Source organism: Phaethon aethereus (assembly GCF_964289735.1).
Source record: "Phaethon aethereus genome assembly, chromosome: 7".
Lineage (NCBI taxonomy): Eukaryota > Metazoa > Chordata > Aves > Phaethontiformes > Phaethontidae > Phaethon > Phaethon aethereus.
In genome coordinates, this window is record NC_138583.1 from 1690566 (window position 1) to 1761683 (window position 71118).

General features: G+C 47.1%; 2 protein-coding genes across 2 annotated transcripts; one reads left to right on the forward strand and one right to left on the reverse strand.

Moving 5' to 3' along the window:
- Positions 1 to 2693: 2693 nt before the first annotated feature.
- Positions 2694 to 23805, forward strand: LOC309406662 (putative neutral ceramidase C; the record flags this gene model as incomplete). Its single annotated transcript, XM_082001941.1, has 20 exons — positions 2694 to 2820; positions 4579 to 4658; positions 5067 to 5216; positions 5779 to 5955; positions 6339 to 6466; positions 7084 to 7161; positions 8191 to 8311; positions 9781 to 9906; positions 10296 to 10382; positions 12221 to 12325; positions 12460 to 12541; positions 13040 to 13155; positions 15302 to 15396; positions 16010 to 16049; positions 16834 to 16929; positions 17789 to 17884; positions 18532 to 18681; positions 19459 to 19518; positions 20217 to 20305; positions 23616 to 23805. The coding sequence occupies 20 exons, from the start codon at positions 2694 to 2696 to the stop codon at positions 23803 to 23805; spliced, it is 2193 nt and encodes a 730-aa protein (XP_081858067.1).
- A 7538-nt stretch (positions 23806 to 31343) lies between these two features.
- Positions 31344 to 53598, reverse strand: A1CF (APOBEC1 complementation factor; the record flags this gene model as incomplete). Its single annotated transcript, XM_082002172.1, is given in 11 exon segments — positions 31344 to 31920; positions 34236 to 34369; positions 35039 to 35175; positions 37463 to 37671; positions 39145 to 39415; positions 40315 to 40412; positions 43767 to 43926; positions 48105 to 48345; positions 49817 to 49947; positions 50157 to 50291; positions 53500 to 53598. Coding segments are annotated over 11 exon segments (1767 nt in total). The 3' UTR covers positions 31344 to 31768.
- Positions 53599 to 71118: the final 17520 nt, after the last annotated feature.

The following is a 71118-nucleotide window of genomic DNA, read 5'->3' on the forward strand; positions in this document are numbered from 1 at the left end:
CTGATCAGCACAGTCCTGGAAAGCTTATATTGGAGAGGTAGGCGCTGTTTGTAACTTAAAATAAACACACTGGGGAAAAAACCTATCATCTCCCTGTGCAGAAGAAATTATTGATTGGTTTCTTCTTATCTTGTGCAGCGCTTGACTCACAGGGCTATAACAGCAATGATTTTCAAGCTGAACTTTTCAGCCTGAAACAGGTCTCGAGCTGGGAGACATTACTCTAGACGCCGGGACACGCGAGGGATCTCAGGTAAGCGCGCACGAGGTTTCACTGGGGCTTCGTTAGGACTAATGTTGGCTTTTTTTTCCTGTTACCTCGGCAGCTTAATCCCTCGGAAAAAGAAAACTGTAATTGCACGTCGTGCAGATGTGTTTAAGGCCGGGGGTGTGATAACGATTATCTGGACGGTTTGCGGTGCCACGCGGCTGGCTGCCAATGCCACACTTGGAGAACAAAAAGGGGAGGAAGGAAACCCATAATATTAGATTTGTTGCCGCTAGAAAATTTGTTCGGTGAAATTCAGCAATGATCACGGCTGCTGTAGCTTTCCGTGGCAAAAGCAGCTGATCTCTTGGGTCACCTGTAGCAAGTCTGGGTGACCGCTTGGTGGTGGTGGTTTTTGTTGCAACCTTTCCAAGACCGTAAATGTTCCTTCTTGCAGTTATTTTCTGCAAGTTCCTTGTTTCCAGGACATGCCACTCCCGAGGAACAGCCTGCGGGTGCGAGCTTTACCAAGCCCCGTAAGGCAAATGATACCTCCAGGAAAATCAGAGGCTCTGCCTCGTTCTTCCCTTGCTAATCGCGTGTCCATCCTTCCCCGTCTCCACTCCCGCAACAGTCGGACCCCGGCAGGGCCGACACCGCAGCTGCAACAAGCTGCTTGGGGCTGCGTCCAGGCGAGTTGGGGGCATCCCCAAGGATGGAGACCCCCCACCGCTCTAAAGAAGGAACCAGTGCTTTGGGGCAGATACGTGGTTTGGTCATGGGCAGAGGAATGGGATCTGCAGTAGGTTTTATCTACTAATACATCTAAGGACACAGGGAACTTTTAAAGGCTTATTTCTACCTTGTGCAGGTGCTTCAGGGAGGGCGACAGGCACGTCTTTGCTTACAAGTGCCGCTTCCCACCAGGCAAGACCATGACATGAATCGCAGGTGCCAGAGCAGGGCGAATCAGAGGTCACCAGAGCTTTTATCGGAGGAGGAAAAAGCATATTTTCCCATAGCTGTATTTTAAATAATTTTTCTTGTTAATTTTTAACGCAGAATAAACCTCTGTCCAAGGAGGAAGAACAATATATAAAAAGCAAACACAAAGAGCTCTGCATATTTCCTTCCAGTACTTAAAGGGAGTTTATAAGAAAGATGGGGACAGACTTTTTAGCAGGGCCTGTTGCCACAGGTCAAGGCATAATGGATTTAAACTAAAAGAGGGCAGATGTAGACTAGATCTAAGGGAGAAATTTTTCCCAACGAGGGTGGTGAAACCCTGGCCCAGCTTGCCCAGAGAGGTGGTAGATGCCCCATCCCTGGAAACATCTCAGGTCAGGTTGGACGGGGCTCTGAGCAACGTGCTCTTGTTGAAGATGTCTCCGCTCATGGCAGGAGGCTGGACTAGATGGCCTCTAACGGTCCCTTCCAACCCAAAGGTTCTGTGATTCTACGATACGATGAAGAAAGCCAGCATCTACATATAAGGGTCCAAGGTAATGGAAAGCTGTCACAACCACTACTTTTTCTATCCAGGAGAGAACTACGCTTGGACATGTGATGGGCTGTGGTTTTCTTGCGCTGAGTTTCCTAAATGGACCTTTATTATGATGACTATATTGTTTTCTGGTGTGCCCTGAGCATGTAAGCAGCAGAAAAGCTACGAGGCTTCAGACTGCAGCATCTCCCTTGGATCCTCAGTGAACGTAGGATCTGGTGGAAGATTGCGGGGTTTATTTAAAAGATTTACTCAAAAGAGTGTGCAAAGTGTCTCAGGAAATGCGGGATCAGTAATTCAGCCACTCACCCTGTCCTGTAGGCCCTCCTGATGGGCAGTGATCGCTGCTCGCAGGAGATATATTTTCGCTGTCTTAAGCAGATTGAAAAATAAATCTGCACTTCCCACCCTTATCACTGCTGCTGCCTGCTCTGACACTGGGGCAGGGGACAGAATGACAGAATCACAGAATCATTAAGGTTGGAAAAGACCTTTAAGAGCATCAAGTCCAACTGTCAACCCAACACCACCATGCCCGCTAAACCATGTCCTGAAGTGCCAGGTCTACACGTTTTTTGAACACTTCCAGAGATGGCGACTCCACCACCTCCCTGGCCAGCCTATTCCAGTGCTTGACCACTCTCTCCGTAAAGACATTTCTCCTAATATCTAGTCTAAACCTCCCCTGGTGCAACTCGAGGCCATTTCCTCTCGTTCTATCGCTGGTTACTTGGGAGAAGAGACCAACCCCCACCTCACCACAACCCCCTTTCAGGTAGCTGTAGAGAGCGATGAGGTCTCCCCTCAGCCTCCTCTTCTCCCAATTGAAGACAGACAAACCATCACCAAACCGTCAGACGCAAACCATCACCAGATCTTTGAGGGTACGATCTGCTGCTCTGGGTGGGATGTGCCCAACATCAGGGCTGTCCCATCTGCCTTCCCCATGGGCTCCTTTCTGCTTTCACAGGTGCCTCCACCATGTGTGGGAAGAGGTCCAAGTGCTCATTCTCCTGCCTAGAGGTGATCCTCATTGTTTGCCTGGTGTTGATGACAACAGTGACCGTGGTGCTCCTTGTCCTCCACTTTCTTGCCGAAGAGACCAACGGCAAGTTGAGCTATTTCAGTCCCACCATTGCAGGCCGCTTGAGTGTGTGTCCAGTGCAGTAATTTAAATTAAAGGGATACAGGCAGAGGGTCACTGGGCCACTTCTGAGCCTTCATAATCTTCTCTGCATGTGGTCTTCTTTCACAACCACAGCATGGTGCTGTTGCTGGCCTCTGAGGCAGGAGTGTGGTGGTCTCTTGGGGCATGGATGGGACAGCCCCCCTTTCCTCTCTCCACCTGGTGGAGGGGTCCCCAAGAGCCCCTCATTCCCAACACCTCACCAAGGGGCTTCACAGCTGTTGCAGTCCCATCACAGCCCATTTATGCCTCCAACCTCATCACCAGGCATGGGGCAGGTGGGAGCTGCTCAAAGTTAACTCTCGATTCTCTTCTAATGTACCCCATGCTTGTCCTCTGGAGAGAGAAAATCCCATAGGGGAAGAAAACGTTTTGAAGCTTTAGGTGTTTCAATGTGACAGAATCCCTTTTCCCAGAGCTGGGGGTCTCCCCTGTCCCAGATGGGGCATCAGCCAACATGTCAACAGTGGGACCTTCCAATTTCTAGATTTTGATCTTGAATTGGATGTAGTTCACACTTTCTTCACCTTTTTAGGTTGTAACATGTAAGAGTTTTGCACAGGTGATTCTTTGTGTGTCATAGCTCTTGGAGGAGGAGGTGGAGGAACGGTAGTCTTAATGGATAGCCCTGTTCACTCATGCTCATTTTAAATGAGAGAAGTGCCCTGTGGGTCTGTGGCCGATGTGAGTGTTTCGCTTCTCCTCTCTTTTAAGTGACAGCCTAGGAAAAGCCAGACTGGGAAGACCGAGCATCCCCTTATCCTGATGACCTGCCTTGAGAGGCAGCGGCTGGCTGGGGAAGACTGTGAGAACAGACGAAGCACATCAAAATATTTTCCCACAGTGTTATCTCAGCCTCCAGTGATTTGTGGCTTTGGGATTTCCTGAGATGCAGAAATTTTTTTTTTTTTTTAATTTAATAGCCCTTAATGGCTTTTCTTCCATGAGTTTGTCCAGGCTCTTCGGCCATCCTGTAAAAGGACTTCTGTACCTTCACGATGGCTGGGATGAGACACGATCTCCTTCAGTAGTCCTTTTCCTCACTGCTGGCCTGGAGGTCATTGCCCAGAGCTGTTTTTCCCTTCTTTGAGCTTCTGCTGGCTCTGCTGTGATTTTTTTTCAGACCAGGGCACCAGCACTGGACACAGGACACGTTTGGAGGCACAAGGGCAACATATGGATGTGCCCCTCTTGTTTCTCCAGTCCTTTCCCAGTAGCTCCTGACATGCCATCCGCTTTTTCTCACTGCTGCTGAGCTGAATTTCTTTGTGTGAAAACAGCTCTTACACCCTCAGATCTGTTTCCTGCATGGTAGTGTTGGGCTTGGAGGCTTAATCAACAAAGGTAGGCTTGCTTCCCCCTCCCTGTCAATCACGACACATTTTACACAGTCTAGTGACCCTGGTTTGTGAGCTCCCTCTGCAGTTCTTCATGCCTGGTCCACCCTTTACCACCCCAAATGTATCACAGCCTCAGCACACTTGGACCATATTGACAGCCTATTTGAAACCCAAGCAGACAGTATCAGCTGGATCCCCTTGTCCATGGGCCTGCTCAGCCCTCTGGGGATGTCAAGCAGGTTTCAGGCATGCAATCTCTTTAAAAAGGCTGGGTTGCCTCTTCTGTTCACAATTCTGCTTGCCCATGTGCCCACTAATCTACTGTTTATTCTTGTTATAGACTCTGGGGAAGTAATAGCAAACTACTTACTGGGCGTAGGTCGAGCTGACTGCACAGGACCTGTGGCAGAAATTCCTCTGGTAAGTTGGGGGAATTGAATGGGCTTGGTGAAATACTGATTTTTCATCATCTCTGAGTATTTTTTTGCAGGGCTTCTGGTTTAGAGACTCTGCCTTTCCAAATGGTTTTTGTCTTCAAACATTAGGTGAAATTTCCTTGAGGATTTGAGCAACCTTATCTAGGGGAAGGTGTCCCTGCCCGTAGCAGAGGGGTTGGAATTAGGTGATCTTTCAGGTCCTTTCCAACCCAACCCATTCTAAGATTCAATGATTCTTGCAATCGCACGGCAAGATAGTTGCAGCTCTGAGTATTCCTATGTTGAATGGCTCCTCTGACCCTCTGGCAAATCTACTTAGGAAAATACGTGCAAATTAATACATCACTCAATATTTTGGCTGTGTGGGCTTGATGGAGTTCGTCCCTTCCAGATGGGATATGCCAAGCCGGACCAGGTGGGCAGCGGGCTTCTCATGCGCCTCTACAGCCGAGCCTTCATCATGGCAGGGCTTGATGACTCCAGGCGAGTAGTGTTTGTCAGCGCTGACATCGGAATGGTGTCTCAGAGACTGAGGCTGGAGGTACATCGTTGGAAATGAATGATTGGCACAGTTTGGGTTGTTGCTGGTGTTAACATTAAGGTTGTGGTCATTGATAAATAACATTGAGCATGACAACACATTGGCCATTTGGGATCTCCTTGCAGTGTGATCTTGGACAGACGTCATGTCTCTGCTAAAGAAGAGCTTTTGATTCCTCAGCAAATAAGGCTGGACTTTGACTGCGCTTTTCCTAGCAGAAAAATTATCACAAATACATTCAAATCACACTATCATGGGGCCTGTGTAATGCCCACAGAGAAGGGAGGGAGATGCCGGAGAACTGGGGACTCCTTGGATGATCTGGGCTTCACTGCAAGATGGCCACAGAGGTCTTCGCTTACCAGATATTATTATTTTAAGGCTCTTGCTAAGTAAACAGCTATAACAGCTATAAACAGCTACTTGTTGTGACACCAGTATGGGAGCATCAGGGAAAAAGAGAAGAGCGAGGAGGAAGATGGATGGCTGGGGGGCTGATACAAATCTCTGTGGCCTTTGGGTGTGAAAAAAGGTATTTTTAGGCCTACCTCCTTCCTCTTAGGTGCTTAAGAAACTGAAGAGCAAGTACGGTGAGCTGTACCGACAGGACAACGTCATCCTCAGCGGCACCCACACGCACTCGGGGCCTGGTGGCTACTTCCAGTACACCCTCTTCTGGATCACTAGCAAAGGGCTAATCAGACCATCCCTCAACGCTATCGTGAATGGCATCGTAAAGGTCAGTGTCATCCAGTCTGTTGCCATGAGAGCCCATGGGGGGAAACTTTTTGTGACTAACAGAGCTCTTGCTGTGATGTTCGTGGTAGCACCTCCAAACGTTGCAGTCTTAAAACACACTTGGAGGTGGGTTTATGCTTACCAGTGAAATCAGATCAAAAATCAAGAAGCCTTGAAGTCTTTCTTTAGAAAGAGACAGTTGTGTGTGGTTTCAAAATTTTATCATAATTTTCTAGAATTTTAGACTACTTAAAAAAAAAAGCCTCCAAATTCCCAAGGAATGGTTAGGGACAGGCAGCGAGGGGAGGAGAGAGTTTTTTTGCAGATAATCTCACATATGCCTTACACGCATGGACTAATATTCCCTGCCTTCCTGCTTTTCAGAGCATTGATATAGCGCATCAGAACATGAAGAGAGGAAGGCTTTTTATAAACAGAGGCACTGTAGAAAACAGCCAGATCAACCGAAGCCCGTTCTCCTATCTTGAGAATCCAGCGTCCGAACGAAGCAGGTAAAAGCTCCTCAAGCGGGAGAGGAACAGTGCCCCGAAGAGGACCCTTTGGTTGGGACCATGACCCAGCCATCTTGCAGCTGGCGTTTCTGGTCATTTGTGGGTTGGTTGAAAATGTGGAGCCAAGACCATGACAGAATGACACTGTTGCCATCCTGGGCGCTTGGGTGTGTGCATCCCTGAAGATTAGTTGCAAGAGTGGGCTTGAAAGTCGTGGTTGCCTCCTCCAAGCATGTGAGGTATTGGTCAAGGATGTGACCTTATGCTTTGTTTTAAAAAAGAAAAAAAAAAAGAAAAGAAAAAAAGAAGTCTTTAGTAGACATTAGCATTTGAATCAGACAGCATTAAAGTGCCATCCTTCGTGCATAAATTTGTATCTGGAGAGAGCTCCTCTCTCCATCCCCTGAAGAAGCAGCGCCTGAGGTGAGCAACAACCATAACTCTTCCCTAACCTTCACACAGCTATTTTCAGGTGCTCTTCTAAGGTCTCACTGTGCTCTGGTATTATCTGTAATAACCTCTTCATTTCCTTGCTCAACCTAGTGGAGGTTTAACATGTCCTAGCAATGCAGAGCTCTACTGCTAAGGGTAGTTCCCTGCTTTGTTTTTTTTTCCAGGTATTCATCCAACACAGATAAAGAAATGGTGATGCTGAAGATGGTAGATGGGAATGGACAGGAACTAGGCCTTATCAGGTACTGGCCACCGAAGTAACATGTTTTTCTCCAAATCCTCACAAACCACAGTTCTGTAGCAGTTCTGTCTTTCTGCACAAGCTCTCCTTCCCAACACTGACCCTTGCCCGCAGAGCACTGCTCCCCGCTACTCAGCAGAGGGTCTCTGAGGGAAGAGTGAGAGCCCATGAGTGCATTACCCAGGTCAGTGTCCCTCAACTACTCTGGGAGATGCAGCAGCCCCTGACCCACCTATGGCTGGGTACCTCTCCTGGCACCACCCAAAGGCATCTGAGGAAGATGACCGCAGCTGGTCTTCCCTTGTAGGGGTGAAGAAAAAAATCCCTTCTGTGGCTCTCACTGTGTCCCTCCAAGCAGATCCTGGCCCCAGCATCTCCAGCACCCTCTTCTCTCCGTTATGTTCTTTAATGGCCCGTGTTTCATGGGGAGCGTGCCACTCCCACAGGCGGCATTTACGACGCCCGCCTTGTCGACAGATCTGTGGGGCAGCGTTTGGCTACACGAAGTTCAGAGCCCGAGGCCAGGCAAATGAAGTAACGTGCAGTAACAAAGTCATAATTGTGTTTTCCTAATTCAGAAGTCACAAGTGAGAGTCTCACTGCGTTAAGAGGAAGGGGAGGGTTGTCTTTTTCATAAGAATGGAAGGGTTCTTTTTTTTCCTTTTTTATACTGTTGACTCCTTGTTTCTCTGAAGCAAGAAAATAAAACCCCCTCCAAAACGTAATTCTCTGGACTCAGAAAAGAGTCAGTTCGGGTCTGAAATGGCTCTTGGTGGCCCTGATGATTACGGTGCCAAATTCTTGTGGCCTCAAGACCTGGACTATCGTAGCCATGAGCCCTCCTGGTCAGGAAGGGAGAGGATGGGAATAAGTCTGCCCTTGTTAATCCATCCCTCGGTACCAGCAGTCTGCGTTTGTATTCTCCCAAAGAAAATTCCCGTAAGTCAATTGCAGATATATAAATTGAACAAGTCAATTGCCAACGTAGAGATTGAACATTTCCTCTGTGTGTCTTCTGACTCCTCTTCAGCTGGTTTGCTGTCCACCCGGTCAGCATGAACAACTCAAACCATCTTGTGAACAGTGACAACGTGGGCTACGCATCTTACTTGTTCGAACAGGAGAAGAACAAGGGGATGCTTCCCGGAGAGGTGGGAGTGTTTTCAGACTACTGAAAGTAATGGGGGAAAAAGTGCTGCAAAGAGGGAGGGGATGGTTGGTGCTTTCTATGGGCCAAAGCAGGTTCTTTCAAACGGCAAAACAGGACAGCAGGGTAAACACAGAGAAAGGAGGACAAAGATGAATGCTTTGATTTATTTGCTTTCTTCCTCCAGAGAAGAGAAATTACAAGGTGTACTCTTGGCTTTCCAAACTAGTAATCAGTGGCACTTATTTAGACTTTAGGAATAAACCAAATTTATTTTGATTCAACTACTGGAAATACTAGAAAGACACGTGGGATACTTGATCCAAAAGGATGTATCGCATCTGTGAAGTGGCATCAAGTCTGTGATCAGCCCCACTTACTTCTTTCCTATGGCCTCCAGCCAGTTCTGCCTTCTGATTTTCATTTATCTGGAAGGTTTGGCATCCTCAGGGTGCAAACACAGCTCCTTTAAAAAACATTACTTCACCCGAAATGTAAATATGGACATGAACCCGCCTCACAGACACTTTGAGTCATGGGTTGATAAGAGGCTGTCCTGTGTGTATGTATCTCCAGCATGTACCTTGAAACAGTTGCCCAATTTCTATTTTTAATACTCTGGGCAGAGGAACAGGTAAAGTTTATACCAAAGATGGAAAATAAAAGAAGTCCACCGAATTCCTGCTTGCAAATGTTTCTTTTTATAGTGGATTATCTAAAAGCTTTTAACAAGACTCGACTCTAGTGCATAGTTATGGGTGCAAGTCAGTGCAAGTTGACATGCAGGCAAAGCTAAGAAGTGTTTGCAAGAGTCAATATTTAGCTGTATGGTCTGCTGGGAACGTTGTGTCTAGCAATCTTAGAAGAGAATGGTTTAAGAGCTGATAATATATCAAAATATCTGGCGTTGACGCATTCCATCTCTAAAAGAGGGGGAAAAAAAAAGACATGATGTGTGGGAGCTGAATTCAGCTGGCACTCAGTGTGTAACCAGCCTTGCTTCTAACGAGTATTGCTTGATGTTAACTCCTGCAGTCAGATCCAATAACTCTCACCTGGTAAATCAGTCATGGTGAAAGCCTGGCAGAAAAAAAAATCCCGTGCAAGGTGCTGCAATGATCCATTAACCTCTGATCAGTAACATCAGAAACTGGGGGCGTGGAGGGAGAGCTGCCACTGGGATGGAAGAGGTAGATGAAGCAACGCTGGCTGGATACCAAGGCAGTGTGAAGGCCCCCCTGAAATGGCAGTTGCATCCTGTGCATCCTACTCGCCCATGCTCTTCCTGTCCCTAACCCTTGGGACACTCCTAAATCCCCATTCCAGTCCCCCCAGTCGCTTCAGAAATGTTTACCAGCATCGCACGCTCATCAGCTGGCTGTAACGCCAGCCTTGGCTGCAGGGAAAGCTGCGGGTGATGTTTGCAATCACTGCAAGGCACTAAACCCATCTGACCACGTCTGGTTTTGGCAGGGCTCTTTTGTTGCTGCCTTTGCATCCTCCAACTTGGGAGATGTGTCGCCCAACACCAAAGGCCCGTTCTGCATAAACACAGGGGAGTCGTGCAACAACCCACAGAGCTCCTGTCCCGTGGGGGGGGTAAGTACGTCTTACCTCATCTACGTTAACTTCTGACGAGGAGGAAACTCGGGGTGGAGCAGCAGATACAGAGCCGGACCGCAACGGTGGACCGTTGTGCATGAAGAGGACATTAAAAAAACCAGCTCTTTTTGGTCTATTCTGGATACCTCCTTCAGGAACTTACTGTGTCTTATCCTCATACACCCTGTTTTCTGGTCATTCAGCCCAAACTTAAATTTTCCTTGCTGCAAAGGTTAGTGTAGTAACACAGTGCCCAAATCTGAGATGGCTAGCAAGAAGCAATTAGCTCCCACAGTATGACAATCACTTGTGAACTCATCCGCTTTGCAGTGCCACGTGTTCTCCATATTAACTCACCACGAGCATTTAAACAAATTTCTTAACAGGCAACGATGTGCATGGCCATGGGTCCTGGTAACGACATGTTTGACAGTACGAGAATTATAGGGCAAAATATCTACTTGAAAGCAAGGGTAAGTAATATTTTGCTTTACGAGTGTGCGTGACTGCTGTTATTGTAGGAATACATGGCCATTTAAGCAGCTTTCTTGCACCTGTTTTTGTGAATGTTTGTAGATTTAAATTACCCTAAAGTCCATATTTGTATGCATAAGGAAAGGTTTCATGATTATTCAGGAAGCACACACTTTTATTTAGATACATCATTGTAGGTGTTGCAGTTTGAAAATGTTGTTTTGGGCTTTTAATCTCAATATTCCTCATGGGTATATAATGTGGATGTTGCTCCTTGTAATCTTCCCCCTCCCTCCCATGCACACATCTCACAGGCCTCATGGTGGGAAAATTGCTGGTGTTGAAGACTCCTAGAAGAGCTCAGAGACACCACCACATACCACTTGTTGGCCAACTTTGGCGTCACACTCCCAAACTAACGCCAATGCGAGTTAAAACGTGCCAGCTTAAACATCCACGAAAGATACTCATCTTGCCCTGCTTGACTGTGCATTTACTCAGCCGGTGTCCTCCACCCTACGGGTTCCCTTACGTCGCCTGTGTCCTTGGGCTCAAAATTCACCTGAATTCACTGGTTCCTCTTCAACGGCTTCATGTAATGTGAGAATAGTCAGTAAGAGGACGTTTTCGGCACCATTTCAGGGACAGTAGCTTGTCGGCACTGGAACGGGTCCAGCAGAGGAGTAAGAACAGAAGGCTTGATCGCAGAGGTTTCCTTTTAATCGCCATTTCAGATGCTTTCCCTGAAGTCACGCCAGGCTGGTCTTGACTTGCAAGTGAAAGACTGTCCCAGTCAGAGTGGCCTGGCATGTGTATCAAATGGCGAGGGAAAGCATCGCTGTCATTTTTAACACTGCAGACTCTTGGCCTTCAAAGGCTGTCCCCTCTATTCCTTCCTGCAGTTACAGGAATGCTACTAAACCTGTATAACTCCTGGCAACACTTTCTACGTACCAACTCGAGGCACGTGTGCCAGAAAACCATTCACTGAAGGCTGAACGGCTTAGCTGTCAGCTGTAGAGCAAATGCGTGGTAAAGTCCATGCGTTTCGAAGCAATGAATGCAACAAAGTGCATCTTTCTCATAGAAAACATTTCTTCTCGCTGGTCTAAGATGTGAGAAACGCAGGGGAATTAGCTCAAGTGGTAAAGCGCTCGCTTGGCATATGAGAGGCAGCAGGACCAATGGCCACATTCTCCAACGCTTTGGTGGGTGTTGGTCTCTTCTCCCAAGTAACCAGCAATAGGACGAGAGGAAATGGCCTCAAGTTGCGCCAGGGGAGGTTTAGGCTGGAGATTAGGAAAAATTTCTTTACAGAGAGAGTGGTCAAGCATTGGAACAGGCTGCCCAGGGAGGTGGTGGAGTCACCATCACTGGAGGTGTTCAAAAAACATGTGGACGTGGCACTTCGGGACATGGTTTAGTGGGCATGGTGGTGTAGGGTTGATGGTTGCCCTTGATGATCTTAAAGATCTTTTCCAACCTTAATGATTCTGTGATTCTGTGAAATGCCAGAAGGTTGCAACTGGGAAAAAGAAGTTGCCATCCTTGTGGAACAGGGGCATGTTTCATCTGTAGAAAGAAAGGCATGCACAAAACTGCTGATCACAGAGTGTCCTCCCTATGTTGCTTGAGACAGGGAGAGCTTGCAGGACTCGGGGCATGCAGGGTGATAGAAACAAAGGAGCTTGGGAAATAACATTCTTGCTTTAACACCTGGAAGAGACCATTGGAAGGTGTCAACAGAATGAGGAAATAATTCCTATATCTGAATCTCGGAAGAGCTGGGTTCCTGATTTCTTCTTCCTCACGGATTTCCACCTTGTGTGTCCCTTAGGAGCTGTATGAAAAAGCTTCCCAGGAGGTCACAGGACCCATCAGCTCAGCTCACCAGTGGGTGAACATGAGTGATGTCTCGGTGGAGCTCAATGCCACACACACGGTAAGAGCTCCCAGGAGCTCCCGGGACGCAGGCATAAGGAAGGAAGAAATATTATGTTCTCATAGCAGGATTTGGCACGCCGAGGGGAACCGGTTTTAAAATATCTCTCATATTTTTTTCCCTTTCTGATTAAGGTTAAAACATGTAAACCAGCCTTAGGACACAGCTTTGCTGCAGGGACTATTGATGGAGTGGGGGCTTTCAACTTCACACAAGGTAATTTAGGGAGCAGATATCTATATGGCTCCATACAAATAGGGAGGACATGGGGCATCCCCCAAATAGATTCAAACCCCCAGTGTCATTTGAGAACATCAAAGGCTGGTTGAATCACAGTCTCCAAAGGGATGTTTTTTTAGGAAGGTGTGATCTTACAGCCCCCTCACGAGTCTGTCTGTGTTCATCAGAAATCTTCTGGAGAAGGATATGGCCATGCTCTGAAGGAAGGAGAGCACTGGCTGGGGAGCGGGGAGAAGAAAGAGCTGTCTTTGGGGCAATCCTTCCCATTTGTTCTCATTACTCGAATGCTGCCAAGACGGAGCTCAGCTGGGCTAAAGCTTGGCTTCTCACACCACCCCAGCAAAGGGATAGTCAGAATCTGCTGGGAAGTATCCTATCCCACATAAGCAGGGAGGGGGCAATAAATGAGTTTTCTGTGTGATAGCTGCTGGGGCAGCTGAAGGAACAGCATTTAAAAGATGTTTCCCCCTCAAGGCTCCACAGAAGGGGATCCATTTTGGGACGAAATCCGGGACCAGTTGCTGGGAGAGCCGTCCAACGAAACGAAAGCCTGCCACAGTCCCAAGCCAATCCTCTTTAGCACCGGAGAGGTAAGGACACACTGGTGTGTGCCCTGGGAAGTGCCGAGATTGCTGATCTGGGCTGGGTTTTGGTAGAGCACTACAGACAGTGTCCGTGCCAGCCCATATGGTGAAGAACAAGGAGGGAGAGAGAGCTGCATGGGCTTTGAAGGCATGAAGATAGAAGGCAAGAATAAGTGTTGTCATTAGCTTGCATCAGAGTAGGAAAGGTGGAAGTTCTCCTCTTGCAGAGAATCTTTTCCATATACCCCAGAAGGAGGGACCAGATCCACTGCTCTGATTAGGGCCAAAAAACCTAACTGAAGATCCACTCTGGTCTAATTCTCTGCCAGCGAAACAGCCCTGAGTAGGAGGTACAGGGAAAACGCATGAGGTCAGGGAAAGCCAAGGGTGCGTGGAGCTCAGCGTTAATAGCTCTGGGTGGATTTTTCTTCCATCCTACCATTAGTTTCCTACCTTGATCCATGAGAGGACTTTTCTTTTTGTCCTGTGGCAGACTGGTCTGCAAAATGAAATAACTTGTCATGGTGCCTTTTGGAAGCTCTGGGGACTGTATCAACTTACCCACCTTCTCAGTGGTGCCTTCAAAGGTTTCTACCAGGCTTTGACTTCCTCGGGAAACGTTCTGTTGATTTCTCTGCTTTTCTGTCGCGTTTATGCAACTGTCTGACGGTTCTGTGAGCTCTAATATCGACTGATGCCAGACTTACTCATACTCAGGTAGAATCGCCCCAGGCTCAGGCTGGAGGTACCCTGGGGTGGGGGTCTCCAGCCTGACACCGCTCCCAGCAGGGCCAATGCCGCAGCTACAGCAGGTTGTGCAGGGCCGTGTCCAGGCAATTCCGGGCAGTCAGCAAGGATGGAGATCCCGCACTGCACGGGGCCCCATCCCAGGCACGGAAGGGCTATTTCTTAGGGCCAGGCTCTGCCGAGCTGCTGCCCCATGGGTCCCAGCCCATTCCCATGCTCAGGGCTGCTCTGTCCTGGGCAGGACTTGGTGTTTGTTCTTACTGAACTTCCCCCAGATCCTACTTACGACTTCAGAAGAAAACTGATGCCCTGTTTTCCACCTGCTCTTGCCTTGGCATGAAGGCTAATGCAGTGTAGTGGAGCGGGGCCATGCCCAAAGCCCTTCAGAGCACTTTGAGGATGCCGTCTGGATGAGGTGATTTGTTGCTGTTCCTTTCATCAGCCTCTTCAAAAGCTTCCCTACCGTCACTTTGTGTTCAATCAGCTCCTCACCTCACCTTGCATAAAAAGAGGTCCCAGCACAAAGCCTCCTCCCACTCCGCCTCCTCCATCCAGGGTGGTGCTGCTGAGAAGAAATTACACTTTATTCTTACAACTTTGTCACCTTCTGAGCATCCTTCTACGGATGCTCTGGCAGGCCTCCTGCTTCTGATGTGCTTCACAAGGTTTTGCCATTCATGTTTTGCCCCCGGTAAATTGCTCCTCAAAAGTCTTTTTGGCTTGCTGGAGTGGGAGTTTTGCATTTCGTTTGCTGGAGCCCTGTCACCATTGAGGTCTTGTTCTTAATTTTGTTTTAACAGGCTTCATCATTTTTATCTAGCTTTTTTTTTTTTTTTGCCTTTTTTTTTTTTTTGAGATGAAATGCCGCGGTAGCGTGTGTTTTGGCTGCTGCGACGGTGCTGAGGCTGAGAGTGCGGTGTGGTCCCTGCTACGGGGCGGTTTGAAGTCAGGGCTAGATGATCCCTGAGCATCACCCTCTGGGTGACTTAGAAACTCTCCCCCTGCACCACGTCCGTCCTTTCCCATCGCCACCGCACGCTCCGATTCCACTCCTTCGCTTTCGCTGTCCTGGTCAGACGCTCAGCCTCGCGGATCCTAACACGATCCCGTTCCCGCGCAGGTGAGGGGTTTCCAGGTGCTACCCTGACTTTATTTGCCCACTTTGCTTTAAGCTACCCCTCCGGCAACACCTTTTTTTTGCCTGGCCCGTAGTATTTACGTGTGCCGTATCTGCCTGTTGTGGTCAGACAGCTTGCTGTGCATGTGGAGGTAAAACAATTTCTCACGTGCCCATCTACAATTTACATTTATTTGCCTGATTTATGACCGTAGGAAGGAAAATGCTTCGGCTGTCTTTTTTTTGCTATTATCCTACAATGTCATATCCACTTTTTTCCCACCTCAGATGACTCGGCCTCACCCATGGCACCCCGACATCGTGGATGTTCAGATTGCTGCCGTCGGATCGCTGGCAATCGTTGCTGTTCCCGGAGAGTTCACGTATGTATTTCTTTGGTCTTGTTCTACGCATTGCAGCTGGCAACGTTTCGTTCCAACTACCCACAATAATTCTGCCTGCAGGGAGAAAGGCTAAAAATCGTCCCAAATATGTGCCAGCTGTGCTGGCACTACACGTATATGTCCATTGCATGTAGTTACTTGTGTACCGTCTCCTCTGGTTCCCCGGGGTTTCCCGTTTTCTTCCCCGCTCTGTGAACTATCCATGGGAGTGAACGAGCCGCAAACAAGCTTCCTAAGCAGCTTTAACTGTTCATTGCAAAATGCAGGTTCAATGAAAAGAAAGGAACTTGTTAGCTCCGACTTCTCTGTTTTTTTCCCACGCCACCGACACTGGAAGGATGAATTGCACCGACTGTTGGGGGTGAAAATCTGAATAGGATAATGATTTATTCCTAGCACCTTCTCCTACCCCACACCCCTGGCTGTGATGGGGTGTGTGCAACGTTTTGAGGTGTTTTGGTGTCGGAGAAGCCCCAGGGGATGCTGAGCAGCGCTGCGAGTGCTGTGTGGATGTCCGGTGGCGTGCTGCGTGCCCAGCCAGCTTTAGCTCCTGCCTTTCTGGAGACTGATGTCGTTCTCGTAATGCCCTTAGGACCATGTCTGGACGCAGGCTACGGGAAGCTGTTAGAAGAGTAAGTCGCTGAGGAAGAGGTTTCTCCAGAGCGCAGCACATCTGGAACTTCACGTTTCTTGATCCTGCTGGTTTTTCCCTCGTCTCCTCCCCGCTGGGGTCGTGGGTCTCACGTCTCACAGACGTTTCCTTCTCACAGTTGCTTCAGAGACGCATTTTGCCCGTGGTTACTGACATGCAGGAGGAATTAATATCTTCCCCCAAAGCAGCAAACCGATCAAATTTCAATGCATTAAGCCAACACAAGCTAATTCAGCTGGGGTCCAGGCATAACTGACACTAGCAGGAGTTTTGTCTCCGGGACGGCGGGGTTTAGCTTCTTAATCCCTACCAGGATTTCGCAACATGAGAACAATTGAGAAAACATGGCAAATGTATTTTTTCCATTTTCCCGACTGATACATGCTATTCTCAGCTGCCGCCTGAAGAGCATCTTAATCTCCACAACACTGAGCCTGTCTCACATAGTTGTATCACCAATTTTTTTAGGAGTAGACAGACATCAGATTAAAAAAAAAAAAACCTAAATTTATTGAATTTACTGGAGTATGAGGTAATTTCTCCTCTTTTTCTTTGAGAAGTGAATAAGAGACATTAATAAAGGCAAATTCGGCTTTTAGGGTTGCATTCCTGAACATCCAGCCCCTCCCCACCCCCCAGCTTTGTATTCTGTCCTGGGTAATAATAGTAATAATGATAATAACAACAACAACAACAACAATGACAACAATATAATTGTGCATTAAGTAGTTGTTACAAGATAAGTGATTTATTTCCTTTCTTAGGAATTTGATTCTCATGGTAGACCAAGAATGGATGTCATAATTGCAGGTCTGTGCAATGTCTACACCCATTACATTACCACCTATGAAGAATACCAGGTAAATATTAAAATTGCGGATTGAACACATTTAACTGAGTTCAGCTTTTGGCTATATGGGATGACAATTCATGTGAAATTGTGTATGTTTAGAGTACTTTTCCTTTGCCGCAAAAAGCTGAAGAGTCTGTGGCAGAAATCATGAGACCTCCTTGTTTATTCTGGCCTAGACGACACGGTCCAAGGGCCAATGTGGTTTCCTGACCGTAGCTAGAGAGCACGTATGGATGCTTTAATGTGGAAATGGTCAGATGTACTGAAGGAAGTTCAGATCTATTTTAGCAATCTTCTGGTGACTTGGATGAATTAGAAATTATCTTCCTAAAGTGGCAAAATTGCCAGAAGAAAGATTTGGAGCTGTAAGGTCATAAGGTCAACATGATTTGCAGTGCCATGTTGCTGTGGAAAAGATGGCAATATAGCTTGCAAGACCCGGTTTTAAGGGTCCCTACAAGGCATGGCAGATGCTGGCCTGTAAGGAAGATGTGGACCATCGGATGGACTCCTGGGGTTTAGAAACCCTAAACTGGGAGGAAAGGTTGGAAGAACTGGGGTTGTCCAACCCAAAAAGTTGGAGAGGAGGTGACCTACATCGTAAGCTTTTAAAAGAGTAAAAGAGCTGTGATAACTGGAAGAGTGACAACCAGTCCTCCCTGTTTGCGACAGGTTGGAGAATGAAGAGTAACCTGAAATTGCGGCAGAAATATTTAGGCAAGTTGTCGGGCTGTCGCCCTAGCAGTAAGGGAGTAAACCAACCCCCGCAGGTGTAGTGCTGATCTTGTCTTGGCACAGTAGGATGAGCTGTATAAACTGCTCAAGAGTCCTTCAAACCCTCTTTTTCCAAATTTGTCCTTTGCTAGGTTCAACGATATGAGGCTGCATCAACTATTTATGGGCCGCACACGCTTTCTGCTTATATTCAGCTGTACAGAGGACTTGCAAGGGCTATTGCTACGGTAATCAAAATTTTCTGTATGCCACATGCTGCTAGAGACATTTAAATCCTGTAAAAGGTGATGGCTATATTGGTTCCTCAGCGAGGTTGCGTGATTGCTACCCTCTCTTTTCTTATAAGAAACCTTTGAGCTTTGAGAAATTCTCATGTGGTATGAAAATAATTCCTGTCATGGGGCTCTCATACCACTTGAGAAATTATGGGGGTTTTTTCGTTCAAAGTTTAGGAAAAAGGTACCTCCAACCTTTCAGCATGGCCTGAAGTTGCTGCTTTTCTACCAAGAGGGGAAAAAAGCCTGGTACATTTCTGCTGTACATGGCAATGTTCGTCACCGTCGTATCTGTGGACCATGTGAATATGCAGGACCAGTGGGTGGGCGCTGCCTCCTGAAATCATGGGATATGCTGGCAGGTGGATTTGGGGGACCTCAGCAACCGGGCAGCGGGATTGCTGCCGGGATTGCTCCTGCATGCAGAGCACAGATGAAGATCCTCTTGTTTGTTTTTAAGCTCACTTTATTGCCCTTGTTCTTAAAATCTACCTAAAGCAATGGACTTTGGGACAAAGAGCCACAGCAGTGACATGATTTATCAGGGACATCCTGGTTATCCGTATGTATGTATAATGAGCACATCTTCCCTCTCCCAGAACGCAGTTCAGGATTTGCCGTGTGGTCCAGAGCCCCCAGTTTTCAACATAGGTAACATGACCATGGTGCCTCCTCTCGCTGCCGATCGCGTGCCGGCAAATAAGGCATTTGGGGATGTGCTACAAGAAGTCAGACAACAGTATCGAGAGGTGAGAGCTTCAGGGATTTGCTAAAACCTGTTTAGGAAATCATCTTTAAATCCTTACCCCTCATCCAAGAAGGTCTATGTTTTCTAAAGGGTCATGGTGTTCTCAGCCCAAGAAGGTCTCCTTACTCTTAGTGGTCGTGGTTGAAAGGGCAGAGACGGAGTGTTTTCATGCCAATGTCATTGTACTGAACATGATTAAATGGGTGAACGAAAGGGAAAATAAAAGCCCTTTATTCAACATGAAGAAGATTTCCCCTTCTGCTTCGACATAAAATAACAGTTGATGATTAAATAGGCAAATATTGTACAGTGATTTCTGTACAAGCAGAAGTCAGGTCACCTTTGATACCTCTGGTATGGAATGTAAATGAGATAAAAATGCCAGAAAGGGTTCAGTTTTCAATGCCTAAAATTTAGATATGGTGTTCAGAGCAAGGACTCTCATCTCATTGTTGTCTCCAGCAGTAAGGGAGGACAAAGGCAGGGAGGCACCCTTAAAAATCTCACCGATTTCCTTCCCTCTTTTACACAGAAATCTTATGTGCTATGGTGGAGTTTATCCAGCAAGCAGGACAAGTGGAATGACAAGGCACAGAATACCAGTTCACAGTTGTCCATTGTTATTGCAACAAGTGAAATTATAAAGAATTTAATACAAAACCAAAAAAAATACAAAAAACAACTACCCATTAAAAAACTCATACGGGGTCTTCAAAGGATGTTCTTAATGTGCAATATGCTGCTCGGTTTTTAATACAAATCTCAATTTCCTTCACAGAGGGAAGTTGCTGAAGTAACTTTTGTAGGTGCAAACCCCAGGAACTCTGCAGAAAACGCGGTAAATATGACGCAACAACATTGGAATTGGGGATGTTGGGAATTAGTGAATGTTTAGTTACTGTCTCTGCCTGATGCATTTCAATCTTTGATGTTCAGGTTTCAGGAGAAGTAAGACTGGGTGCTTCCAGCACTTCTCTTCTTTGCTGGGAGTTCAGAGAAGATAGTTTCTCCCTTTAGCGTCTGCTTTGGGAGTTCACAACACCAGAATGCTTTTGGGGCAAAGTCTTTAATTTGGTCAGATATGGATCATTCATGATCTCTTCATACTATTGAAGTCGAGGGTGCCAATGTCGTGCGTTAGGCACTCTTTCTCTGTCGGTACCCAGTGCCATCCCGTCGTAGCAAGCATGGTCTCTAGTCTCCATCCTATCAGCTCAGTGCATTATTTTAATAAAATAAAGAAAATTAGAAAATTACTTAACCTGTCCCATCACTCATCTTGCATAGACATTGATAGCAAATACCACACCTGTCCGTTCTCTTTTTAATGATCAAGTTCTTTACTTGTTCTCTGCGTCATTTTTTAGCTTAAATTTGTGCTTTGTCAGTGAAATATAAGCTTTTTTGCTAGTAATTACTGCATTTGCCAGTAAAGCACACAGAAGCATAGTCCCTTCTCCGGCTTAAAGTGGCACAGAAAAGTAGGGACATGCCTGTCCCTTCAGTGCCTGGATAATTCTCTTATTTTTATTCCAGACTGAACACAACTTCCTGACGGTGGAGAGATACACCAGCACTTCAGACAGCTGGCACGTGGTTCAGAACGATGCCTCCTGGGACACCAGGTGGGTGCCCTGAGCAGATTTCACGGTTCCACAGACTCCATGGAGTAATTCAGGTTTAACCTGAAGGGCTTCATTTCTGAGCTCCCAACCGTAGGTTGGTCTTGTCCCTGTAGGTGATGCTCTCTGGGGGCAGATCAGTCCGTATTTGGATGGTTAACTTCTCAAGACCACAACAATCAGTCTTCCCCTTGGGTCTACCTTCTGCAACGAAGGCTTCTAAGTTTGGGAAAGGTAGAAGAGCAAGAATTACAGAAGATTTGTGGTCCAACTCTGTCATAGCCTATATCCATCCACCTGCTGTAGTGTGCTGGTGAATAGGATACCGAATAGAAAACACGAGAGCCTCAACGCAGCAGGGTTTTCATCGGGAAAAACTGGCCAGATTTGCTGTGCATCATAAAGTAGAAACAGTCAACAGTTTTTAAAAAAGATTGTAAGAAAACAAAGTTAAGGTTAGAGGTGTCAGTCTTAAGGACAAATATCCACCAAGCAGCAAAGCTGATGTCGCCTTTCGGAGCTAGACCATAAGGCAGCACACAAAATAGGAATACCAAAGGCATCTTTTGTTGAACATTCGGTTTCAAGTTACTTCTTTGTTTAAATAAAACCAGACATTTTCCCACCTGCTTCTGCCACCTATCTGTGAGAAGCCAGACTCCAAAAAACATCCATCTTGGGATCTTCTGACCTTGCAATGTCCCAGTGCAAACATGTAACATCCGAGGTCAGAGAGGTAACGTTCCTGACAGCTTGGCTTCATCGGGAAAGTCTTCCTCTGGATTTATAATGGGTGTTTGATAGGGCGTAATGCTCTCTGCCCAAGTGCAACCAGCTGCTTTCTAAAACTAATCCAGTGGCCAGGACTCTGTCCCAACATGGGAGATGTATTCCTACGGGCACTTGGGGCTCTTCATTTCTAAGTGCTTGCCCTCTGTTTAACGCTTGCGCTATGTCACCTTGTCGCTCTTGTTGGTGTCACCCTTTCCGGTCAAGTTCCCTATTTGAGTAAGGGAAATAATGGCATTTTATCACCCATATACGTAAGCCCTGCCTTCTTCCCTTTGGAAAGGAAGAACCCAACAGATTTCCCAAAACCTTGTCCAGGAACACAGAAAATGTTTTATAACACATCACTTGAGAAGATGAAAAACACATACAAGTGCAAAACCTGAAGAATGTGCTGCCGTTGATGCTGGAAAGACGGGAACCTAGACATCTTCTTTTCCTTCCTGAGGAAGGTCAGGCTTTGGATCTCTGAACGATGCTTAAATACTTCTGCTGATAAGGAAGAGGAGCTGTTTGGCCTTTTCCTGCCTAAAGGGGCTGGCCAGAAGGCAAACCAATGCAGAGGGTAGTGTCTCCCTTCCTGGTGCCCCAGGAAAGCACCAAACACCACAAGAAAGGGGAAACGGTTCTGTTAAGATGAAAAGAGCCACTTTTTACAGTATCAGTGTGTTAGCTTTGAAATGTCAGTGATTCACGTGATGGGGACAGGAGGCATCAAACGTTCTTGCTAGATATTAGTGGAGTCAGACTGTGTTTGTTTCAGCACAGGAAAAATGAACATGCGCTACCGTTGAACGTGCTGACATTGCAATAGGAGACTAGCACAAGGCAACGCATTATTTGTTAGCTTAGTGTTGCAAGGCGTTAAATAGCTTATAGCCGCATTTGTAAAATGCCTATTTTCAGGGACCAAAAGATAGGAAGGTTTACTTAAGGGAGGTGCAGCTTTCGGGGAGGAGATAGCTGTTATCTGCCCTGTGCTCGCTGTTGCAGCAGGGACAAATTCAGTGCAGACTTGCGGCTTCGCTGGATGCTGTCTTGGTGTTTGCGGTAGAGATCTGCTTGGCCGCACCCTGCGTCTGCCCTGGGGGCAGTAATTGCTTTTTTGGGACTGTTTAGGAGGAGGGGCTGAGCTGCAGGCAGGAATTTGCCTGGCCCTGCCTTTAGCAAAGAGCCAACAGAGATAAGACATGGTTAAATCCCCATGAGCTCATCTGTGAGAAGCCTCTTCCCAGGTGGGATCTGAGCTACGTTCCAATTCCCGAGTCCCAGAGTGGTGGTCCTGCTTCACTGAGCCTGGAGGGCAGGGTGGGGAGGAGGCTGGATGGTGGCACAGATCTCACAGCAGCATTTTTAGGACACAGCGTAACAGCCAGGCTCAGGCTGCAAGTCTCTGGTCCAGCCCAGCTCCCAACATGGCCAGCATCGCAGCTATAGCAGGTTACGTGGGACAATGTCCAAGCGAATCGGGGAGATCTCCAAGGATGGAGATCCCCCACCATTTCGTGCCTTGTGTTGTCGCCTTGCTGTCACCTCCCAAGACAACATGGTCTTTGTCCCAAGGCAAACCAGTGCCATCCGCAGCCAAAACCTTGGACAAGAGCAACCAGGTGGATACATGGGCCCTGTGTCAGCCTGTGGTCTCTGTTTACCAAACCGAATTTCCCCCATCATTCCCTGGTTTTCACCCAGTTATGTCTGTAAATATTTATTTCAATCTTCTCAGTAAGACCGGTATGGGGAAACTTTTTACTACCATTGCCAATGAATCAATATGTTTGTTCATCTGTTTTCCTTCAGTTAAAGCCCTGAGATGGGGGTACTATCTCAGTAGGGCTTGATAACTCTCATGTCTGGCCGGGATGCAATTAGGGGGATATCCAGCAGTGTCCCTCATTGGCAGTTTGATACAAGAAGAGCGGGTTAATCTCCTTCATCTCCCCAGGAAGTGCTCCATCACAGCTGGCTGAAAAATCCCTTGCCCCCAGGTGGTGTGTGGCTGGCTGTAGAGTTTTGAGGTTGAGCAGAAGCGGTTTTGCACAAGGAACATGCAAAAGAAAATGGGAGTCTGTTGTGGAAATGGGTGCCAGAAGCCCTGAGCTCGATGACGATAGATTTTGCTTGTGACCTTCAATAAATACTCATCCTCTTGGTTCAGCATTCCCTTGTGCAGGGAAGATTAAGCTGACGAATATTGCTCACAGAGGTAAGTTGTATGGGGTTAAGATACGGAGTTGAATGTAAGAACATGTTGGTAGAAATATTATTCACCTGCAGAAAGGACCACTAACTTATTTTTCCACGTTTCCAGATATTTTTCAGCCCTGATGGGTTTTGGGTTGGCTTGTTGGTTGCTGCTCTGATAGCCTAAATATATGAGGAAAGGTTAAAAGAAGCTCTTAAAATATACTTAACCAGAGTGCTGGAGTGCATCCATCTCATTCCACATAGTGAGCTCTTGGGATATTAAAACAAATGAAAAGTAGATTTTCTTGCTGACTGCAGTTTTTGGTTTGTCTGCTAGGTTTTACTGGACCAAAGGATTACTTGGTCGGAGCAACGTGACCATTGAATGGCATATCCCGTGTGGCACAGAGCCGGGCGTCTACAGGATACGGTACTTTGGGCACTACAAGAAAAAAGTGTCTAACAGTCACGCTGTCTCTATTCCATTTGAAGGCACATCTTCAGCGTTTGAAATCACAGCTCTGTAGGCGATCTCGTTCATTAAAGGAATTGTTTCCTTTGAGCAGTAGATTTGATATCTGCGATGTTCACAATGCACAACTGGGAGGTTTTTTGTGGCATATGTGACTCTATACATCATTGCTGTCCCTTGTGTGCTGGCGGTCACCCTTTGCTGTGCAAAGCTCAACTTCCTGCAAAGTTTTGACTTTTACCTGGAATTCAGTATCACTAGTCCAATGTATTCTTATTCAGGCGGTTCCCGACCGGGTCAGATCTCGTTGCAGTTGATTCTTATTGTAATAAAAGATGCAACTCTTTTTCTTTAGTCATTAAACAAGTGCTTACTGATTGTGAATAGCCTCTCTCGGAGAGAATTAGTATATATCAGGAGCTAATCCAGACCATAAAATAGTCCATAAAATTGAGCCCAGTCCATAAAGCTGGAAAGAGCTGTTGAGTTCACAAGGCATCAGAAGAGAAGACTCCTCAGTTGTGCGTGAAGTGCAAAGCTGACCTCTTAGCGTGGTAAAGGGATAAATAGGATAGATACTCATCAGAAAGGTTTGACTATTGTTTCATTTAATCATTCTGGTTTAGGGCATTTGGAGGAGTCGTTCCCTGAGTTAAAAGCCAGTATAGGCTACAGGTGGTGGTGGGGCAACAATGTCATATGAAGCGAATTGCACATAGTTCTCCATAAATCAATGGTCTTGGTTTCACAGGTGCCTGATGAGAGTGGCTGTATAGGGTCCTACTTCAGAGGTCTTGAGTGAGGAAAGAAAGGTCAGTCACTTGCAAAATAGAATATTGAAGCAGTTGGCAGGTTTTTTCCTGCTAGACTGTGTTATTTTCTTTCAAAAATGTCACTTTTGAACTGACCAGTGTGCCAGATGGGCTCAGTGCTGCCCACCACGTCATTTCAAGCAGTTGCTGGGCAAGTCTTTGGAAGAGAAGCCCTCTGAAGGACCTCAAATAATTACAAGTGGCCCAAGAAACTACAGATGGGCTGGAGGCCACCGAGTGCCTGGAAGGACTACATATGTTTGCTCTGATTTTATGACCTGAAGCCATCATGCATCTGTGGCACAGCCCAGAGGCAGGATGCTGGGTGAGAAAGACTTCGGGGCTGACTTTGTCCACTCTTCTTGTCCTTGTGTTAAGCTCCTGCCCAGCCCTCTGACCACGGTAAAGGGCAACAGATGGCATTTTACCTTCTAAATATCTCTTTGGGGCACATTAAAAAGATCAGGAATAAGGATGCTTGCATGTGCCAGAGGTTGTTTCAATAAGAGGGTGTCATGGGAGGGCACTGGGGTTACACCAGGGGCCATATGCAGGGTGGGCATTTCGGGAGGGACCTGCTGGTGAAGGAGAACGTGCAGCTGCTAGCAAAAGGAGTCTGGTGTCCAACCAGAGCAGGGCTGGATTTCATCGCAATATACTGCAGATGGAAATCAGTAAGAACTGATTTTACAGATTAAAGCTGTGGGTCAGGCACCTCTGAACAGACCTCATCCCGCTTCATTTTAGCATCAGGAAGGACACAAGGTGAGCAGGCTTTGGCTGGATGAAGGGCTGCCCAGAGCCGATGGCCAGAGCCTGAATCACGTACAGGTAGGTCACTAGAAGGGCTTGTGGTGCCCTTCCAACCCACATGAGAGATCAATGGAGGGTTTCATCAAAGCACAGAATGAAGATACCTTGAAGGGGCAGAAGGACAGTCCCAAAACCTGTTGGCTGAAAGGGTTTCAACACAGAAAATTCCCCAGAAAGGTAGAGTATATTCTGTGGGTTTCAGGAGCTGGGTGGACAAAGCCATGACCACCTTGACCCAGTGCTGGAGGCAAGTCCCACCTGAGGTGCCTCCCACCAGCGCTGCCGTGGAGTGCCGTACGCAGGGATGGCTCTGCAGTCCCCAAGTCTCTTCCAGCCTCCGTAAGTGGTAGATCCAGGGCCCGCAGGGAGAAGAAAATATGCCTTTCAGGTCTGGATTTAGGATTCTTATAGTGTCTTACAGCTAAACAATTGTAAATGTTTAATAAGCTCCAACAACACGTACGAATTTTGTATGCAATCTCTTTAATTCTTCAGAGAATTGTCGGTCAGATAATTTTGCCTCCCTTTAAAATCAGTAGGAGCAAATGAATTATTCATTTTAAACCAGCTGCAATCAGGCTGAGAGATCCCCACCCGGAGGAGCTCAAAGCAGTCGCAATATTGAGTCAGGAAAGAGAGAGCGTTGGAAGAACAGCACTGGGAATCGAATCCCTGAAGACGCTTTTCATGTCCTTTCTTAATAACTCACCCAGCCGCCCTGCCCTCCTCGGCAAAATCGGGATCCGGGCAGCAGCGGAGGATGCTGCCCCAGCATCTCGCTGTGCCATGGGGCAGGCTCGGTCAGTGCGGCGATGCTCAAGCTACGAAACGGTCCAGCAAGTTTCTTGCAAAGTTTTTCCCGCTTTTTCCCGGGTTTTCACGCGGAACCGTGCGTGGTGAAACAGGTCACAGCCCCCTAAAACAGGGTCAGATCATTTTTATGAAAGAGGAGCTGCTTTCTGGTCAGAAATGGGGCTGCATCATGATTCCCAGTATGACGCTCGCTCGCTCTCTACTTGCCGTTTTCCTTACGCTGTGTAAACTCGAATAAATTGCACGGGAGTGTTCCTGTTTTCCTAAAAGAAATACATCAGGAAAAAAGAAACAGGGGTTCATTTTTTCTCGGGCAGCACCGAGATGTTTTATTTGATTGTTTTAGATAATTTTGTTCATGTTATTGCATTACACTAACTGTGGATTTTTTTTTAGTAGTGCTTGTACTGAACATGTTTATGCAAGCAAAATTGAAGTTTTTTGGGGAGTTTTTTGGAACCCTCCCTAATTTTTTTGGCGTCCGGAAAATTCAGCAGTCCCGAGCGCCCCAACGTGAGGAAGGCTGCTGACAGAAGCCCTTTGTTTTATTTGCTCCTTGAGAGCAAGGTGGCTGTCACCGGCCGCGGGCAGGGAGCGACGGACGGCCCTTCCCTCCTCCCTGCACGCCGTTTCGGAGGGTGCCGTGGCTGAATCCAGCAGCCGCTAGGTGCCAGTGCCGTTTTACACGAGGAAAAAGTTGCCGCTGAGCAGAGCCAAAGCCTAGAAAAAATTTTCAGGAATTTGGGCAACTTGCCAGTTGTCAAATCTAGCATTACTCGTCACAGTTGCTCTTCCCTCCCGCCAACCAGTAGCCGTTTGTGCCTTCCGTACGTGCTCGGGCGGCGAGCGGGCGCTCCGCCTTTTTTTTTTTTTTTTTTTCCTTTTTTTTTTTTTATCATGGGACATAAACCAGCATGAGCTTTAGGAACTCGTCCGGGAGGCACGTGTGTCCGCCAGCGGAGCTCCTTCGCAAACCCTGGCCACGCTGTGGCTTCCCTCCTGCACATCGTACCCCTCCCGAGTCACCGACGGCGCGTGGAGCTGCAGAGGAGAGTCTGCTAGATTAGGGTCCGACCCCAGGCACGGGGGGAAAGGGGAGAATCCTTCTGCTGCCTCCGGGCTTCGGCGCAGGCTTTTAGGATCTGTCTGATCCGGCGGTTGTCTGGTGCCGGCTGCCTGTGTCCCACAGAGGATATTTGTGTGCAACAGGTCCAACAGCGGCTGTCTGCTCCTTAACGTCCTCACAGCCGGGGCTGCCGATGCACAAGGTGGGTCTGGAGACCAAGGGACGTCGCTCTTCCAGTGCTTCCCTTAACCAGCCCCAAATCTGGACGGAGAGGCGTTTGAGGTGGCAGGGCATCTTCAGGGAGAGGGCAGCCCACCCCAAGCACCCCTCGAAGGAGAGGGCTTGGTGGGTGCGGGCTGTCTAAGCCCCCCACCAGCACTTAACAAAGCTGAGAATTACAGTTTTAGGTAAGTCCAGGGCTTGGGGGACACACACAATAATTTCCAGCCCTTGAAAGAAAGGAGCTTTCTGTGAACTACCTCTGCGTGGCAGCGTGAGCAGCAGCAGGGCCAGGCTGACCCCAGGCAGCTAGTGAACAGCAGTGATTTGTGGTCCCTGACTGGGACACCATGCTTCAGAGTTGGGTTGGGGTTTTTTTTCCCCCTGAAAGGGAAATTCAGGTAGGTATGTGGAGATGAGATGAGATGAGATGAGATGAGATGAGATGAGATGAGATGAGATGAGATGAGATGAGATGAGATGAGATGAGATGAGATGAGATGAGATGAGATGAGATGAGATGAGACGGTCTATGGGAGACTTAGCTGGGCTGGTGGGAAAAGGGAGCCATGCAAGCTCAAAGGTAAAGCAACTCCCCTTGACAGTCACTGGAGACCTTGTGTCATAAGCTTCTAGGGGGGCTGTCAGTGGGACATCGGAGATAGTTTCCAGGTGGGATGTTTCTGGGTCTATCCAACTCCAAAGGCAGAGTAGCTGTGTGATCCTCAGGCATGTTTTATTCTCACTTTGCACCTCAGATGTGAGGCTCTGTGCTGTGGTGACCACCAGGAAAGGGCTGGGTGAAAGAAGAGAGAAAGAAAATGCTGGTTTTGCCCTACAAGCAGCCAAACGTGTGGCCATCTGCTGATTTTTTTTGGCCATTAATCTTCTCGTCACTTACGGCTCAAACATGTCTTAGACTTGTTCGTGGAGGATGGATATGGTTTTTGGCTTTGTCTTGCTATTTACAAATGGGTAATAATGTTTTTCTAAGTTGGGTTGTGGGTTTGAGATTTCTTGAAAAATCATTCTTGCTCGCCAAATTGGTCGGCCAGCCCCTGCTGAGCAAAGAGGGAATCTCAGTTCTCTGAGAGGGGAGACTTTAAAGCACAAAAGCGAATTCTGTCATTGCCCTGATTTCAAAGAAAATGAAAGCAGGACATCAGGAAAAGCTAATGAGATAAAATAATAGAGCTGGCAGAGCTGTTGCTCTTGCTAAAGCCCAGGACACAGCTGACCTCTTTGTAAGTCTGTAAGAACAATGTCAGGCTATTTTGGCAAAATCTCTTTTAGTTTGGTAAGGAGGCCTTTGGTGGAGTGCTCTGTCCTATCAGTAGCAAGGTACTAGATCTTCCCCCATCTCTTGGGGTCAAGATCTCTCTGGAGAGAGGTCCCAAAGGTGCAAAACCAGAGCTAAGGGTTAATACCCCTTGTATCGGCCACGGAAACGGGAATTGTTATTGCTCAGCCATTTGTCTGTTACTATCTTTCAATTAACAAGTCCTCATCTTCTTAAAACGACCAGAGCTGTAGCTGATGTACCCATCAGCGACCTGGCAACAGGCTCTTCGTCTGGTGGTACCCTTCCCTGGCAGCCCTAAATCGTGTATGGCCCTGTCTGCCTCCTTATTTTTGCATGTTGCCTCTGTTGCTATCAATATTGTCCCCGAGACATCCCCATTGGGATCAGATAAGGTAACACCACTGTAATAAATTTATAGCAAAAGTAATTCCTGCAGTGTTGACAGCTAAATAAATATTGGGCCAAAGGGGTAATGGAAAAAAGCCCTAAACCCTTGGTTTTTTATTTAAAAGAGAAGTATAACACTGCTGACTTTCCGCTGCGTGTGCATGCCGAGTGTCACCCAGGTGCGTTGCCGAGCAGCTTCTGATTTTGTCTGTCTGACCTCAAATCGATCCCTACAGAGGAAAGTGTGCTCTTATTTACCACGCACAGGAAGACCCTTTCAGATGAAACTTGGGGTATAAAAGGACTGAGGCATTCATGTTGGTTTAAAAAGTTTTAATGGTATTTCAAAGTCCAGTTAAAGTCCTTGGATTATTCTAGAATTACAGACTTGCTTCACAGAATTTAATCCTGGTTATAATTTCCTTGTAATGGATGATTGAGATGCCATTTTCACTCCATTCTGTTTAAACATACACGATTGTCCCTCCAGTAAATGGATGGTGTGATTTTTTTGCTACACTTCATAGTGTTAAAACTCTATACAAATATTGTACTACGCGTACAAAAATAAGTGCTTCATGCACACACTTTTTAATACTGCTTCTTGCCCTTTTCTTTGACATCTTTCTGAACTTGTATAAATAGCTGAAAAAGCAGACTAAAGTTACTGAACATGGAAAGTGAGAAACACTTTCTGCCAACGGTAGTCTTTTAGAGAGAGACATGGATATATTACTCGTTGGCGGTCAAACACAGCTTAAAAGACATAGACAGAAGAGAAAATAAAGCCACACTACCTATAACACTCTCGGTTATTTTGCCCTCTGCGAACAGGTTTGTCATTTTCTGTGAAGCCAAGCGTGCCGAAGAGCAGCCGCAGAGGGCTTATAATACCTCTAGCATCGCCCTAATGGGCTACCTTATCAAGAGAAAGGGTGTGATAGTACTGCAAACAGTACAGCTTATGTGGTTTTGTTCCATTCCTAGCGAAATCAAGTCAGCTGAAGCACGAGAATGGAAAACACTTAACTCCCGGTAGCCACCGCCTTGTCACAGACCACCGTGCTTTGTACGGCTTTGGGGATGCGTGGGAAAAGCTCCGCTTGAAAGGGCTTGCACGCCGCCGCATTACGTCATCCAGACTGGATGAAAAATCGGGGGCCAGATCTGTTGGAACGGATGGGCATCGCCAACCCGGCTGTAAGTTCTCCCCCCAAAAGGGTGGTTTTCTTGGTCCTAAACTGAGCAGATTCAAGTTTTCTTAGTGTGCGTTACTGTATAGGATATATTATATAGGATTAACGTGTCTGCTGTAGTTACCTAGCACTGGGCTTCTCCTGTATCTCTAAAGCATCGTTACTCCTGCCTCAATCCAACGGCAAAAAAAAATGGATATCACCCTCCTGCTGTAAAGCAAAGGGTGCTCCCAGCATCCCCAAAGCGTTCAAACGCAGCACCGGTTTGGAGGCTGGTGCTCTCCAAAACAAGGCGCCTTTACTTTTGACGTGAAGCATCTTCCACTAAATTCATTTTTGCAAGAATCGCAGCAGCCGACAGCCTGTTTTAATGTGTAAAGCAGTGTTAACAGCCAGGCAGGGCTCTCTCCATCCTGTCAAAAAGGATCCTGGTATGTGATTTCATTCCCGTAGAGATACCCATTATTATCAGGCCAAGACTGTGAGCTCTTGTGCTCTAACTAAACAGAGAATTGATCGTAATAAATAGTGCTTTTTTGGTCTTCAACCTTAGTAGTTCTAAAGGTTCTCCTATTTTTCACTGAATGTGCCATTGGATGGGAGGTGGAAAAAAATTCTGTTATTTGTTGTTTTGTGACTTCTAGGTATGGCTGGGAAGCAGCAAAGTGAGAGGGAAAACTCTGATGAATGCATTAAAAATTAAATTAGCATTCAAGAGTGTGCAGACTAGGCTGTTAGGCTGGGCAGACACATTTATGATAAATGTCTTTTTTCCTTGGCTGTGCCAGAATGAATTTAAAAGACGCTTGAGATGCTTGAACACATCCCCGGAGAGCTGGTGGCACGGGATGCTCAGAGGCAGTAAGAGGCAAACCAGAGACCTCCGCGCAGCCAAAGGGCAGCCTTTCATTTTACCCCCTGCTCTCCTGGCTCGAGAAATTTTGGGGTCTGTCTGGCTGAAATTTTGGGGTGAACAGAGGAGAACTCCTGCTGCATGGAGGGGCTTGCTGGAGACACCCCATCCTTCCCCAGTCCCACGTCACAACATCCACGGGACCAACTGTTTTCAGCACAGGTCATTGCATGTAAACACACACACAATGGTGTGTATGTATATATACATTTATATATATACCTATGTATATACACACACCCGAGAACCACTCGTTTTCTGGGCTGAGATTCTGTTTTCTAGTGTGAAAATCTGATTTTGAGTGATTTTTTTTTTTTTTTTCTCCTTTCCCCCCTAACATCCTGTTATGAAACTAAAGGACTACAAGAATGAAACTCCAGCTAAAATCTAACTTCGGGTGACAGATTAGTTTAAAATCATGAGGGTGTAAGAATTACCAGACCAAGATTTTTTTCTGCCCTGTGCTCGATTTAAGGGAACTCGGCTAAAGACAGGATTAAAATGCTCCGTAGCCATCGCTGCGTGCAGCGACTGCAAAGGCCGGGTACGCTTCGTACGCTGCATACGTCGCTAAATCTTGTCCCATTGTCACTGCTTGTTTGAGCTGAGTGGCTGTGACAGTCGCGGCTGCGTTAGCAATGGTGTATCCTGCAGGGGAAAGGGGAGAAAAAATGCAGAATAATGAAAAGACCCACCATCACCTGATAGTTTTTGATGGGAAGACTTTGCTGTCGATGGGAATGATGTAGGGAGCAATGAGCTTGCTAATGGGAATAATCTAATTTAATTAAATAGGTCATTTCTGGCATGTTTTTTTCTCCACGTTAAAGGTAATAATAAAAAAAAAAGCTGGAAAGCTAATGCATTTTCTCACCTATTATTTGTTAAACACTTTGCTTGAAAAATGCCCCTCTCTGTTGAATTTTTTTTTTTCTTAGGCTTCGATTATCTCTGAGCTAAGAGGGTGTTAATGGTGCTATGTACACAGCCTCCCACACATGGCATGAGGAGGGCGAGAAAATTAAGTAATATAAGGGAAATCTGGGCAGGTTTCAGAGAGAAAATATGGCTCTGATACACTTCACATTCAAAATACATGCAATTCAGGGCAGCCCTGACAGAGAGGAGGGAAACTCCCTCTATGCAATATTAGGGAGAAAATATTTAGTAAACTGGATGTTTTTTCCCATCAGTTTTTAATGGAAAATGTGGTTTCAACACTTCAAAATTTTCCATGGGAAAATGTTAGCTTTGCTGATTTAAAATGAATCACTGGGAAAACAAACATTGTTTGGGGCTGGTTTGTCTGAAAGCAGGGTAGAGCAGCTTGTCGACCAGACCACAATATTTTGTTGTGAAAGAATCGAGAATTAAGACAAAGCCCAAATTTGGGAAGAGCTGGGGTACCCATTGGCTCTGCTGGACCAGGCTCTGCTGCCAAACTACACTTCCCACAGGCCAAAATCTCTGACGGGCCAGCTGGGCAATGGGATCCACTCAAGGTCAGTCAGAGCCAAGGTCCTCCTGGTGGGAGGAATGGAGATGTTGGGCAACACTGAGAGCACGTTGCCTCGTTGAAGGTGTTACCTTAGGGGAAAACATGAGACATTCGCTGTAAGTTGAGTATTGTGGCCACTCAAAGTATCTTCTTTGCATCAGCAAAGTGAGGTGCAACGTTTCAACTAGGAATTGAGAAATCTGTCATTTAAAGCGTATCTGCCACCATCATAAGAGAAATGAGCTACCTGGGCATAACCCGAGCTGGGCTTCAGCAAGCCCTGATCAAGGACCAGGGTGTGTTGCAAGCAGAAATTTTAACATATGTCAATTTGTTGAGTTTCCAAGACAAATAAATAAGGGTGGATGAAAGAAAAAGGAGAGATCATAATTAAGCAGTAAGTGGAGACTGGATTCAATAAAGGGTCCATTTGGTTTCCACGCTGCGGAAGCCTGCACAGACCCAGACAAATTGATTTTTCTGTGGCTTTTGCGGACTCCTGTGGCAGGAAGATAGATTTTTATTTCTTTTTTTTTAAATCCATCCTTGAGACACTCCAAACAACTCAGTCGTACTGACTAATGCGTTCCTGGTGTGCAGTTTGGCATGAGTCGCTCCGACTACAGCAGAATAACCATCGTGCTAGAAAGCGCAGTAAGTGCAATGCCTGCGAGCTGGGTTCCTGCTCCCAGCCTGTGTTTTCCATGACGACCCAAGTTGTTTTGGGCAGCTGCAAGAGCTATTGAGTATGAATTCCCAAACTGGGAAAAAAACAACCTTCCAGTGGGGGTGTGAGAGCTGGGATCAGATCTTGACTTTCACGGTTGCATCATGTCTTCAGTGGGTGAAATCAAAAGTGTTGGTCCAAGGGGATGCTGGGGGAGGATGGATGGACTGTGAATCAATCAACTGTGCTCCTTTACAGTGAGGAAGGTCTACCCCATCCTGGGTGGCATTGGCCAGACTGCAGCCAGCAGGTCCAGGGAGGAGATTCATCCCAGATGTGGCACTGGGAACGCCACATCTGGGCTCTCCATCCCCTCTGGGGCTCCCAGTTGAAGGGAGGCATCCACAAACTGGAAGGAGTGGTGGGGAGGTGTGTCCCTGGGAGGGAGCCCTTGTCCCAGCTTCCCGGGACACAGCCCCAAGCAACCTGATGTAACTGCATCATTGCCCCTGCTGAGAGCAGGGTCAGACCAGAGGCCCCCAAGACAGTGCCTCCAGCCTGAGTTGCTCTGTGGTATCTACACCGTAATTTGGGTAATCCTGGTGTACAGATAAATTACTCTACAGGCAGTAAAGGTGTCACACACAGAAGTAAGATGAGCCAAAGTAGAGGGATGTGGGGGAATACAGCCAGGTCTGTCCTTGATGGACAAAAACGGGCTCATTCTTGGCATCCACAGAGAAGCGTGCAGGAAAAATAATACACCAGGAGACCTTTGCTGTACAGACCTTCCCATACCTGGAAAAGCTGGTGCTGCAGGAGGTACCTCTGCTCCCTCCGTGGGAATCCCCAGCGTCTGAAGGGTGTATTCTGCTGCATAGGTTTTGGCTTCATCGATGTAGGCACTGAGCTTGGGTGGTGTGAAGGGATGTCTGCGAGTACAGCAAGATGTTAGCGTTTTCATTTTTCTCTAGGACTTTCCTGCAAGAGGTTTTGATCCAATCATAGATGGCATCATCCCACATATCAAATGGAAACATTATTTTACTGTGCCAACGCATTAACAAAAGTACTTTCCTCGTAGGAGCCCGGTTTCTTTGCTGAGCTTAATCAGCCCTGGGTCTCATTTTGGACACAACATCCTTTCAGAGCATGTTGTACATTTTCAGTCCAAAAGAAAGCCTGCTGCAGTCTGGGTTTTTCTTTAAAATACACAGCAAACAATGTTTTAGGTCAGAAATATTTAGAATCATACTTGGAGATGAATGATCAGCATGTTCCTTCAAGCTGCTTTATTTTTCCCACAAGAGTTATCGTATGCTTTGTTTTTGTACTAAAAAGCAGCCTTTTGCCTGATTATTTCTGGCTTTCTGTAATCTTTGCACCACCAGAGAGAGAGCACCAAGCATGGCAGACATCACCATCAGTCTATTTTAGTTTGTGGATGTTTTTCTCCCGTGTGTGTGTGTGTATATATATATATATATATATATATAAAGTAGAGTCCTGTGCGACTGTATTTTGAGGAGAGATGCTAGACAAAATGGCATTAAAAAAAAAAAAAAATCCTAAATCCCAGAAAACCTTGAACAGTTACGTACATGGCGGGGTTCTGGCTGGCAAGGGCAGGGATTGTGATTTTGTATAGGAAGAGCTGTCTTTGGTCTTGGCCGATTGCAGAGTGGAGCTGGTAAACAGGCTGTCCCCAGTTGTTTTTCTGGCAGATCTCTTCTAAGATCTAGAAGGGAGAAAAGGGATTTTGCTCAGGTTAATCGCTGCGCAGTAGCCTTCTCGCCCAGCTCCAGCCCCTGCCCTGGTGAGCTTCCTTCCCTCCAAAGGGTTTTCAGGGCTGTCGTGGCAGCTTCCTCCGGGCTTAGCCAAAAAAATATAAAATAAATGGCAGACAGGATACTACATTCACCTTGAAGTATAAGATTCCTCTAAATGCTTTATACTTTAAAAATTCGTTCAGTGCCTGAAGTTCATTATTACCCCATTAAATCGGACGTCTTTGCCCTTTTGCTGATTAACTGTCTTATTCTGTTGTCGGTGTGGTTTTCTTTGAATTCTCCCCAGAAACTCTATCTGTGCACTTCTTTTTAACAGTGCGAAAGCACTGGGGTTGCATTCATCCTCGCTGCTCTGGTGCCTCCCGAGCTTAGGGGGTTACAGTGCATGAAAAGTCCAGACAGACTGGGCTGTGAGAAAAAAGGCTGTGTTTCCATCCAATTAATTATACGGGCTTCAACAGGCCACTTCTGCTTCTAGTTTGAAAGAGAAATGCTGAACCACGTTGCCCCCGGCCTTAGCACAGCTTATTCCATCGTAATTGGGAATCTCTGTCTGGAAACGCTCTTGCTTTGGCTTTGGTGGCTTTTTTTTTTTAACCCACTGGGTATGTATGTGCTGTCCCAAATGGGGTTGAACACAGCGTGGTGTTCCCATGCCTCCCTGTGAGCGATGCTTAAACCAGTTTGTTGGTTTTTTTTCAAGTAGCTCCACCAGACCTGACACTCAGCTGAGAAGATGATGGGTCTTGGGGCTTTGCAACATTGGCCGTGCTGCCAGCTGGGTTGGACCGGAGACCCCCAGGTGCTTCCAAACTATGTTTTTCTGTGCTCTACCTTATTTAAAATTTATACTTAATTTTTTTTTAATCAAAATGCAAAATTTAAATGTCAGTGCTGCTTTTAATTTTGTAATCATAGCTCCAACTGAAGTTTAGCACTTTGTAAACTAGTTCATTACATTTCTTGACTATGGCAATACTTGCTCCCCGCTGTCCCAACATCTTTATAAGGATGTCGGTTTTATAACATCAACATTTAAATCCTCAGTGAGGCAGATCTACTTACTAACACCGAGCATCCCGGCTAGGCAGCGGGAACAACATCCATCATTCAAAGATGCTGTTGAAACAGTCTCAGGGCAGCAGATAGGAGAGGCTGGGTAAGTTGACAGGTATTAATGAGGCTGTCCTGTTAGTGAGGCTGTTGTGAAGCAAGCTGTAGCTGTTTAAGACCTGCTGTTGTGAAATAGTAGCAATGGGGGGATTAGGGAGCTCAGCTGCTGGGAAAATGTGCCCCAAAAAACTAGTGTTGCAGGTGCCCGGCCCTGTTACTGCGCTATTTGAAATACATGCAGTAGGGGGTTGGCACGGATGGGAAGAGGAAAAAATTAATTTCATCTGCCCTAAGGCAGTGCAGCACCACTCAGACCCATTTCACCCCTCTTACGTGCTGATAAAATAGAGTGAAAGGACTGTGAAAATTTGCAGGGGGGGGAAACTCCACTTTCCAGTTTTCTGGGAGAGAAAAGGATGTTTTCACAGACTTGGGCAAATCAGGTGCTGTGGCAATTGAAAAGTTAAGAGACAAAGATGTGCTTCAAAATTGAGGGTGAAGTTAGTTTCCCATGTTGCGTTGGGTGATGTAAGGGGAAAGGAGTTGATGTAAGAGCGGGAACCTCGGAAACTCGGGGGATTTGTTCAGGGGATTTGTTCAGGGTTTGTTCTCCTCAGCCCTCATTCATCCACCTGGATCCAAGTCCCACATGCACAACCACATCAAAAGCTCCTTGGACAACCAGAGCTTCTGCGCTGGCCTTGGCAGTGCAGGCCGGCAACACCTCTTTCCCCATAAAAGATTTCAAGACATACATTACTTCTCTAGATATGTGCATTGGTTCTTTGGTGCAGCCCCAAGCTCAAACCCATTTTGGGTGAGAATTTGTCTACCCTCGGTGTTTTTATGGAGCAACAACCATAGCTGGATTTCATCTTACACCCATGGGTGTTTACGAAAACTCTCCTCTGAGAGAGAGAAGATGTCGTTCTCCAGTGAGGCGAGTGGGTATTGCAAGATGCAACTAGTAGTATTTTATTTTCTGAATGTCTTTTGAGACACAAGAACAGATTTAGTTGTCTGTCCCCAGTGCAAATTCAAGCAGGAGGCCCTTTTCCCGAAAGCGTTTTGGGTGAAGTTAGACTCTGGCCAGGATACTGACGCTCTTTTTCACGCACGCACCTGAGGAGCAAGTTTGATCCCTTGGGGCTTTAGCGTGACGTGGTTCATCGGCGTGAGCTCCATTCCTGGCAAGAGGTCGTAGAGTTTATCCTCTCCCCTCTTTTCTCCTTTGAGCTGGTATCCGCGCCCCAGGCCCGTGTACGCCAGGTAGCCACGACCTCCCAGTCCTCTAACTCCCGCAGCCCCTACAGGTACATTCATGTAAATTTCTAGGAATGTAAGAAGGCATTAAACTGAATCAAATCACCGGAAAAATTACCCTGATTCTCGCTGAAATGGAAAAGTTAGCCCCACTTGCCGGGTTTGGGAAGAAGATGGGCAGGAGCCCCCCCATAGCCCGTTGCTGGGATAACCCAGGCTCAGCACTGGCGCCTTTTCTTTTTGTGCTTGGATGCTTGGATGGGTGAGATTTTTGGGGGGAGGCCCGGCTTCTTTCTGACCCAGTTTCCATCTTCTCTGGTGAATTTTGATTTCGTGACACCTTTCTAACTGGATTTGTGGTTGAAAGGCAGAGAGGGGACAGCTGGTATGACTTGCTGCCAACCAGTGTAATTTCGTCTTTTTGAAGAATTCAGAGTTTGTACGATCCCTTGCTTATGTGAACAAAAATCCTTTCTTTTCCCCTCCGTTACTCTCCCATGTTTGTTCAAGGAGTCCTACTTGGGAGCCTGGGGAGACTGCAAGGCAAGAGAGGGCTACGGGGTTATCACATCTGCACCTTTCTTAATGCAACCTTCATGGGAACTAGTATCACCTGTGTGGGCAAAAACATGGGGGGCAACACGGGAAATTCCTGTACCCTCCCTAGGGAAGGGGGAAAAATTGGCCAGCCTGGTTCTTACCAGGCCTAATGGGATGCCATGCAGGGTCCCACGCTTCTGTGGGACCTGGCCATGGCTTGGGGACACAAGCTGACTGCCACAGGCATCATCTTTGGAAGGAAGATTGAGTGGGCAGATTCACTTATTTTTTTGCTAGCCCCTAAGCTTACTTCTGCACTTACCAAACGATGCCTGCAATGGTATTTAATAGGGGGGTACCTGAGTGTGGGGATTTGATTTGGTCCCAGGTGCCGTCACCCAGGATCAAAGCTTTCAGAAATACTCTCTTTTCATAGACTGCTTATTATTAGGTTAATGATGCCCCAAAAAAAGGAGTCCATCTCCCAGAACACACAATTAATGGCTTTCTCGATTTCAGCGCTGATTCCCTGCTCTGCATCAGGGTGATGTGACGTCCCTGGGAAATGCTGTGGCTTTGGGTCAGAAAACACCAGGCCTGGTAAAACTTTCCCTGCGACCTTCAAAGCAAAGAGGAAACACAGCAGAGAGCTGAGCTGGCTCTGAAGGGGGGAAAGGAAAATTGTTTTATTTGGTCTTCCCTGCTGGGGCAAAACCAGGAGGATTCGTGGTTTATTTATGCTGGACATAGGGCAATCTGGAAGCTGTTTCAAGCTTGCTCTGGGAAATTTTTTTTTTTTTTTCATGCCCTGCTTATTCTGCCGGAAGATCGCCGTGCCTTTGGGAAGGACAGAGCCCAAAAACTGTGTTTTCCATCCCTCTCTAACAGGGGTCCAGCACCCAGCGCAAAGCAAACGCCCTCAACATGAGCCTAGGGAGCGGCCACCCCAGCCCTGGAGGAGTTGTGTTGCTAGAGGCGAGCATTGGCATGACGGGAGTTACCTCGGATGGACGGGGGCCGGATGATGGTCCTGCTGCTGAGCCCCTTGGTGGCAGGGAAGTGGAGGTTGGGGATAGCCGCGTAGGCTTGGGGTGCATAGAAAACTGGGGCACCCAGGTAGGCGGTAGCAGGGTCGTACACGTGCCCGAAGGTGTAGGTGTATTCTCCTTGCAGCATGGTGCCTCTGCCGCCTGTGCCACGAGTGTATCTGACGTAGCTGTCTTTGTCGACAGGTTTGGCTAACGTCACCTCGATCGGGGACCCATCCAGCACCTTCACAGCAGGGTGGTGGGGAGAGAGCATGGGAGAAGCACAAACGTTAGTCTCCAAAGTGCACAGGGTTTATCCTGTCTAGGGAGGCAGTTTCCCCACATGGTTTGCTAATGGGATGGGAAGATGGAGAAAACCACCCAAAAAAAACCCAAAATCTCCCTCCCACAGGTGGAAAAAGGCACTGGCTGGCTGAAGGCTTTAACGCGTTGAGAGCACCCACCCCTGACCCCTGCCAGGAGAGGCTCCTTAACCAAATTAGCACAGCTGTGAAGCCTTCAAAAGGCTTCTCTTCTCTGCAAAGTAGCATGTAAGTCAGTGAAATTGTACGTGCTCCCAGGGAGAATCACAGTAGCACTAAAAATAGGAGCGGGGTTAACACCTCTTTGGGAACAGCTCTTGCATTACAGCGCTGTGAATTACATGCAGCGTGAGGAGTACTAAATACAGCAACCTCCTTGCAAATCCGCATCTGAATTTGGAGCAGATGTTTTGGGTTGACCTTGTTTGTCCCGGTTTGCCATTCACACGCTGCTCTGAGAGTGTTTTTGTTGGCAGATGTGGAACAAGGATGTGAGTGTGAGCCAAGGGAACCATAACCCCTCGTTTGCTTGTCCTCGTCTTGGCTTTGCTCTGCTTGCCTTTTTTTTTTCTTTCCTGGGGGGTGAACTGCAGACTGAGCTGGGCAAACATTTAGCATGAACCCAAGGAGCAAAAAGCCAGGATGTGTAACATCACGGTGGCTGCAAAACTGATTCAGGAGTATAAAAGCAGCCTGCGAAGAGAAAATAGGACTAACACCTTCAAGACGTTTTTGTAGATAATAAACCAGGCAGCTTTGTTTCAGCTGCGTGTAATGTACTGCACACAAGCCCCACGAGTTAGCATTACAGCAGCTTTACCTTCCCGTTCAAGGCTTTCATGGCTTCAACTGCATCTTCTCTTTTATTGAAGTGCACAAAGGCATAGTCTCTAATTTTCTTTACTCTCTCTACTGCACCTACGGAAAACATTGGAATATTAGTTGGAAATGGGTATTAGTTGGAAAATACAGATCTGAAAGAGTGACTGTGTTGGGTTATGAGCCCTTGGAGAGCAAAGGCTGACCAAGGGTAAAAGAGCAAGAGGACAGTGTCTTCTTACCTTTTAGGATGTATATACTGTGGGAAAATAAATATAAAGGCTGTAGTATTTCAAAGAAAACTAGAAATACTTGCGGTCAGACACCAGTAAGTTTCCCGTTACACTGGCGTGGTTTTCTCCCATCCAAAATGCTCCGTTGGACGCTGCCTTTGGTCTTGTGTCTCCCTTCTGTGACAGACCACCAAGACCCAGATGGCTGAGCAGGACATGGAACAGACCAGGATTTGGTGAGCTACAGGTAACATCACCACGTGATCACCATAGCATCGTAGAATAGTTTGGGTTGGGACCTTTAATGGTTTCGTATGAGCGTCGTACGCGCTACTTGGAGGCAGCGTCCAGAGAGCTGACACTTCTGACATAGAACAAGGAGGCTCTCTCTTCTCAAGCATGGGGACAGGCTGATGGGGCAGCAGGTCTGCGGACAAGGTCTGGCCCTAGGAAACAGCCTTCTCCCATGTGGTTCCCCCCAGGGATGCCCCAATTCGCCTGGGCACGGCCCCGATCGGCCTGCTGCAGCTGCGGCATTGGCCCAGTTGGGAGCGGGGTTGGGCTGGAGACGCCCACCCTGGTGCCTCCAGCCTGAATCTTTCTACACTTCTGTGATTACCCACAAAAATTCAAATGTAAATGGCTTCTTGTTCTTCTCTTCTATGTCCATCCTCTACCACTTTCCCTTGCCAGCTGCTCTGCTGCCGGGAACTTCTTGGCAATGAGATACTCAGCACTAAGAAGTTAGTCTCCGAAATAACCACACCGGTCCTATTCCCCGCGGTCACAAACCTCAGATATCTGCCTTTTCTTCTCTAACTGTTCATCTTCCCCACTCCTGTGGGCTGGGAAGCACATCGTCAACCAGCCCAGCCACCAAGGCCGTCACACCCTCAAACACATCCTTCAGAAGTACAGCTAAGGGATGCTGAGCGGCTCTTCCGATGGCTTCTTACCCTGCAAAGCTGAACAGGTGTGCAGGGAAGTGTCCTGCTGCTGCAAAAAGCACTTGCTTAAGTAACTGCAGGAGAAAATACGTTTCTCTGGAGTTCAGGGGGAGTCATTAGGAGCTGCAGCGGGCTAAATGAAGCCTGTCCCAGCCTATAACCTGAGCAGCCTGCACGTCGTCAAAATGGCTCCAGAACGGTAAGTAGCACTCTGTGTCCTATGGGGCCAGAGGGTGATTTTCTAAGCCCGAAGTTATAGGAGCTATATGCCAATGCCTTGTTTACAAGTCAAGGCTTTAATGAACTCTCTGTGCTTTGAAACTCCCCCTTTGCCTCCTTCAGAGCCCTCTGCGTTACTGATCCTCGCCTGAGCCAAAAACCTTGCTCTTCCCTGCTTCGGCCTCTGCTGGGGCAGAGCAATGTGCTACCCACCCTCCGGTCATCTCCATGGAGAGACCGTCCCTGTGACCTTACGGGGGCAATATTGTCCCCTTTGGAACAGTTGGAGAGCACACCCTTCCTGCTGGAAACTCTGCCAGGGATGAGGGTTTTGCCAAAATCCCTAGGGAGGGAGGACAGGGCTTTTCTGAGAAGTGATGCATATCTCTACGGAAGCCACCAGGCACCGAATTTGGCACAGGTTTAAGGGGTGATACTTGTACCATTTTACAACTTGAGATGCATAAGCAGCGTTCCTGGTAGCATCTATGGAGCCCGTAGCGGTGTGGTAAATCGCTCTTTCATGGGGACCTCTGGATTGTAACTCCTCCGGTTAGGGCCATTTTTTATTGGATGACTTGTTATTGTCAAAACAGCTTCTTAATGCCCTGGATCAAACGTGCACTTGAGACAAGCGATGTTGAAATGCGGCGCAGTGAGCCAGGCAGATAACCAAGGGGGGGAAGTGGATCATTTCAGATCCTTGCTGACCTTTTGATTGTAATCTCACTATTACTTAAACTGCATTTGCTCTCCCCGAAGCTCAGGTTTTACTGCTCTGATACACGTGTTTTAAAAAGGCATCCCTGATGTTACCCACAAGCTATCCATTCAAAAAAAAGGTAATTTCCAGCATGAGAAGTAAAATGATAAAATGATGAAGGGAAAACTACAGATTATAAAGATCGTCTTTTGTTGTACTAGAGAACTCGCCTTGGGAGCAAAGCAGATGACTGTTACTAAACTGTCAAAAGGGGCAAAAACCTCTTCCTGGGGAGTGTGAACAATTTAATGTTCAGAAGTAAAACTGGGTAAACAAAAGGAAGAGACAGTTAAGAGGCTGGGATGATATATATTTAACTCAGGGGTAAAATGGGATCTCTAACAGCTTGATGGTGGCTAAAAGTATTAGACAGGAACATTAGAAGGACATAAAAGACTCATAAAGAAACCCCATAAAGACTTTTGCACTGCAGCCTAGTACAAAAAAAGAAATGTATAGAGCAGAAATGAAAAGTTAGTGAAGGAAAAATGAAGCTCTGTAGTGTATTTTAAAAAATGAATAGGAGGAAGTTAACAGGAATGAGATGAAAGGCGATTTCTTGTTGCCAAGCGTAAGTTACTACTGCCTAACGGACTGTGTGGCTTGGAGAGCTGCAGAAATGGGTTATTTTTACTTTGTTGTTTTTGGGTGGAATTTCCTAAAGCTGGAGAAGTAAAATCTCCTTTGAAAGCCAGCAGGATTTTTATTCCCAACAAACCTACTTGCTTTTTGAAAAATCTTACCCTAAGTGCCATGAAGGAATACTGTCATATTCTGTGTTAAATTATAAGCACTGATTATTCACAAATTTACAGAAGAATGTGGGGGTTTTTTTATAAAAATGATAGAACTCAGAATTTAGATAGATTAGATAAAAAGCATTTGTATTAAATCGTCCTTTTACCATCGTCCCTTGCCATAGAAAAAGAATGCTGAAATCACCCAGCTGTTTCACTCTCTCTTTTTAAGGAAGACTGAAATGATTGAAAATAATTTTTATGACACAGGCATCCCCATGCAGCATTTTGGATCTCTTCCAGTTGACAATCATCCTAAAAAGGTTAGTAGTGTTGTTAGCTGGAAATCAAGCAGCCCTTAATGGAATGACATGATGTGCATGTTGGGTGGGAGCCTTCAGCTTAATGATGATTTTTGTGGCATTACACATGAACATTTTACAGTGGAAAAACAGTTATTTTTATCTCTTCCTTTGGCATTTTATGAATGGAGAAAGGTTTCCATTTGCAGTAGCAGTACTTATTTAGGAGCTAGTGTGTCAATGTGTTCCCACCTGGTCTGATGTTGTTGAATTCCTTTTCTATGGTCTCTTCAGTGGTTGAGAGCATGAGGTTCCTCACGTAGAGGATTTTTACTGATGACATGGTGTCTTCATCCACCTCCACTTCTGGTTCTGCCCAGTCAACGGCGATAGGGTGTCCCCACAGCTGGATCCTTCCTTTAGAGGGATTGGCATGGTCAGTGTCAGACAGGATTTGGTTCCTCTTGCTTCCGCTCAGAGACTGTTTCACATGCAGTATGAACAGCAGAATAGGCCATTTCTACAAACGGGGCTGAAATAAGCCTTTCTAGCTCAAAGCACAGCTGCTTCGTTAACTCATTTCCAAAAGCAGATGGCCACACTTTTCAGTGTGCTCCCACTAATACCTTAGATTCCTGCAGAAATGCAGTGTCCAGAATTAAAGAAGTGAAAATACGGCATGATTCATGAATGTCCTCGTTCCCTGGAGTGTTCTCTAAAGGGAAATGTTTTAATGAACTTATAAAAATCCCCCTTTGGCTGCAAATGTTTCATTCCTTAGATAATTGGAAAGGGATCCAGAAGTCCCAACCAGATGAAATGAAACAGTAAGAGCAAGGATGTCTCTGTGTGCAAGTATTTGAAGTTGTACGGTCCCTGTTGGGTGAAGCTGCAGCAGTAGTAGAAAGGAAGGACGCAGAAAGTAACAAGGCATAAAACCGAGCGTGGGTGTGGAGGAGAAGCACATGGGCTCTGTTAACGCTGGATCGAGCTGCTGAGGGCCAGGGAATTAAAAGAGCAAATAAAGAGGCAGTTAAAAGTGATGTTGTCACTGTGTTATCATGCTGAGGTCCATAACCATTTGCGTTGAGTCACCTAATCTGTTAAGTAATTGATTAGTCAATTAGTGATGTTTAGTATGCCATGAAAGCTGACTGCCATGGCCTTGTCTCGAAGATGTATGAATCGCAGTGATGAGCAGCAGGAGAGCGGGTGAGGCAGAGTTACCTCTACATAGTGATGGTTTCATAGAATCACAAAATCATTTAGGTTGGAAAAGACCTTTAAGATCATCAAGTCCAACTGTAAACCTAACACTGCCAAGTCCACCGTTAAACCATGTTGCTGAACACCACATCTACATGGCTTTTAAATCCCTCCAGGGATGGTGACTCCACCACTTCCCTGGGCAGCCTGTTCCAGTGTTTGACAACCCTTTCGGTGAAGAAATTTCTCCTAATATCTAGCCTAACCTCCCCCTGGCACAACTTGAGGCCATTTCCTCTCGTCCTATCGCTGGTTACTTGGGAGAAGTAACAACACCCACCTCACCACAACCCCCTTTCAGGTAGCTGTAGAGAGCGATGAGGGCTCCCCTCAGCCTCCTCTTCTCCAGACTGAACACCCCCAGTTCCCTCAGACACTCCTCATCAGACTTGTGCTCCAGACCCTTCACCAGCTCCGTTGCCCTTCTCTGGACACGCTCCAGCACCTCAATGTCCTTCTTGTAGTGAGGGGCTCAAAACTGAACACAGGATTCGAGGTGCGGCCTCACCAGTGCCCAGTACAGGGGCACGATCCCTGCCTGGCTCCTGCTGGCCACACTATTACTTGATGGTCTTAAAGGTCTTTTCCAACCTTAATGATTTCTGATACAGGCCAGGACGCTGTTGGCCTTCTTGGCCACCTGGGCACGCTGCTGGCTCATGTTCAACCAGCATCCCCAGGTCCCTTTCTGCCAGGCAGCTCTCCAGCCACCCCTCCCCAAGCCTGTAACGTTCCATGGGGTTGTTGTGGCTGAAGTGCAGGACCCTGCACTTGGCCTTGTTAAACCTCATACAGTTGACCTCTGCCCATCGATCCAACCTGTCCAGATCCCTCTGCAGAGCCCTCCTACCCTCCAGCACATGAACACTCCCACCCACCTTGGTGTTGTCTGTGAACTTACTGAGGGAACACTTGATACCCTTGTCCAGATCAGTGATAGACATATTAAATGAAGATATAAAATGTCTTCTCTAGACAGCAATGATACCTCTTTCCTCCTCTTTTGTTCCCTGTCCCTTCTGCACATCTTGCAGGGAGATCTTCTTCCCTTTCTCCTCAAAAGTCATTGAAATCTGGCCACTCACTAAGATCCAGTGCCCTGAATTCTGTGACCAACTTTTTATCTGGCAATTTTAATCAGCCCAACAGCTAGTTCTTTATGTGTACAGTAAGGGACCATTTTCCATCTTAGTGGCATGGTAAGCGCTAGATATTCCCTCCAAATAATGAAATAAAATGTCTGCCTCTTCTGCAAATGTGTAAGAGTAAGTGAGTCTGTGTTCTTTCTTTCTTTCTCTCTCTCTGATCTTTAGGACATGAAGATTGGGTCCTCCGAGGCCTTAGCCATGCTAAAACCTGGAAGAAACCCAGGGATGCCTATGCAGGTAGAGGGAAAATGAGAATCCTGCAAAACATTTTTTGAGAGATCTAAAAAAAGCCATCCTATCTTGCATCTCTGCTTGGATACGCCATGTAAGATAGGGTGGAACCTCCAAAATAGAGGAAAATTAGAGGGTGAGGGTAGAATTTGGACACCGGTTTTTCTATAACAGAAGTGACAATTAAGAAACAAAACAGAACGGGGCTGCTCCCTGCTAGGAAGGCTCATGAATGAGCTGGGGTTTGTTGAGTGAGGTTGGGCTGATGTTCAGCTTTCAGCACTGCCCCGTCTGACCCAGGCTTAGTGACCAGAAATAGAGAGATGGCTGCTGATGGCAGCCAGCTGAAATGAAAGGCCATGTTCCCCTTTCCGAATTGCCATTTTCTGTTCAACAGTGGAAATAAGGACCTTGTTGACTTGCAGCAAGAAGCTAAGCTTTGTGCCTGCATTAGCTTCTTGCTAAAACCCAGTCTTCCTCCACCCTCTTGTTTAACCAGGAGATAGGACAAAGTTTTCATAAAAAGCATCTTCCTTTTTGACCATTTCTGTCTCTTCTACAGAGCTCCCTGAAAGACCAGCAAGGTTCAGAGTAAAGGAAGTGTCTTGATAATGATATTCAATCTCACCTTCATCCAATGCATTAGCCAGAGACACATTCAGTTCTGGCTTGAAACTTTTTCCAAGTTCCTCCCGTATGCTTGCAACATCAGAAGACTCTGGCTCTGGCTCAGGCCTTTGAAATTCCCCAAACTGTTTACCGAGATGTCCCTAAATTGGAAATCACTAGCGCATTGCACACGTCTGTTCAGGGCTATGTGCTTGTTCCCATCTGTGTCTGCCTTTGCTCAGGATTTCAAGTGCTCTGCTCCCTCAAGGCTGCTGTCAGCCGCTGTAGCTGCGCCTGCTCCTTCCTTCGGTCTCGATATAGAAACCATGAAAAAGTTGTGCTGAAGCACAGAGCAACTGAATGTGCTCCCACAATCAGGGAGATGCAAAACTGATGCAGAAAATGCAGAATAAAAGGAAAAATAGTCAGTGTGAGATATCCCACAATAGCTAAGTGTACTCGGCGCTCGAAATCAGGCTCATTTTTTTACAATTGAAAAAAAGGATTTGAATGACTTGTGGTGTTTCACAGGCTGTCACGTAGAAAGGGTGAAAGAAGGCTGGTGGGTTGTGAGCAGAAGGTTTGTTGCATTCTTTCCCCAGCAAATGATCTGAGTTCGACAAAGCAGTGCAGGAGATGCCGAGCATAAGAAAGCATGAGAAAATTGGTGAAATCACTGCAAATGCCCTTAACGTTTAAGTGACTCCTTCATCTAACGCCCACCAAACCTCTCTCTACTTCACAATGGTCTTTGAATGTCCTCAACACTGAATTACATAGACTTATCCTTTATATTTTTGAAATCCTAAAGCAATTCCTCATTTGAAGTTTTCTTCCCACATGGAAAATATGAATTTTCAGGAACATCCTTAGTACATTCTCAAGGCTGAATATATTCTTGGATGCTTTCCTAGGCGATTCTCTCCAAGAGGCCATAAATGAGGCTATATTTTATATATAACCCAGGGTAACCACAGGACAATACATACCCTACAACAGAGCTGTATGGATACATCTAAGTCCATCTAGCTGGATTTTTAATATTTATCAAGCTCCTAAACGAAGAGCATGGATAATGAGCATGGTGCTACATCAGGATCTGTAGTGAATTGCCCACCCTGCACCTCAGAGCCAGGGTGACTCCATCAGCCAGCCATGGTGTATTAGGGTCCCTCCTGGCGCTGAGTGTCTCTAGCAGCCAGGAGGCCAAAACCAAGCAGCCTTCGCTTCCTTGGGTACGTGGGTCCTCTGGAGACTTCAGTCTGACTGCAGAGCAAGACATACATAGATGACTACTGAGATGGAGCTGTCCCTACCACCATCACCATCTGTACTAACCTGGGAGCAATTTCCTCCTGGCCATTGCTGCTGCCCGATGGCTTTCATATTCCACAAAAGCAAAACCCCGGTTTTTGGTTTTATCGGCTGCACTAGGGTAGACAATGACGTCCACGACTCCGTCCGTGACTTTCTTCATCTCTGCTAAAATTTCCTCCCTCTTCTTTGTTTTGGGGATCCCTCCCACAAAGAGGCGGCAGTTGTCCACGCTGGCACAGACTCCGAGGAGACGCCCATTCCTGCATGTAAACAACATTGCTGCTTTGTCAGGAATCAGGATCAGCTCCCAAAGAGAGAAAAAAATTAAAATAAAGCCCCCCTCTTGTCCCAAAACGCAAGGTCAAACACAAGGCCTCCTGCTCCTGTGGCATGTGTTGCTTGAGACATTCAGGTGGTCTTGCTCAATGCAAGATCTAATGTGAAGGCTGCCACTGCTAAATTTGACATCAAAGTAAGGCAGCACAGTTGAAATGAGAGATTTGAGATCACAGAGAAACCAAAGCTGAATTTTGCTTTTGCCTCCCGCGATTTTCCCTTTTTCTATTTGCAAAAACAGCTGCTACCAGGCAACTGTACCTACCACCCATGGTCACAGTAGTGATTCTTGTGTTGCCACCAGTATAAGCCGGGATTCATTGTGTTCCCCAGTAGCTTCCCAGTCACCATTGGGCCTCATGACTGAGCTTTAGGGGAAAGAAAACCCCTTGTCATGGGGAGACACCATTTGGGGACTTACTGATGCCAACTGTTGTGCAGACCCCAAAGTAAAAATTTCCTTACATGCACTTTGCTCACCTCTTCATGATCCAAGCACCTCTTGCAGGTCTTGGGAATTAAAAATGTCTTTAGAGGAGTCTTTGGAACAAGGGAAGTAAGCAGAGGAGGTGGAGGTGAATGAAGTCTGATCTTTAAGACCCTCCAGCCTCTGATACAAATTATGTTTCCAAGCTCTTCCCATGTGCCCTGTGACCTGCTCATCCTTAAGGTTGCTAAAAAAGCAATTCACAACTCATCTTTTTTCTTCTTTTTTTTTAAATGAAAGCCATAAAATCACCAGAATGGTTTATCTCTCAGTGCTTCTAAGCAAAGGCATCTACTCATCCCATTTTGAACTGGAAAAAAACATTAAATGCGGTTGAAATCAAAACATAACGTCTTGGTGGGACCATATGTTGTTGATTTCTGGGTGTTTTGTTCCCAATTTTTAGTCACAAACATGAGGTCCTTTTCTGTTCCTATCTATCAGGAAATGTCACTGTTTTGCCCATTGGTTTCCATCACATTTATTTCACCATTTTTTGCAATCGCTCTGTCTCCCAGAACATATCTGCAGTATAGCTCATGAGAGAGACTGCGGATAGGAACAAATCAACAAAAAACAGCCCAGAGGGGAACTTGAAATAGATAGCAATGGTTAGGCAAAAGGTAATTTGATCCAAAGCAAAATATTTTTTTCAATGTTCTGGTAGATTTTTTTTTTGGTAAGAAAGAAATTTCCTGCAAAAGATTTTTGGCTCTAATGAATCCTACGTATTCTTTGTACTACGGCATAAAGCAATGACTGCACAGGGAGACAAGAAGTGACTTCTTCTTAAAGCTTAGCTATTTAAATACCCTTCCTCTCGGCTGCAAGGGAAAATACACTGTACATAACAAAATAGATTAATATATATGATTTAAAGTTGATGTGAAGGTGTTTGCCATGCTTACCTAATTTCATAATTATTGAGTTGCTTTATTGCATTCTTCGCCTCCTGTTTATTTGAGAAGGTCACAAAGGCGTAGCCCCTGTTGTTGCCGTTAAAATCCATCATCATTCTCATTTCATAGATTTTGCCAATCTGCAAATAGAAAGCAAAGTAATTCTGAAAGAGAGGTTTGTCAGCAGGGTGGGAGGGGTTTAAACAAGAGCGGGTGCTTCCTTGACTATATCACATCAGAACTCCACCAAGTCAAGCATAGTCTGGGCCAAATCATCTTCAGTTCAGCCTTGAAACGCAGCTTTGATCATCGGTAACCTGCAGTACAACTACCCACCATAAAGTCTTACTTTTTCACACAGTGGTATAAGTTCATCTTCAAAGAGGTCTCGGGGCAGTTTCCCAATAAAGATCTCACACCCCCTCTCTGGCGGAGGACCGTCCCAGCCAGGTGGTGGGCCTCCGTATTTCCTCTGCCCATTTTCCTGCCACAGAGAAAAATAAAACGATGGTTTAAATGTAGATTTAAAATGTGGATGTAACCAACCCCTTCTCAGGTAATGACACTTTAAACATGCTCTGTTACCAGTGGGCTGGAAGCAGACGCCCTCCTTCCCTGCAAGGAGCAACTCTTTGCAGGCTCATCAGAGATAGCACAGTGTGCGTTGGCTTCCCACACTGCCATATCTATTGAAAGGCTTTGATATCCCCCTTAGTGTGCTGGTGATGTACTGGGAAAGGTTCTGGTCTGTACCTAGCTGAGTTTTGCTAAGGAACATGCAGCAGTGCATGATCTGCAACTCAATTGCTTTAGATGTCCAAGATGGACACAGTCAAATACCTCCTTGAAAAATGGAGGTCTTCTTGGCTATGGGAGGTGAGTCTCCGTGGACTGTGTGTTAGTTCTGGGCTGTGTAATATAACACTTGCAAAATTTATAACTTGTCATGATTCTTCACCCAATCATAAACATTTATTAGCAATGATGTTACCTCTTATTTTAGTAATTGATGGAGAGCTTCCAATACAGACCAAAGGAAAAATACTGGATCATGTTTGAAAGCAGAAGGACTTTCCAAAAGCAGAAGGCATCTGGACCTCAGAAAATGCTAACACAGGAGGAAAACCGGGGATTAAGGTAGAAATTTGGAGAGAGGTGGACAGAGAGAAAGGGGCCAGCCAGGGAGCCCAAGGCATCGTTGCCAGTAGGTGATACTGAAGCTGCTCAATGCACTTGAAAAAAGATGTTTGTGCCAGCAGTTGGGCTTGGCAAAGAGGTAGCAACACCTGGCACAAGGTGTGGTGAGGACCTGGGCCTGGAGATGGGCATGGAAGGATGGTGCACCCCAACGCCCACCCCTTCCTGCACCCAGAGGCGGTGAAGCGCTTTCTCTAACTGTGCCGAGGATTTCAGAGGGAGCTCAGCAGGGGAGGAGGTCTGGGCAGGGGATGACAGAAGCAACCCCACAGAGGGGACAGAGGAGGGCCGTCGATGTGGGGAGACCATGCAACGGGCAAAAGATGATGCCTGCCTACCCAGGAGTTTCTTTAGGCAGGGAACAAATCTTGGCCCAAAATAATATACAAAGATGGCAAGACCAGCCAATATTTCCTCTTTTTGCTATGTTTTTGCTAGGTGAGTGTGTTTCTGTTCTCCTCTCCTATTTTTAATCATCTTTCCTGTATTTCTCATCTTCCTTCCTTCCTTCCTTCCTTCCTGCCTTCTTTCCTTCCTTCCTTCCTTCCTGAGGATCTGGGACTCCGGTCATTTTTCTATTTTTGGCTCCCTGATAATTTCTGTAGTCATTTCTCACTCTGGGATTATTCCAGGCAAGTAAATGCTTGTACAGCTGGCTTGAGAGGAAGGCCTAAAGTGCGTAAGCAAACAGGGATCCTTACAGGAAAATAAGAATATATATCACAAGCTCTTTCAGTTTTCCTGAGCCTCTAACAGGCCCAGAACTACCCACGCTCATTCCTGTTTTGCAAATGTTTTCAGCATAGAGATGGAGTCATGGGGACATTGGAATTCATGAGTGAATTCTTACAGCAAATCTAACAGGAAGACCGTGATGCTTCAGGCTGTTTTTCTGCCCCCAGTTTTGCTGAACTGAGCACGTTGCTGGCATGGGATTTTTCTGTCTCTCGAGCTATTTGTTAGGTGAAGACAAAAAGTGATGGTTGTGGTTTGTGTTGTGGTCATCCGCGATTTTCACTGGTGTGCCAGCTGGAGGAAGAAGCTGATCACCTGGAGGAATGCTGAGCTCATCAATAATGGTCTGAAATGGCCAGAGGAGTCTTACTGTCCCACTTTACACCAAGTGAGAGACAATCAATCAAACAGTTCGGGGTTTTTTTTTCATTTTGTCAATGTATGTGGAAGCTGGCGTGTGAGGAGGCACTGCAAGACATAAAGCCTTCTCTCAATGCGCAGTAGCTTCGCTTGTGGCTTGAAGGCAGCATTGCAACAATCTCGCCTTGGCAAAGTGTCTGGCGGGAAGAAGGACTTCATTGTCCCCTTCACAAAGATGAGTGAGCCTCGTGTGCGTTGGAGAAGTGGTGTTTGGCTGCACCGATAGATAGGTTGGAAGAAAAGCTCAGAGAGACACGGAAAAGGAGGAATTGGGGGGGGCGGGGAATAAAATGGCAAGCTTGGAATGGAAAAGGTAGAAAGAAGATATTGGGGGGGTGTTGGGGCTGGCGGTTGAACTCTGTGGTCGAGCAATGAGATATAGCCAGATGTGACAGTATGAAAAACTGAAGACCAGGATAAAGAAAGCCACAGTAAATATAAGACATAAGGAAGTTATTTATCTTCTGGGTCAGGTACAGCAGAAAGCCTCCTCAAGGGCAACAAACCCAACTGCTGGCCTGGTTCTGGGGCGCACACAGGATTAAGGGCCATAGGAAAAAGCTTTTTCCCAGGAGTCTCAGTTTTTGCTTTGGGCTGTTGTGCCCTCTAGTGCTACATGAAGCAAGGCAAAGTTCAAGGCAGCCACCTGCCTAAAATTCCCTATTTTCAGTCACTTCTTCCAAGATGCAAGGTTGGTCATATTAGTACCCAGCGCTTTTGAAAAATTAGCTTGTTTTGGTCATGCTAACAGAGAAAGACTTCTGCAGATGACTTCTGAAGGACATGCCCAGTCTCCACCTGGCCTAACCAGAGGAGGCTTTGCACTTGGAGATCTTGAAGACTAAACTGGGAGCAAACCTTTGGTGTTGGGGCAGGTAAAGCACCTGCCTCACAGGCACTTGTATGTGTGCAGGGATCTGTACAAAAGGCGGATCTGGAGGTGACGTGTTGGACATCCTGCAGCCAAGTCTGGACCTACGCTCTTCTGAAACTTTGCCTAGTGGGTTTTCTTTGCTATGCTACCACTGCAGCCATGGCTTTGAGACAGCAATCATAACCTTTCCCAACATTTAGCAATGCTCAGGGTTTTTTTCCACCCTTATCATAATTTGGCATCGTGCAAAGAATTCCTGGAGGAGCAAGATCCCGCTTCATAAAAAGACAGCATCTACCACACGTAGGTATGTGCAGCACATATGTTAGAGAAAGACAGAGAGGAGAAGAAATGAGCAAGGAGCACTTCATGCGTAAAGATTCGCTGCTCAAGTCCCTGATGCAAGGTATCACTTCGGGATGAAGCCAGACTCTGCGCACAAAAGGACGTGACCGTGAGTTCCTACCTGGATCAAATTATATCCCGTTCGCTGAATTAATGCACGGAGGGCAGCTTCTTTCTGTGTGCCGGTCAATCCATCCCCGGATTTGTGATTTGATTCCATTGTGAGTGATTATCAGCAAAAAATCAGGTTAATTAGGGGTGCTCACTGCAATCAAATTTAAGATAAATTAAATAAATTAATATGGCTAGGAGGAGAAAGTCCACCCTCCTGAGAAAGTTAACAGGATCATTCTTCCTAAATCACTCATTCTGCGATAAAAACAAAACACCACAGACCATGGAAAAAGCAAAAACATCCCCCTCTGACATGTTGCATGAAAATAAACAGCATTTAAACCCACAGTCAGATTTTTGGACAGTACTCCAGTGAGACGCAGTGGGATATTGTAGCACATCGGTGCACGTGTCTTGGGAGAGAAACACGTCAGATGCCTCATCCTGCGCTGACTACACGGTGATGAGTCCTTCATGCCATTGCATCTCATTGATGCTGGAAAGGGAACCCCATGCAAGCCATGTCCAGTGCTTTATAAACAACACCTAGGTCCAGATTTGGCCTATTTTTAAAAATCAAGAACATGGGAGAAGTTCAGATCTGTATCTAGGTTCAGGGCTGGGACAACCTTGGGTTCAGATGTTTTGATTCAGAGCTGTAATTTTAGATCATGTCTACTTAAAGATGGGGTTTTTTTCAAGTTTTGGGTTTGGGTTGAGACCACCATAAAGCTGAACTTCAAATCTGAATTGGGTTACACACTGGCAAAGGGGATTTATAAGATGGACTTGCTGCCTACAATTTCAGGCTGCCCCATTTTTCCTGCGTGCTGAGCCTTGAGCTTGTGCAAAAACCACTTGTATGAGCCAGGCATAGAAACAGGGTCTGCAGATGAAACGCTGAGTTTGAAGACTCATGGTGATGGGCTAATGCTGAACACCAGCAAGAGCAAAACCAGTTGCCTCCTGTTGCCCTCATAGCCAGGACATGTGCTGTGGGCTGGTAGGACCAAGAACTCAGAGTAGGAAATTGATAAATCATGTCATCCAAAATGATTGTTATTGCCTTAAATTGCTTTCATTTGTACAAAGGTGAAGGCAATGAAAGGTGATGATAACTCCCAGGCTTTCTTGGGGAGCAAACAGGACCAAAAGGGGCCAGGGTGGGTGTACTGGGGATGGTTGGGATGGGGCACCCTGGGACCCGCTGTGGCACAAGGATGGGGAAGGGCACAGGATGGTGGTGGGGATGCTGGGTGGGGGAGAAGGGAAATCTGTGGGACCCAAGGAGGGGAGACAGACGGGGGAAGGAGGATGGATTGTTGTGGCTGTGCCCTGAGGGAATGCAAAATTTTGGGGAGAGGCCCCTAAACAATCCCCCTGTACAGCAGATCTCTTGGTGCACATAACTTGAGCATTGCACGTAAAGAAACGCAGGTAAAGAAGTGCAACAATATCTGACCACGGCAGGTTTTCTGAGTGTGTCACAATGCTATGGAAATAACAGGAAAAGCCTTTTCCAATAACCAGCTGTTTAAGACCAAAATATTTTATTACCACATGCTGCTTTTGGGGTTCATTGAGGGAAGAGCGAAGGTTGGAGGCTGGCCACTTCGCCTTTGGACACTACTTGCTCTGTGCTCCTATGCCTTTGTATCTTGGAAGACTTAGGCAGGTGCTTAAATTATTCTCAGTACCAAAACCAGGGCATGATCCCAGGTCTTTGTAGGCGGGCCTCCTGTCACTCGGGCTTTGCCACACTGAGCTCCGGAGACCGTGACTTAAATACTTGGAAATAGAGACATATCCGTAATGCCAGATTTTGGGGCTTTATTTGCTGAGGTTTGTGAGACCCTTCTGATTTTTTTGGGGGGTCGTGCCCGCAGGTTGTCTGGTGTTTTAACTACCAATGTGCAGCGGCTGGGCGCAATAGTGTGTCGGCTGTGTGATACAATAGCTCTCTCCAGCCTTTAATTCCAAAACGAGCGTTTTCTGCAGCAGCTGGAGCCCAGCTCCTGTTTTGGTTCGCCTTTGCTGAGGGCGGCAGCAAAGCCCCATCGCTGCTCGTGGTCTCTGGGGTTCAGCACGGCATGGGGCAGGATTAGCACGCTGATGTGCAAAAATGAGCGGGACGCTTTCCCAGCCTGCTTAAGAAGGAAAAAGTGGTCATTAAAAAAAAAACAATTAAAATCCAAATTGGCTTTGCACCCTCCCCTGCCTGGGTTGCAACACCCTGTATGTGCCCTAGAGAGGAAAGCTCTGGCATGCTGCAGATTTGTCCCCTTAGATTTTGCTTTTGCTGCATCCTGGATTCATGAGGGGTTCGAGCAATGAAACTGCAGCACGTGGTGCAAATTTGCAGAGCGCTCCGTGACTCTCTGTTAGCCCTTATGCCTGGCCTGGAGCCCGTCCTCGTGCCCCCGAAGGCTGGGGCAGAGACGGGGGCGGAAAGGGACGGCCGCGCTACGCGTGTATATAGCACAAAGATATATGCATGTATCTAGTATTCACCGCCTTGGATTTAAGAAGGTTTGTCTCCTCTGTCGGGTGTACGGGTGCTGCAGGGACCCAGGTCCCGAGGGGAGGCTGCCCCGGTGCCGGAGCGCAGGGCGGGCAGCGCGCCGGCAGCATCTCCTCGCCGTGCCGGGAAAGCGGCTGGGCTGCAGCCCAGCAGCCTAACCTCGGCGGGTTTCCGTAGCGGCTGAGGTTTCTAGCCCGTCCCCAGCCGCGACCTAGATAGATGAGTAGAGTCAGAGCCTTTTTTGTTCCTCCCTGCCCCCCCGATGGCACTATTTCATGCTGCACTTCCCTGCGGTGTGGGTGGCTCCGCGGCTGCTGCTTTGACTGCGTCTGCATGCAGTGCCTTAAATGCCATATGTCTCTCTACCTCTCCTCCAGGGAAGAGTCATTTCCAGTAACATCTCGCTCCAGGTGGTGGTTTCATGTGGAGCAGCGAGCACAAGCCATGGGGCTGGGGGACGGACGGGAATCGAGCACCTTCCCGGCTGATGCATTTACAGCAGGAGCAATATCCCTCTTCGGCTTCTGCCTCATTAGATAAGACCAGGCGAGCTCTTCTGGGCTCTTCTCGTAAGGCATCCTGCAAATTTTTTAGGCTCTAGACCAGCATGTCTAGACATCAGTGTGCTCCAGGATACGCTCAAGCAATCCACTAGGAATAAGGGAGCAAGAGCATTCAAGGCTGTGCAAGGTATTCATCACAGCCGCTGCGAAATCCAGCGTTGGAGACTTCCACGCCTTTTTTGAAAGTGCCAGAAAAATCGGTCGCCGTGTTCTCAGGGGGTGTGTTAACGATGGTCTGTGCCCAGTGCTTCCACACGCTGCTGCCTTCAAAGAAAGCCCATCTGGCCCCGAAGAAACAGCCCTTCCCCATGCGAGCAGTGGAGGATCCGCATCCCGGGGATGCCCCGACTTGCCTGGGCCAGAGCCCTCAGCATCCTGCTGCAGCTGCGGCACTGGTCCTGCTGGGAGCAGGGTCCGGCTGGAGACCCCCGCCCCCGGGTACCTCCAGCCTGAGTTGCCCTGTGCGTCTCCACTCCTGATTCAGGAGGAGCGTCGGAGGCCGGGGCTGGACAACGCTGCACGCTCGGGGCTTGGACGCCCACACGGACGACCCAACACACCACCCAGATCTGGTTTTGTAGCGTTACTTTTAGAAATTAGGTCCTTCCTACTAATCACCAGCCCAAAGTCATTCACAGCTAATTTAATAGGCCTTGCTGGGAGAGCTTTCCTCCATCAGCTGGGCTTCCCTGGGGTGGAGACAGAAATCATACCTCTGTACTATGAGCGGTATAAATCCCAACACGACAAATCCCAGGCATGGTAAAACAGGCTTTCCGGCCCCAAATTTTCCAAGCACCTCTTCTCTCCTCCCTTCTCTCCTACCTCCCTTGGCCTGAGGACATCTAAACACCTTTTTGCACAGGGCACTTTCCCACCTCCACCACCCAAGGGTTTGGCTCCAGACTGTTCCCTGGGTGCAAGTAACGGTGGGAATGTTTTATTGCCAAAACTGGTGGGATTTCAGCCCTTTCCCCTTACTCCAGGCACCAGCCTCAGTGCAGCGGTGACGGCATGCTGGGCTATTTTTTTTTTATCGTTAAAGGTGAGGGAGGAGAGCTGCTGTCATGGGACCTGGGGAAACATGATTACTTTCCCTCCTTCTTTGTTCCCTGGGCCATTAATCAATTAGCAAATCCACCCTCACAGGGGCAAAACTCCCCTTTCATGGCTGCTGTTGGAAAATGTGAACGGCTGCAGCAAACTAAGGCAGTGTTTTTTCACAGTGTTTAAAAAAAAGAACAGCCACGCTTAACAGAAATAATTGTTCTGGAATTCAATTATTTTCAGGGGTTTGACCCTTAGTTGGCTTGCTGTTACTGAAAAACGTTATACTAAAAAGAAAAAGAAAAAAAAAGGGGAGAGGTTGCATTTTATTCAGATGTTTATATTGAAATTAGGACCTTCAGGGGGGCAGACTGTCCATGTGTGTTCCCTACTTCATCCTGATTTCTGAACAAATTGTTAACAATTTTACCATGGTCACAGAATCAAGAACCCTGTGCCACTAGAAAAGGAAGGTATTGCTTTTATCTTAAATCAGAGCATCGCTTCCCTCGATTTCCCTCTCTTGGTTGAACACTGTCATTTATTTTAGGTTTCTATTAAAGCTCTAAAACACCAAGGCAAGAAAAGGTACTTTTATGTCTAGCAAACCCCATATCGACCAGAAACAAACTTATCACAACACTGCTTCGCCTCCCTGTGCCTACTTCTACACATGGTTTACCTGCCAGCTACTGCAGGCAGCTCCTAGGGCTTTGCTCCAGCCAGCCAGGAGCAAGATGAACCCAGCAGCTTTTGCCCCCCCAAAAAAGTGGATTTTATTTCCCTTTTGGGTTCTTTACTTGGAAAAGGGGGCATCGGCTTCCCCATCCAAGGGATGTCTCCTGCGCCAGGGTCTTCGTGGAGAGGAGGGAAGGTGGCATTCATGGCTGGACCCTGCCCTCGTCCCCCACCGCTTTTGCTCCCCGAGCCTGCCCCTTCGCAGCGCTTTCGGGGAAACCTGGTTACTGTTTCCACGAATGAGATAATGAAACCATGTTTATCCTCTGCGGATCAATACACCTTCGTGGCTGAATGTGTTGAGCCACTCAGAGACATTTAACAAAGGCCGTTTTGCACCAGTACCCTCCCGGCGCAACCCCCTCCTTGCCTTTGAAGAGGCTGGATAAGTATATTCACTTTTTACCCTTAAGAGCCCAAAGAGGTAGTATTAGAGAAACTATTTTCCTTTAGGTTGTCAGCTTGCTTTTCAAGGTTTTAGCTTTTTTCCTCCCCCCAGGCTCCAAGCAATATATATTCATATATATATATATATAAAAAAAAATATGAAGCATTCTTCATATTCTTCCTAAAAACAGACACCTGAATCTTCACAAGCTGCCACCAGCTCTTTGCTGGGGTGAGACTCGCTGCGGGATGGAGTCCGGTTGAGCAACGCAGCACAAGGCTTCGGTCCCTTTGCTTTCCAGGGCACAGGGTCTTTTCCCAGCTCAGGTGGTCCCACGGCAAGTGGGAGCTCATGGGTATTTGCAGGAAAGCGGGATAAATTTGAAGTCACAGAAAAGCGCCAGACGCTTGGCAGCACGCGAGCCTTGGGAAAATATTTCCCGGATAAACTGGCAATTTTTTTTGCTCAGCTTCTTTTGCTTGGGAAGCGGCTCCTCTCTTCCAGATTTCTTGCCTCTCGCACGCGGCTTTTGCGGCTGCGTTACCAAATTCACACAACGTGCCCCGAAAAGCCCTTGCTGAGGATGGTGGGCGCCTGATGGTGAGCCCAGCCTCCTTCACCCCCATTTCATTTGCAGCATCACGTGCCGGATGCTTTGAAGCCAACCTCCCTCCGGCAGCCGCTCCCACCCGAGCCTCCTAAGAGAAGCACTAAGTATTGGGCGGAAAACCTGCTAGTTTGAAGGGATTAGGGAAAACTGAGATTTTTTGGGAGCAGCGATTGCCTTTGTAATGGGGGGCTGACCTTCTGCAAAGAGAAGGAGGAATAAGACGTCGGGTGGAAAGCTCTCTAATGATTAGCCCTAGGAAGTTGCGCTTTAACAAATCGAGACCGAATTATCGCGGGGAAAATCCCTCCTCCCCCCTCCACCTTGTCTGGCGTCGCTTTTCTGGCAACCGGCAGCAATCGGCGGGGGGAAAGGGGTACAAAAAGCTCCTTGCTGCCGCCGGCGGGCAGGGATTACGCCGAGGCCCCCGAGGAGCCCTCACCTGCCCACCTCGCTCACCCAAAGGTGGAGGCGAGCGGTGCACGCCGTGCCGGCGAGTGGGTCGAGCCGCCTGGTGCAGGGGGGTCCCGGCACCCCCCGGTCCAGCCCCCCCGTGTCGGGCAGCACCTGAGGCACGAGTCTGATGGCGGGGCACCAGCGGTGGGGGGAAGGCGCATGACGGAGCGGCTCCTTCCCCATCCCAGCCGAAAGCCCCGTTTCGCATGGAACCCAGTCCCCCGCGCCCCGAACCTTGGGGTAGGATGAGTGGCCGCGTACCTGAGCAATTTCGGAGATCACCGCCCGGGAAAAAGGTCTCCTTGATTATGGAGGGTTTGCGACGTGTCACTCTGGTTATCCCCTAATCATCATATCAAACTCCAAAGGTTCAGCAGCCCCGGGGCTGGTTTACAGTCCCTGTGGGTTAAACGTTAACCCGCTCTATCTCCCGGCCCGCCGCAGGCCTTTGACCAGATAGCTGGGTGACCGCCGCTCCAACGGCACCTACCTGGGCCCGTTTTTTTGTAAATAAACGAAAGGACTGAAGGCAGATCGCAGCTTAAGGGCTGGCCCCGTGCTACCATTTTGATGCCAGTTCGTTCGCCCTGCGCCGAAGGCTTTCCCGGCTGATCCCTCCCCGTTGCCGCCGCTGCTCCCAGCAGAGATGCTGGGAACAGAGACACAGCCTGGTGCCAGCCCGGCTTCAGCGGGAGGTTTCATCTCGCCGGAGGAAGACGGCGAGAGCGATAAATCCCTCTTGCCGGCGGCCAGAGCGCACGTAGCCTGCAAGCCGCAGGGATCGCTATGGAAGCGCCGTCCGAGCAAAGGCCGAATACACTTGCAGCAGGGAGAAGCCAGCGCCGGCTCCTGGGGGGGTCTGTTGCACCTGGGAAAGGCTGCAAATAAACTCGCGAATCTCCACGGTGGGTGGCTTCCAGCCGCAGAGCACCCAGGCGCTGTGGTCCTCGGGGGCATCGTGCCGCGTCTGCTGGCGCAACAGCCAAATTCAGCCTTTGCCTCTGCCAAAATCCTCCCGGACCCTAACAGCGAGGCGATGGATGCCGCGGCGGTTCGGCAGAGTAATTTCTTACACGACGTGCAGGCCTAGCACCCAGCGGAAGGGTCCACCCTTGCGGCCGCATCCTGCCATGGGTCTCTCTCACCTCGGTGCTGCGCCGTGACCGTACGGCGGCCGGTAGGTTCGCCAGCCCGGCGGCGGCCCCCCCCCCCCCCGCCCCGGCCTTTGCCTGGGCTGACACTCAACTACATTTAAAGGGCAGCCCGGGGCTTCGTTTCCAGGCACGTCAAATGAAGCGTTTACGACGAGGCGTTGCTGACTCTTCGGGTTTGGAAAAGTGCCATAGCGGTGTTTGCTCAGCTTTAGAGGCGTGAGGTATCCCTCTGCGGTGGGCAGGCAACGGGGGCCTCGCTCCCCCAGCGCGGGCGGCTTCCCCAGGTGTTCTGCGTTCATCCTTTCTTCGCCCGAACACGCCATTGCTCCCGAGGAAATGCCTGCCCTCCAGTATCCCCCCTTCTGCTGAATTCAGGGGTTCAAATGCAGATTTAGGAGCATATTTTAAAAAAACAAACTAACGAACAAAAGAACACCAATGATGACTGCCTACCACTGAGCACAGTACCCGGAGAGGGTTTGGGGTCTGCGGCTCCTCCTGACCCCCTGGGCAGCGCTTGGGAGTGATGGCCAGATATAATTTCGTATTTTTTTCCTATGAAAGGGATGTTTATGTCTTTAGCATGCCATCCTATCTCATCTGTCACAAGAAATTGGTAAGATTTGATCATCGGTGACATCAGATTTCAGACTCAACATCTACGTGCCACTGAGAACCTTGGACACTGCAGGGAAATGACTTGAAACAATTCAGCAATCAAATAAACACCACTGCCCTGAAATTGTGACAAATCAGCTCCAAATAATGAAGTGCCATGCATCTTCATGTGACCATCACTAAAAAGGAGTCATGAAAAAATGTCTCTGGGGGAAAGAGAGCAATGTGAGATGTTACCTGAGCGCAGGTAATGGAGGAGTCTGATGATCCATGAGCAAGACTGGAATGTCTTGCTGCAGAGGAAAAGCCTTCTGCTTGTTAGAAGTAACGCAGAAAACAAGTGGGGTCAGATGTGTAGATAGAAGTGTTTGGGATGGAAAGCCAGTGGCCAAGCCCCATTTTGGGTAGAAACTGGCTGTGCTTCAACTGGATTGACCCATAGGGTGAGGGAAGTGTGTCAACACATATGGGCATGGGGGAACCACAGAAGGTCATTCAGATGCCAAAGGACTCGGGATTTTAGCATAATTTATTTCAGGCCCTCAAATTGTGCGGGAATGGCAGCTGTGACATTTTTCTCCTCTGTCTTCCTCTCTCCGGGGCAGATTTTGCTCAGAAGAGGAGATGTGATCTTTTCCTCGAAAGCCTCTTGAGAGGCACGGTTGAGAAGCCCCAAGAGCAGTAAGACTTAATTGTTTCCTTTTCCCTAATCACGCCAGCACTGGGTTGCCTGTTCAAGGGTTTCCCTCGGCTTGCCAGGTGGGATTAGGTAAAGGCACTTCCAGCTTAAGAAAAATGATACTTGAGCGGACGTCAGCCCTTTGTGTTAATTACTTACCGCCAGAAAAACCCTAAGGTGGGCCTGATCCTCCAGCTTCCCCTGGAAGAGCTGCAAGACATCGCAGGATGCCCAACAAGGGGTCAATGGCAAATCTCCATCTTGGCTGTGACAAGTTCTGCTGGCTGTGGCTGGGGATCAGTAGCTGCCCACTTGCATGGTAACGAAGCCATTAAAAACACCTTTCGTTTCAAAGAGGAACAGGGTGCCTTGTCCCGGACCTCTTGGGGAACTCACTTCTCCATCTCTGCTCGCTCAGGTTTTGAAGTAGGGAAGATTTTAATCTAGCACGGGGCTTTCCTTGAGCATTGATGGGGAGGCTCAGGGGAGAAGGGGGTGGGAACTCAGGAGGACGTGGTTTTGGAAACCACCAATGCTCAGGACATTGTCCATGTTCGTTGGAAATATAAGGGCTTGACACATCACAGCAGGCAGACAATAAATGCTCCCAGGCCCCACATTGCCCCAAAGTCACAAAGTGACATGGGTTTCGGTGGGTTACTTGGCTTGGGCAGCTTACAAAGTGCTCAAAGAGACTTTGCAAGAAGGATAGACACATCTAAAAAATGAAAAGCAGGTATTTACTGGTTAGTACATGTGCTGGTTAGCTGAGACTTAGGAGCTTCTAGGCCAAGCAGTAAGGTGTTCATCACTCCCAACTGGACACCTGAGGAGAGTTTGTTGGCTGGTCATCAGCCAGGTGGAGAAGGTTCACCTCCATCACGCCTGGGAGTGGGACCTCAATGATGTTTCCAGTGCACTGATTGTCCCCTTAACTTTCTGTATTGGAGTTTTTTCCTCTGAATCCTTGAGCTGAGAGTGGGCCCATCTCAACCACATCCCCTCTTTTACCTTCCTGCACTTGTATGACTCTCCCTGACAGTTTTCATAGGTGTTTTAACCAAGGCTATGCAGCTGGGCTGAATCTGCAAGAGGCCCTAGCCCATGGAGCTGGGCCCGTAGGAGCTGAGCTACAGGTGAGACCAAGCAAGTCCTCACTGGAGAGCCAGCTGCATCAGATTTGGGAGAACTGGTTGCCAAGTGGTGAGAAGATAAAGGGCTGGACCCAGCCTTAAGACACACCAGCTTTAGCATAGAAGCAGGGGCTTGTATGGGGGTGGCTGTCATGGAGGTGGTAGTTGCAGTGATAACAGAAGCAGGGGCTCTTCCAAGGTGAGATACTGTAGGGGTTTTGGGTTTGGTTTTCTTTATTGTTGTGGGGTTTTTTAGTAAGGGAGCTATGGATATAGGTGTGCTTTCTAAGAGACTGATCTGGCTTTTTTCTGCAGTGGTGAAGGAGGCTGGGGCGGGAGCCTCTGTGAAACCCCAAGTCTGGAGGTGTGGGATGGTGCTGGAGGCTGCTCAGTAAGCCCTTGTTCCCAGAAGCTGTGTGTGCTTTTCACATAACCCATTGGGTCATGTGCAGACCCTTGCTGGGGGCTGGGCTTTAAGAAACACAAGACCTCATCTTGGCTTTTGTCATGTGGAGCTGTGACCTAAGCTATAAGAAGATCTGCCTTCTCAAGCCTTGGAAAGCTATAAAAATGGTGATGGGGTTGAGTGTTAATAGCTTAGCTGTAATGTAGGTATGACTGATGCCAACACCCTCCCTTGCTTGGTAGGGTTGAGAGCATCTCTCAAGTCTTCTGTCTGGCTCCCTTAGTGGGGCTGTGGGCATGACTGTGCTGTGTTCCAGGTGTGTGGGGACACCCATTTGTGGTGGCCCTTAGTGGCATGCCCAGTGCAGGAGGAAATGGAGGAAGAAATGGGCTGTTGCTAAAAGGACTTTGAATTTTCCCAAGTGGGCTATAGGTTTGGTAGGTCACGTATATGTTATTGGGGAAGGTTACATATGTCTGTGCGTGCTAAGGGCCATGAGTTACAGGTTGTGTTAAACACCATTACAGCTCATCATAGCTATGTAAATGTTGTGATGTTCCCTTTCCCCAGAGCAAATCTGCATACTGTATTGCTGCTGTGGTCTATAATTATCAACAAGCTAATTTAAGTCTTAATGGTTTCAAAAAACAGTCCTATGTTTCAAGCAGCCTGCAGCACACCCTGCTAGAGAATCGCTTCTAGACTGTGAAGGCATTTATATTGGAGCAAATATCCTTTGTTTGTATATTTATATATATATAAAACACTTGGTCCCAATTGCAAAACTGACATCAGGTGAAAAACAAACTCTTTTTCAAAAGTTGATGTGAGTGGGGTTTCTGCATCCCCCTCCCTTGGGCTGGGGAGTCTCTAGCCTCTTGCATTGCCGCTTTTCCCTTGTTGCGGCTGAGACATTTCAGGTTTGATCGTGCCGCAGAGACACGGCAGTGATTTGCCACTGGCACGCATCGTGCCCAGAGGGTGCTGGGTCATGCCACTGCCAAAGAAGATAGAATAAATCGTAGCAGTTTTTTGTGCCTGTGGCTCAGGTTAAACCTGTGGTCGTAAGTACTCGTTTATGATGTTTTGATGTGAGCTGTGTTTGTGTGCGGGTAATGTTTGGGTGTTGATCAGTTATTGACACTATGCTGGTCCGTAGATGTTCTCCTATTGCTCTGCTTGCAAGTCCCGACATCTTGCAAGGTGCCGCGCTGAGCCTGCCGCAGCCTCATGGGTTTTCTGCGTGTGCTACCGGTGGGGATCGCGAGGGTTTTCACTGTATCCCCAACCGCTTTGTAATTCCATCCTAATTCCTGTTCCCTGGTGTAACGCCAGCCTGAATAACCACCGTCCTGTATGTGAGTGCAGGTGACCGAGTGCTGCCAAGCAGGTGAGACACGCCTGTTCCTAATGTGTCTGCCTTATTGGTTTCGAAAACCTGTGTCAAAAAGTAATCGCAAAAGAGTGATTTTAAAAAAGGACCTGGTGGCAAAACTGGTTATGAAAATATTTTCATCTCCTTGTTATTGAAAGTGTGTTTTAATTCTGTACCTGTGTTTCCCTTTGGCAAATAATTCTTCGGAAGATGTGACTAGACCCAAATGCTTGGAAAGTTAATTGAAAGTTACATTCAGCTATTTTTAGTTATACTAAAAAATTCCCAACTTGCTTCCTGGCTTTCCCCCCACTTCTGCTCATACAGTTTCTTGATACTAATAGTATGACTTTTACTCAGTCTTTGAAAAAGGCAGGTTTATCATGGACCTGATAATACCATGCACTTTAAAAGTAATATTTTTTCCATAAAACAAAACCCTCCTACTTAAGTAGGATATGAAGGCAAACCTTGGAGTCATAGGTTTTACGGTTTATGTAATGTAGGTTGAAAAAAAAAAAATCCCTTTCTGTAAAATGTTATGTGTAAGTTGTCCTTCATACACAAAGAAGTTGGCTAGTTCACGTTCTCAATGGTCATGGCTTTCACAAAGTGAAAGGAAACAACATTTATTTGAAAACAAAACTTCTGAACACGTGCTTCACAGGCAAAATAGAAGAGCTACAAAAATGAAGATATGGGTAAATGCTTCTGTACCACAGGAGAGTAGGTGCAGTTCAAATTAAGATGACATTTTAATTATTTGATGTGTAAGTGGCTTTCTCTAAGCTTTGACTTCCCAACCAGCTCTTATTTCACCTTTAAGGATGTTCTAAAGTGATAGGATGTTCTAACATAATAGTTTACATGAAGCACAAGTGAAAAGTAAGAATCTGATTTACTGTATAAATAACTGATAGCAAGTAAACTAATGCTGTTAGGACCTGTTAAAAATAAATGTCACTTAAATATTTCAGATGCCAAAATTATTAAGGCTCACTCTTAACATTTCAGTTTATAAAATATATACTTAAAAGTCCCTCCCAGCTGAAACTGAAGCTCATGACACAAATAATTAAACTCAAAGGCCAGATGCAGTTATTTTGCAGCAACTTTTTGTGGCTTATGTGTGTGCAGGAGAAAAGCTTCCTTTTTTTGGTTGTTTGTTTCAGGACAAATAAGTGACATGGAAAAGACAGGACTTGCAGTTATTTGTTTGTTTTGGAAGGACACCCTGCACCAGGTTGTGTGAACTCGACGTGCGGCAGCCTGTGTGGGGACCTCCAGCATATGACCTATTTGTAATTGAGCGGGTGGCTTTTTTTGCAGCTCTAGAGAGATCCTGAAGCGTTGGTTGAAATAAAGCTGTTCTGTAGCACCTGGATCTTGGTACCCGGGTATAACTTCAGCATCCTGGTAGCTCCCTCGGGGGCTTGTCTTGTGACAAAGGCTCAGAGGGGAAAGCACCCCAGCAGCACAACGTAGCTTGAAATGGCTGTTGCCAGATGTTACAAACCAAAGAAATGCGGTTTGGTGTGTCCGAGGGAGAAGAATAGAAAGTATAAACTTATCCATGTGGATATAAACCCTCCTAAGGAAAAAGACATTTCTAGGGACAATTAATATGCTGTTGAATGAGGGTTATTTTGTCCTGTTTGTTGGCACAAGAGACTTCTCACTAGATGTTGCAGCTGTCTCCTGGTCCTCCTGTGAGCCTGCGTGAGGGAGTACGTCCCCTTCAGGCACAAACTGGCAGGAATTAGCTGGGAGCTAATTGACAATATTAACATCAATCCAAAATCCCACCCGATATGGGAAAGCTGGAGGTGGAAGGGAGATCTCCCTGTAGTTGGGTGCAGGTGTAAAGACAACAGGGCCAATGCCACTGTTCTTCTTTTTTTGGAGGGGGCAAATAGTGACTTATGCACAATTATACCACTTTTCCGACCTACTCTACTTTATGTATTGATCTTGGGATAGGAGGGCATTGATAAGAGAAATGGTAACAATTTGCATAAAATACCAGGCAACTAGGTATGGGAGATGGGGGGGAATGAGGCTTAGGGGCATTTTATATCTATTTTTATATGTAAATATGATTTTAAAAAATAGAGACATCGGTGTACCTTGGAGACTTTTCCTGGGAGATCTAGTTGGAAAATGAGATTTTTTTTTTAAGTAGCAGGTTGGCACTTGTAAACTGGACATAACCACTAAGCTGAGTCTTTTGCCTCTTCTGAGCTTTGGCTACCCAGGGAGGCAAAAGCAAGTAGTTTGGGATGCTGTTTTCTCTCACGTGGTTCTTGCTTTTTTCCCCTCTTGTGTTTTGCTTCAAAGGCCGTTTCATAACTCCTATGTCAGCCTGGCAAATGCAGGCGTGCAGAATATTTCCCCATTCACTCTTAAAATGGTAGCCATGTTTCCGTGACTCATTGTACCTCTCTAATACATAACAATTGTCTTCTGAAAAGTGTTTCTGCAGCGTGCTGCATTAAAGCATGCTTTATTATGTTGTGGTATTGCGGAAAAGGTCTTGGGACGTTCTGATTCCATTAAGGCATCAAATACAAAAGGTCATAAAACAAGTACAGAACTGTTACCAGCAATTCACAAACTAATTCATAGCTGCTGGGCTTTGGTGTCCTGGCTTGGGCTTTTTAAGTCCCTGGTTTGATAAGCCATTGAAAAATAGAAGGAAGAGAAGTGCCCTGGTCAAATTGTGGAAGGGCAACCCCCACCCCCAAAACCCAACAAAAAAAATGGGAGGCAGCATTTAAAGTCACAGCATGTTGTGTCAGGAGGGGTGAGTGTGGCCCAGCTATTTCTCTGCAGAAGGGGGAGAATTATGTATGGGTATGTGTTAGATAATACTCATCAAACTGGGGCTGAGCCTAATCTGAACACCAAGGTAAACACCCGCCCATTAATTAGCCAGCGGGATAGAGAAGGAAGTAAGAAATGCTCCGGAGAATGGGGAAATTGTGTCTTCATTGCACTGACGTTGCTGTTGTGCTGATGGTTTGCATTTTTGCCAGTGCCCAAGATCATTCTTCTGATTCTGTTTTTCCTTTCTGGGACTACCTGGAAAGTTGCATCTGGTGGACAAGTAAAGAACCTGGCAGGTGAATCTGCACGTTTTATTCTTACTTGGCAAATTCCTTGTGGGGTTCCTGCAGTGTGTTTATGGCCAGTCTCGTGTGGGACGCACAGGGCGTTTGTCCTTGCACAAAGAGCCTGTTGCCACCTTTCCCTCTTCTCCTGCCACCGACTTTCCTTCTGGCAGGAAAAAATGAATCAAGGTTACCTTTGGCTGCTCTTGCTCAGGCAGAGGTGCCACCGGACTAAATCAGGACTGCATGGTCCGTCCCTTGCTGTGCCTCAACAAGCCTGTAACAAATCCTGGGGATGGAAGAGGAAAGGGCAACTGCAAAATGAAGTAACAGTTCCTGTGACCCAAAGGCTATGGGAAATAACAAGTGGGTGCTGAGTAGTACTGGGAAAGGAAGGCATGGGACTGTGAATGGGTGATCAGCTCCTCAAGCCCTGTAGGTAGAGGGGAAATTACTCGCCTATACAAACAGAGATGCCAAGATCTCCAGACAGACAGAGTGTTTTATAAGAATGGCTCTGACCCCATTGCCCCACTAAATACAGACATCTCCGTGATGCACAGTTAGATACCTACATCTGCTCCAGCAGCCTTAAAGTGCTGAGAGACAGAATTGGTGCTGGCCAAGAAATACAGTTTTAAAAATATTTCTCTAAGTCTTGTTGTTCTTTATGTCATCTTTTCTTTCCATTCGATGGTTTGTCTGGTGGCCTGTTTCCTGGTAGGTTGGTTTTGATCATGGGTGGTCTTGAGCCTGAAGGTGTAGGGTTCTCCTGGCAGAAGCTAGTGTAGACTTGGCTTGTTGGGTACGAGCGAGACCTTGTTGGAGCCCAGGTCAGAAGCAGGAAGGCTTGTTTCTTCTTCAGGAGGTTAAAAATGTAGTTCAGCTCCAAATCATGAGGCTTGGCCCCTCTGCCTGGTCTAAATGCAAACTTTGCCGAGGGCTTGGGTTTGGATCCAACGAGCAAAATAGCAGTGTTGTTGCAGAGCGGGGCAGCCGAGCTGTCCCTGAGTTCAGGTGGGCGGCTGGCCTGGTCCTCTGTGTTAGGTCAAATCTGAACAAAATGGGGCTTGTGATGCAAGGTAGTGGTGTTTATTTTTGGATGTGTGACTACTAACCACTAAGAGTAAATATTTAATATAATAGAGTGGAAAATAGACTAATCTGAGAAGTTTAGGCAGGCTTCTGTTTAGGCATTCTTCAGACCTATGTCACTTGAACATAGGTGTAAGGGGTATTTTATTTGTCCTTTGAAGCATTTATTTATTTTTTAAATGAATCTGGGACCCTGTTAGCTTTTGGGGTGTTGCAGTTTGCTTTGCTATTTAAAATGAGCTCTACCAGCTGAGAGCCTGCCAGCACCCTCCCTGAAGCTGCCCTGCATAATGATGTATGGGAAACACATTCATTTTGAGGTGGTGATTTAAACAAACCCTTCTCAGCCCCAGCCAGGCTTAAACCTTCAAATGCTTCCATGCCTAGAGAAATGATGTTTCTTTTAAATAAACAAAAACTGTCAATACTGCTCCAGAATCTATTCCTACCATGTTGCCTAAGCTGTGACCAAGAAACGGGGGTTGAGGCTGGCTCCACTTCAAGTTAATTGTAAATATAAACCAACAGTTTACTGTTATCGGTTGCAGTTGCCGAGTGGGACAAAGCTGTGGGGATTTAAGAAGCGTTTTGGAGTTTGTGGGGTTCTTGGTACAGCTCTCTGAGGTTGGTGAGTTTAGTAACATCTATACATAGGTCTGAATCCATGCCCTCCAAATCTATTTATTAATCAAAATAATCAAAAGCTTGGCTTTTCCCTGCCAGAAGGTGCCTTTTCAACTCTGTTTTTGTGATATAACACCTCTGGTCCTAATAACTATTTATCTCCTGGAGGTAAATGTTGGATGCTTTTATGGGCAGGAGGGTCCGGCTGGAGTAAAAGGGTGAGGCAACGCCGGGAAAAGTCCCGGTGTAGGCAATGCTGGAGACTCTTCCTCACTTTTCCAATGATTTTGGGTGATGCAGGATCAGCACAGCACTTGCCACCGCTGCAGATTCCTGCAGCGGAGGGGATGGTGCAGGAGCCCAGACAGGCATGGTCTTGCTAGAAAATTAAAATATTTAAAAACCCTACAAGCTCTCCTGGCCACTCTTGTTGTGCGCAGAGACACCATCCCTGACTCAAGAAATGGCCTTCCCTGAAGTATTGGCATCCCTTTGAGAAAGTTTCAGCTTTGGCAAACTGTAATTTTTCCAATAGAAAAGTGGGTTATCGGGCAGCTCCAGACTAGTTTGCTAAGAGATGTCCACCCTTCCTGGCAAACCTTGCTAGCAACATTTATGTAACGCGTTGCTTTTTTCCTCCCCTCTGAAAGCAGCTGAACTTGTCACAAAACTTTTTGTAGCTGGAAATTGCTGAAGTCTTTCTAGTGCTCGGTAACAAATTACAATTTTAAGATAATACGTAGCCCTGGGCGTTGGTTGGAAATGGTGTGCTCTGGATATTTTAACTACTAATTTCTATGTCTGGGAAAAAAATGTTGAGATTCCATGCAACTGAGCGACATATGTATAAATTCTGAGTTGTAAACAAATATTCTCCCTAGAATCATAAGTCTTTGGCAGTTTAAAAAAAAAAAACCCTGAGGTTTAAATGGAAACTTATTCAGCTGCTCTAGAAAGCAATCAAAATATCGCTGATATTTTGGGATGGGGCACCACTGGCCTCCCCTGAACTGGGCAGGCCTCTCCTTATCACAGAATCACTAGGTTGGAAAGGACCTTTAAGATCATCAAGTCCAACCATTAATCCAGTGCCACCATGTCCCCTAAACCAT